The following is a 57246-nucleotide window of genomic DNA, read 5'->3' as shown; positions in this document are numbered from 1 at the left end:
ACGAACTCAGGGTCAAACGTCAAACTTAGGGTCGTGAGATTGAGCCCGGAATCATGCTTTGTGCTCAGCGGGGAGTCGGCTTGAGATTCTCTCTCCCTCTCCCCCTCAGTTGTGCGTGTGCACTCTCTCTCTCCCCCCCGAATAAATACATAAATAGGGGCACCTGGGTGACTCAGTTGCTTAAGCGTCTGCCTTCAGCTCAGGTCGTGATCCCAGGGTCCTGGGATTGAGTCCCACTTCGGGCTCCCTGCTGGTCCCCCTCCCCCACCCCCCCCATGCTCTCTGTCCTGCTACTTTTCTCTCTCTCTCAAATAAATAAATAAAATCTTTGAAAAATAAGTAAATACATAAATAAAATCTTTTTAATGCAAAATATAAGATGGGGGAATTTTAAAAATTAACAGGTTTATAATAATGTACTTGTAAAATTTGTTATTTAAAGTGGAGACAGAATTAGAAACAGATGTCAACAATAGAATAGTAAGTGAATTATGGTCTAGCCAGCTACTTTATGGGATACTGCAACCATTAAATTATGAAGACTTCATAATAACATAGAAAAATACTTGTAAGAAATAAGATACAAAGTTACTGTTGTGAACTCCTATCCATGAAAACACAAAGTAGAGAAAGGATTGAGTGAAAATGCACCATGATGGCATTCATGATTAATGTTTAGATTTAGTTGAGCTGTGCTCACAAAGTGATTCAACATTTCAGGTTATTTCTTGGTCATGCAACAGTTCTGGGGTGGGTATGGAGGTGGGCAAGGCAACCTTCCCCCACACATCTCTCAGGGACCCAAAGTTTCTCTCTTGTGGGCCCTCCAGCTCCTAGGGCCTGTCATCTGCATGTAGCCAACAGAAGGAGAAAGGACAGCCTGGGAAGTTTTGTGGGGCAAAACCTGGAAGGGTTGCTCATCACTTCGGAGTGTATTCCACGGGCAGTCACATGGCCACACAGACTGGCAGGCATCTGGGAGGTCAGAGCCATGCGCCTGCCAATTCTATCTATGAAGGAGAGGATGGATTTGGGTGGACAGCTAGTGACTTCTGCCACAGATTATTTGGGAGCAGTGGACAGGGGAGACAAAAACTTCTGCCTTTCTATTTTCTAAGGTAAACATATGGAGAAATAAATATCTAAAAAGTGATAGTACATAAGTAGGCTATATGATATCAGAAAATCTAGAAATGCGTGTGGTCTCAGAACACAGCTTAATCCATTAATAAATAAAATCCCACCTGCCCCACGTAAGTAGATGGAACATGAACATTCTTGGAAATTCTCCCAGCCTTGGGAGTGGCCAAGATGGGTGATCCCCGGAGGAAAAGGAGGCCTCTTGTAATAACAGTGCTGACAGTTTAGGGAGGGTTGGGAGCGCTCCTGGAGTGGCAGGCTCTGTTAACCATGGGAGTCTCCATAGCCAGTGAGTTTATAGATGAGAAAATAGACTGAGCATGGCTAAATAATTTGCCCAAAGTCACCCTCCTGGCAGTTGGAAAGCTAGTATATTACCGGTGGGAGGCACCTTTGAAGGGTTTCCAAAGTCCTGGGCAGAGGGGAGGTACATGGTTGCTTGTTATAGGATTAAGCTCACGTATCTGAAGTGCTTGGTGCTCAGGCCTTCACAGCACAGCGAAGTTATAAAAAAAATGCATCAGTGATGGTCATGGAGGCTACTGAGACCCAGCTGAAATAAAGTCCTCTTGTGTGAAATTCATAGTCTAAGACTTATTTACATGGGTTGCAATGGAAGTTTCCCAGGAAAACTGCCCCTTCACTGATGGTGGATTTACTGTTTACTCCTTTCTATTTATTATTTACTACTATTGCTAAATTCCTCTTAACATAAGCTGGTATGGGACTGAATTCAGATGTAAATGATTTTGACAGTATTTCCTTTAAATCATTGTGGAAAAGTAGTAAGAAACCGCAATGGAAGTTTATGTACAGGAAAACTTTTAAAAGCTATCCAGCAGATGGTGCCAAAGTAGCATCTCCGAAGAGTTCTAGTCTGTAATTCTCGCCTTTAAATTTTTCTTCAATTTACTTCCCAAATGCCATGAAACAAATTTAGAGATAAAATAAAAAACTTTTAAAAAGTGTACACAAAGAGTACCGCCGTCCCCGCAAAAAAAGAAATAATGAATCGTATTATAAAAGGCGTTTGTGGATTTCAAGCTCTAATAATGGAGAAGTACCTTCTATTGGACCAAACTTCCCTACAAGTAACAACTCTCGACAAAATTTAAATGACAACTACATGAACACATTGGCAACAGACACAAAGCGGGGAGGCAAAGGAAAGGACTCCACACTTGGACGAAGGGAACTGCACTGGGCGATTTCCCCATTTTTTATGGCTTTTTCACTGATTGCAGGCCACAGTTCTCACCAAGTATAGAGAAAAACTGGATATAAACCCTGATCTTTTCCTTGCTGAATTGGAAGAAGACAGAGATGAGAAATGCAGTAGCTGGAAAGTTAAAGAATTACCGAAAGAGAAACACAAAGAAGGTAAGCACCACATCTGTGTACAAAACTCCCAAATCACTGGCTCACCCTGTATGATGCGCTTATGAGACACACTCCATGCAACCCTTCCACAGCTAAGAAAGTAGAACTGAGATTTCTGCTAACATAGGAGACAAAGTTTGACTTGAGTCCAACTCAGTAAACCTTAAGGAATGATGTGGGGGTGACATCAGAGGTAATTAGGGACGAAGGACCTCTGGAAGTTTGTCCCTTCATAAAAACAATGAAAAACGCATAAAAACTTTTAGAATTAGCTTTCAGAACTCTGGAAATGAACCAGTCTTGCAGCAACCTAAGGAGTATTTACTCACAAAAAAATTCCTGAATTTCAGTAAGAACACCAAGTTTTCCTTCCATCTGTCCTACTCCCCTACTCTGTTCCCCAGCACAGTAGTGGCCTTCAAAATTAAGGGCCCACATTCCCAGTACTGTAGGGAGCAGAATGGAGCTGGAGAGCTTTCAAAATCTCATTTCCAAAGGATTGGATTCATTGACTGGTCTAGTGGTTCCTTGGAACTCACCACTAGCAAGGCTTGTCTTTATTTGACCTGGGCCAGAGCTGGGCCAGTGTTAAAGCTTCTTCTTTGGGGATGTTTGTTAAAAAACATTTGCAGTCAAGTGTTTTAATGTTGTAGCTGCCCGAGGCAATAAGTAACAATGGGAGCAAACAACAGACTAACCAAAAGCCTCAAAAAGTAAAGCTAAAAAGAAAAGCTCCAATGTGTTTCTGAGAATCTTAAAGGCCACGTGCATATGTCGGGCTTTGCACAGCAGAGTATAAGCAGGAAGTGAAGGTTAAGGCAGAGTTGTAGACCGGCTGTATGAGAGTTGAAGATGTGTCTTACCATACACACAAGCACCCTGACAAAGACTGGGTGATTTGTTGGTTCCAAGAATTTAAGGAAAATCCTGTCCAATAATTAGATGACCACCAGATAACTGAATAGAGACTTCAGTGGCCATGTATTAAAAAATAAAGATGGTACAGAATTAGTTCAGAGAAGTCACTAAACAAACATTACAAAAAGGGGCAATAACAAAAAAACCTGGGGAGAGGGAAAAATCTGACTTCCAGAATTGCCACATTATTTAAAATGTCCAGTTTTCACCAAAAAATTATGACACACACAAAGAAATAAGGGGGGAAAGGCAATCAATATAAAATTTTCTTGAGAAAGACTTACTAGATAAGTACTTTAAGTCAGCTATTTTATTTATTTTTATAAAATGTATTTATTTGAGAGGGAGAGTGAGCAAGAGAGAGAGAGAGAGCATACACAAGACAGGAAGAGGCAGAGGGAGGGAGAAGCAGACTCCCCGCTGAGCAGGGAGCCCAATGTGGGGCTCAATCCCAGGACTCTGGGATCACAACCCGAGCAGAAGAGAGACGCTTAATCAACTGAGCCACCCAGGCGCCCCTAAGTCAGCTATTTTAAATATGTTCAATGACCTAGAGGAAATGGTATCAAAAGAAATAAAGTATGAGAACAACGGCTCACCAAATAGATAATATAAGTAAAGAGATAACAATTTTAAAAGTGAGGTGAATAGAGTACCTGGGTGGCTCAGTCAGTTAAGTATCTGCCTTTGGCTCAGGTCCTGATCCTGGGGTCCTGGGATCGAGCCCTGTGTCAGGCTCCTTGCACAGTCAGGAGCCTGCTTCTCCCTCTCCCCCAGCCCCTCCCCTGCTTGTGCTCTGTCTCATATGTGCACTCTCTCTCTCTAATAAATAAATAAAATCTTAAAAAAAAAATGAGCCAAATAGAAATACTTTTCTGTTGAGAAGTACAATAACTGAAATGAAGAATTTACTAGAGGCTCAATGGCAGTTTTAATCAGGCAGAATAAACACTCAGTGAACTTGAATATACGTCAATTGAGATTAATCAGTCTGTGGAATACCAAGTAAATAGAAAAAAGAAAAACGAACAGAGCCTCCGAGGTCTGTGGATCATCACCAAACATATCAATATATGCATAATGGGAAAATCTGAGAGGAGAGTAGGAAAGAGGCAGAAAGAATATTTGACAAAATAACAGCTGAAAACTCCCCAACTTGTTGAAAAACATTAATCTACACATCCAGGAAGATCAAGAAACTCCAAGTGGTATAAACTCATAGGGATCCTGTGATGTACTGAAATACATCATAATCAACCTGGCAGAAGACAAAGACAGAATTTTGAAAGCAACAAGGGAGAAGTGACTCATCACATACAAGGGATACTCAATAGATTAAAAGCTGTTTTTTCATCAGAAAACATGGGGGCAAGAGGGCAATGGGGTAACATATCCAAAGTAATGAAAGGGGGGAAAAAAACCTGTCAACCAAGAATTCAGTATCCAGGCAAACTATCTATCAGAAATGAAGGAAATGGGGCCCCTGGGTGGCTCAGTCATTAAGTGTCTGCCTTCGGCTCAGGTCATGATCCCGGGGTCCTGGGATTGAGCCCCATATCAGGCTCCCTGCTCAGTGGGGAGTCTGCTTCTCCCTCTCCAACTCCCCCTGCTTGTGTTCGCTCTCTCACTGTCTCTGTCAAATAAATAAATAAAATCCTTTAAAAAAAAAAAAAAGAAGAAGAAGAAATGAAGGAAAAATAGAGACACTCCCAAAGAAACAAAACCAGAATTCTTTGCTAGCAGTCCTGCCCTACAAGAAATACTAAAGGGAGTCCTTCAGGCTGAAATGAAATAACACTAAACAGTAACTTGAATGAAGTCATAAGTGGTACCAGTAAAGGTAATTATGTAGATAATTACAAAAGACGGTATAAATGTATTTTTTGTTTGTAACCCCTTTCGGTGCTATGATTCCAAAGAACAAACTTCTGGCTCACTTCCTTGATGTAGTGTGAAAGTGTGCTGTAGTGCCTCACACAGGGCTGTGCCCCAAGTTGGCATGCAAAAAAATATTTATGTAATGAGTGAATTGGACCATCCCTGAACTCCTTCTAGATCACCCCCCACCCCTGTTCCTACCCGATTATCCTGGGTCAGGCTAACATGCTGGGCTTTGTTCTTCAGGCCTTTTTTAGGTGTTTGGTGGGGGCTGATGACATTTAGAATCACAGATGTGGGGTGACGGTGGGAAAGGGAGAGAAGCAGCCCCAAATGAGCCAACAGGCAAAATAAGCATAGGAACCCCTATAGAGTAAGCAACATGGTGTGGGGTACCACAAGGGACCCAGAGAACCCTATAGGCCAGCTTTGGTGTGGTTGTTTCAGGCTGGATGCTGCTTCTGTTTGGATGTTAAACAGATTTCTACAGCAAATCTTCCTGTCTTGTTTTGCATTCCCACATTACGCGGGGAACACAAGTCTATCAACAAAAGCACTGATCCCAAGAGATGGTCACTGATTCTGTCAAAAACTTTAAAAATATTTTTTTAAAGATTTTATTTATTTATTCAACAGAGATAGAGACAGCCAGCAAGAAAGGGAACACAAGCAGGGGGAGTGGAAGAGGAAGAAGCAGGCTCATAGCGGAGGAGCCTGATGTGGGGCTCGATCCCAGAACGCCGGGACCACGCCCTGAGCCGGAGGCAGACGCTTAACTGCTGTGCCACCCAGGCACCCCTAAAAATATTTTCTTTAGATGTGTAGACCGCCCCCACCCAGCCAATCCCTGACATTCTGGAATATTCTCTTGAAAACTAAATATAGAGGAAACAGAAGAAGTAATATAGAGGATAGTCCCATTTTGTTAAAATCAAATGCTTTTTGGAGCCCTGAATATAGGACACTGGGCTTATTTTCCCAGTCTGCTTTCAGACAGCCCTGACAGGTTCTGGGCTGCAGGGGTCTGCCTTGACCACTGCAGGTCAAGAGCAGTTGGGGACAGAGAGAGAAGGGGCAGTACTGCTGGGGCACTGGGACCTTAGAAGGTTACTTCAGAGCAGACACCAGAGTGCTAAATGGAAGGTGGCCATAGGACAAGGGCAACAAACAGAAATTAGTTGATAGGAAAAAAAATCCCTGCTGAGATTTAGAAATGCTTAAAAAATATAAAAAGAAAGAGGAAGGGTGGGAGGGAGGGAAAGGAAAGGAAGGAAAGGAAAACGACAAGACAAAACAAAAATTCTGTAACTGTGGCTGAAATTCCTGAAGTCCTATGCTCCTGTATTTAAGTGAAAGGTGCTGAGGCCAAAGGTAGCCTGTGCTGGAAATAGCACAGCTCCGGGAGGGGCCTGAGTCCGGGGTTTACATACCTTGGGCAAGTCACTCACCCATGCCCAGATTCAGCTTTATGAACCCACACAGAGGGCAAGAGAGGGGAAGAGAACGCTTCCTTCCATCTGCCAAAGTGTAGCTCCCGGTGCACAGCCAGAGCGGGCTGAGAAGTCTTGGTCCTCCAGGGCACGTCACTGTGTAAACGCAGGGGGGATAAAATACTTATTAAACATGGCCACACCCACCAGAACCCAATCTTTCATTAGTGGGAGGGGGAGGGAGAGAGGAGCGTAAGTGAAGGGGGCTGGGGGTGCACTGGCTTTGGCATGAAGGGCAAACACATGACAGACTGAGGCAGAAAACCGTAATTTCCACAGGCTTCCTGGGATTGGGCCACTGCTGCCTGGTCCCTCCAACTTGGACAGGGAAAAGCAACGTTTTGCTCGGTCTCCAAGAACGCAAACTAAGATTACATGGGCCCCGCTGGACTTCCTGTGACAGGAAGGTGGAGGGAGACGCACAGTAGGATTTCCTGGATAATGAATGCTCAGGTGGCCAGCCTACACCACGCCCGCGCTTTCCAGGGGACTCCAACTTTCCTTTCTGCCTTCCAGTGGAACTCTTGGTCTGAGATGACAGTCTTCTGAGCTCCATTCCTTGAGCTCTGAGCGGGCTCTGCTAAATGCGGAAAGGAAAAAGAGATTTGAGGCTTGGCCAGACTTGGTGTGCACCATGACATCTGCAGTGTTGCCTTCTGAAAACATTCTTCCAGTAAGAACTTAAATAATGTTTTCCAGGAGCTTGGGGTTGAGGCCATCTGGTTCCTCGCACAGCCCCTGGATGCAGGGGACTTCAGACCACTCCTGTCTGCCCTTCCCAGCGGGATTTCCCACCGACTTCAGCAAAGCATCCGAAAGTTCTGATAACCAGCCCTTCGTTTTAAACGGAGTTCCTCCTTCCGGTTGGGGAGGGGAGAACTATCAGCGAGGAGGGCTGTAGATGCTTGGTCCCCGTGCATGTGTGTTCTTGTTCCCCACTAGCAGGATTTAGAAAGACACTCGTCTCCTCGAGGGAGAACTCAGTCGCAGTTTACGAAGCCCATCTCCCGGCCCAGCTCGTCCCGCTCTCTGAACGCCGTGGAGGAACGTGTCCCGGTCGCGGGCTGCGAAGTAGGGCAGAGCTGCAGCGGGATCGCCGCTCCGCCGCCCGTGGCTGGCGACGCGCGCCTCGGTCTCCCCCGCGGGGCCAGGGGACGGTCACGGGGTCCCGCCCGGGGCGGGCTCGCCGCCGTGCGCGCGTGCGGGGCACTGGCCACGCGGCCTCGGCCGCCCCGGCCCGCGAGGCCCTCCGGATGCCCGCGCTCGTCCTCGGCGTCGCGCCCGGCCTCCTCGGGGAGCCGCGCGGGTTGGGCGCGCTCCCAGGCGCATTCCTGGCCGGGCGGCCCCTCCTCCTCGGCCTCGGCCCGGGGGCTGGCGCCTCCCCGCCTCGCCGGGGCTGTCTCGTGCGGGCGGCTGCGGACGCTCGTGGCCGGCGCGCGGCGCACCTGGACCCGAGACGGCGGCGGCCGCGCTCCCGGGCTCCCGCCGCCCTCCCTGCGCGAGCGGCTCCGGGGCCGCGGCGTGTGCCGGCCCGACGCGGCGTCTCCCCGTCCCCGGCCGAGCGGTTCCCACTGGCAAGATGGTGCCCAGCGCTCCCCGCGCGCTCCTGCTGCTGCTGCTGCTGCTCCTCGCCGGCTCCGCGTCGCGGGCTTCCCAGGTCAGTGCCCTCCCGCCTCTCGCCCGTGCCGCTCGCCGGGCCGGCAACGCCGAGGCCGGAGGACCCTGGGCTTGTCGCTTAGCACTGGGAGGCTTGGGTTGGGGGCGCGGAGCGGTTCTTGGGACTCCCCGTCTGTCACCCGAGCGGCAGCGCGGGCCGGGCGCCTGGGAAGCCTCGGGCTGGTCCGCGGGGGACAGGGCTCCGCGTGACGAGCGTGGTTGGAGGAAGGTTTCCCTGGGATGTCTGTGCGTTGGGCTTTGCTGGGTCTCCAGGGGGGCTCCTGGTCACCCTGAGGGTGGAGACTGTCCCCGCCCTCCAGCTCCCAACATTCAAATTTCTAACTGAAATCTCGTTCCCACCGCCGCCGACTTTTAAACGCGCGCGGACTCGGTGAGCGGCGTGTGCGCCGAGCCGGCAGAGCGGGGCCGGGAGGTCTCTGAAGCCGGCTCATCCCGCGCTCAGACGGCCTTGGGTTTGGGGCTGCGTTTTCTTTCCCACCTCGTCAGGCCCCTTGCTGCTTCGTTGTTCTCTCCTTGCCGTTGGTATTTGTTTCAGCCTCACTGGATTTATTTATTTGACCAGATGCACTTTTACATTAACCAGTAAGAATCGATGGTTGAAATTCAGCCAAGAATGCAGATAAAAATATATCTTCCGATAGGCGGAAGGTGGAACTGGAATTGCTGAATTCTGAGCCACCAACCGCCAGACGGGCTCTGGCCACGGGGGACCCCCTCCCCCTGTGGTGGGCGTGGCCCGTGGGCAGCTGGGCAGCCACCCCAACAATACCATCCACAGCAGTAACCATAACTATGGCAGAAGGAAAGCCTGCACGTGTTTACTGGAAGCCTGATGACTGCCCGCTTCTTCCCTAAGCATCTTTCACACTCTTAATTCTCCGAGCAGCCCTGTGAGGTGGGGACCATTGTCATCCCCATTTTGCAAAGGAGGGAACGGAGGCCCAAGGAGATTGTGGCTTACTGAAGGTCACGCAGCCAAGGAGTAGAGAAAATTCAGTCCCTCTCCTTGGGTTCCAAACCTTTCCCCTTCCCCACTGACACTGGTTTACTGTCTAAATTCCTGAACCAGGCGGGCAACTATAAGCTCCTGGGGTGCAGGAAGGGATTCCAGGCAGGGAGAACGCAGTTCAGACCAGAGGTGGGTGGTGTGAGTGTAGAAGTTGGGGGTAGGGGGCACCTGGGAGGTGCAGTTGGTTAAGCGTCCCACTCTTGGTTTCTGCTCAGGTAGTGATCTCAGGGTGGTGAGATCAGCCTCGTGGGGGCTCCATGCTCGGCCCTGAGTCTGCTTAAGACTCTCTCTCCCTCTCCCTCTGCCCCTCCCCTTTTGTGCATGCTTTCTCTCTCTCTCTCTCTCTCTCTCTCTCTCTCTCTCTCATAAATAAATAAATAAATCTTTTTTAAAAATTAAAAAAAAAAAGTGGTCAGCCAGAAGCCACTCAGCCACCAGGCAGCAGAGGCTAGTCTGATGCCACAGTGAACCCATCAACAGAGCCAGGGATCTCCCACCCGCTTTGCAGAATACAAAACAAAACACCAGGCCCAGAGACGAAGGCCAAAAGCACAGGGTGTTGGGGCGCCTGGGTGGCTAAGTCGTTAAGCGTCTGGGCGTGATCCTGGCGTTCTGGGATCGAGCCCCACATTGGGCTCCTCCGCTGGGAGCCTGCTTCTTCCTCTCCCACTCCCCCTGCTTGTGTTCCCTCTCTCGCTGGCTGTCTCTCTCGCTGTCAAATAAATAAATAAAATCTTTAAAAAATAACAAAAAAACAAAAACAAAAAGCACAAGGTGGGAACATCCAGTGGGAGCCCTGAGAGGGGCAGAAAGGACAGGACATGCAAACAGATGCTGGGCCACCTGCTCTGCCACTGTCTCATCTTCTGGGGCCCTATTGCTGTCTCTCCGGGTCACCTGGACGACAGGTGAGACCCTGGCAATTCTCAGATGTCTGTGGCTGCTGCAGAGGCAGAAAAGGGAGCCCCCTCAGGCTCTGGTCCTGGAAGATCTGGGTCCAATCCCCGCCTCCCTGGGCTTTGTGAGGGGGAAAGGGAGCAAAAGGTATTGTCCATAGAAGTTGGTTTAAACATTCTAGTGAAACTGTCCTTCACCCAAAGTCTTATGTGTTTGAGGGGTCTCCCCTCCCACCCCCTGCCTGGGGGAGCCTGACAGGTAAACCATAAAGAAGGCCCAGGAACACTCCTTACCCTGCTTCTTCTCATCTCTTGGGTCCTTGCTCAAATAAGCAACTCTTTGCAGAGGCCTTCCCAACCCCTCGCTAGACAGGTCTCCTCCCTGCCTTTGTGTTTCCTATTATGGTTCTATGAAGGGCTCTGGAATAGGACTGATCAAGTTTGTAATGGTTTCTTTTAGTAGATTTTGAGTTTGTCTGTCTTCTCCACTACAGGGCTCCAGGGCCAGGGACCATATCTGGGATTTTTACCCAGGGACCCCACCTAGCTGGAGTTCACGGAATGAATGGAGTGTGGTCATGCTGGTGCTGCTCTGAGCTGAACCAAGCTGGGCAGTCTCAGGGTAAACCTTGGCTGCACATCAGGTCACCTGGGAAGCTTCTAGAAATCTTGATGCCAGCCATACCCTCAGAGAATCTGATTTACCTGATCTGGGTTGGGGGTCAGGCATCAGTATTTTTTTTTTTTAATTGTCCCTAGTGATTTGAATCAAGCAGATGAGTGAGACCCAGTGGAACCCCATCTTTCAGCGTTAAAAGCTGCAGACCTAGGAAAGGGCCAAGGACAGGGGAGTTCGGAGTGGACAAAGGATTGGACTTGCGAGGACCTGAGGGGACGTGGCATAGCTGGAGTCGACCTGATCTGCACACGGTATAAGCCTAGGGCTCGTGAACCCAACCATAAGGCCTTCTGGCCGGTGGAGACTCGGCTCATGTTTGGAGAGTGACTGGCACCCATGGGACCATCTGCTGCCACAAGGAGATGGGCACGGTCCATGGCCACCGAAGGACCTCTAGCTAGAGGCAGCGAGGGCTTCTCAGCGCAGCGGAGCACAGCCCCGGCTGACCAGGAAATGTGCTCACTTTGTTCTCTCAGGTGCAAGCCCACAGGAAGCATGATGGGCATGTGTTTGTGAGTGTGTGAGCACATGTTTGTGTGCCAGTGCCCGTGAGCATGACTGTGTCTGCGTGAGTGAGTGATTGTGTCTGGTCACGCATATCTGTGGGGTATCTTCGTGTGAGTGAGTGTGTGTGTGTGTGTGTGCGTGTGTGTGTGTGTGTGTTACAGGGTAGGGGGAGGCTGCTTTCTGTAAGGGTCTGGAGCAGTGATCTCATGGGGATGGACAGTATCATCCCCTCTCCTGCAGTCCTCCATGGTGTTCCACTTCTGTCCCTCTTGTCAGCACATCTGTCCTGAGTCACTTTGCAGGGGTTTTGTGATTAGCTGGATGGGAGCAGCTGGTGGTGGGGCAGGAGGGCAGGCTGAACAACGAGGGGATCCCACAAGTGGGGGCCCTTTCTTAAAACTGCTGTCCACTCTGTGGCCTTCCCAGTGGAAGAGAAGTAGCCCTGCTGGGGAGATGAGAAAGGGAAACATGTAGCAAACCCTTGCACCTCTCCTCCCCACAGCAGCTCTAGGTGAGCAAGGAGGGCAGGGTCTCAGCATCCTCCTTGTCTGTGCGGTGGTTCAGAAGGCTTCCCCTTCCCCAAAACTTCTTGTGAACAGATGTCACAGGGTTCCAAATTCCACCGTTAGAAGTTCATTCTTTTGGTGACCTTCTCCCATTTGCTTTTTACAGTTCAGTTTAAAAAAAAAAAAAAAGTTGTTGGTACACATTTCCATGATTTTGACCATAGAACTATATTCCACAAGTGGTAACCACCACCACAGTCAGGAGACTGTCCCGTCACCCCAGAACCCATTTGTCCTTTTTTGCTATAGCTTTGTCTTCTCCACAATGTCATATAAATGGAATCGACAAATGCATAGCCTTTTGAGTCTGGCTTTTTAAAATGTAGCCTAATGCATTTAAGATTCTCTGTGTTGTTCTGGGTCCGCATAGTTGTTTTACTAATACTATGACTGAGTCATATTCTGTTGTGTGGGCGTACCACAGTCTGTGCCCTGGTCCACCCACTGAATGGAATGACACCTATGGTGTCATTTCTACTTTTTGGTGACTACGAATGGAGCTGTTATAAACATTCCCATGCAGCTTTTGTGTGTGTGTGAATAAAAATATTCACTTCTCTCGGGCAGATATCTAGGAGTGAGATTGCAGGGTCATATGGTAAATGTATACTTCACCTTGTGAGAAACTGCCAAACTGTCTTCCATCTTAGTTGTATCATTTGACTTTCCCACCAGCAGTGGATAAAACGACTCTGTTACTCTACACCCTCCCCACTTAATATTGTCAGGTTGGTTGGTTTGTTTCCAAGTCATCTGATAGGTATGCAGTGGTATCTGATTGTGGTTTTGATTTCCATTTCCCTAATGACTAATAATATTGAGAATCTTTTCATGTGCTTATTTGCCATGAGCAGTCTACTGGGTAAAGTGTCTGCCCGTTTAAAAAATGGATTAATTTCTTATTGTTCAGTTGTGAGTGTTCTTTATATATTCTCATTGCTAGTCTTTTTCAGATATGTGAACTGCAAATATTTTCTCTCAGCCTGTGGCTTGTCTTAATGTCCACCCCAGAGCAAACATTTTAAATTTTGGTGAATCTAAACTAATCATTTTTTTTTTTTATTTTTATGGATCATGCCTTTGGTGTCAAGTCTGAGAACTCTTTGCCCCACTCCAGGTCCTGAAATTTCTCTTCTGTGTTTTCTTCCAATTTGTTGTATAGTGTTGCATTTTTACATTTATATCTGATCCATTCGGAGTTAATGATTGCACAAAGTGTGAGTTTCATATTGGGTATCACTTTGTTCCAACATCATTGTTGAGAAGATGGTTGAATTGCCTTGGAATTATCACAGCAACTTTGACAAAGATGAGTTCGTCACACAGGTATGGGACTATTTCTGCCAGTAACACACTACCTTGATTACTGCAATTCTATAGTAAGATTTCAGATCAGGTAGATGTTAAGATTTTGTTATTCTTTTCCAATATTGTTTTGACTATTCTAGTTTCTTTGCCTTTCCATTAAAATTTTAGAATTAGCTTGTCTATTTCCTATAGACAAGAAACCCTACTGGAATTTTGATTGGGATTACATTAATGCTATTGATCGATTAGGGGTGAATTGGCATCTTGACAATGTTGAGTCTTCCAATCTGTGAACATAATATGTTTGTCCATTTATCTAGATCTTTGATTTCTTTCATCAGCATTTAAAAATTTTCAACATAAACATGCTTTGTTAGATTTATAGCTAAGTATTTCATTTTTGGAACTCTTTTAAATGGTATTATTTTATTAAATTTTCATTTCCACTGGTATATTCCTAGTATACGGAAATCTAATGGATTTTTCTATGTTGACCCTGTATCCTGTGACATTATGGAACTCACTTATTATGGAGGTTGGTTGTTTTGTTTTGTTTTGTTTTGTTTTTTTGTAGATTCTCTCAGATTTTTTACATAAACGATTGTGTCATCTGTGAATATGGGCAGTTTTATTTCTTCCTTTCTAATTTATGCACCATTGGTTTATTTATTTAGCCCTATTACGCTGGCTGAAACCTGCAGTGCTATGTTGAATAGGGAAGTGAGCATCCTTGCCTTGTTCTAGAACTTAGGGAGAAAGCATTCAGTTTTTTGTGTTTCTTTTTTTTAACATTAAGTGTGATGCTACCTATAGGTTTTTTGTAGATGCCATTTGTCAAGTTAAGATTTCTTTCAAATCATAGTTTGATGGAATATTATGAATGGATGTCGAATTTTGTCACTTTTTTTCTGCTTGAATTGATATGATCCAGTGGTTTTTCTTCAGTCTGTTAAAAAGGTGGATGACCTTGATTGATTTTCTATTTTGAAACCAGCCTTGAAGTCCCAGATAATCTAACTGGTTATGGTTTTATTTCTCTATTCATATATATATTTCTCTATATTTCTGGATTGCATTCGTTAATATTTTGTGAGGGTTTCTGTCTGTTTTCATGAGGGATATTGGTGTACAGTAGAGGTCAGCAAACTATGGCCCCTGGGCCACATCCAGCCCACTGCTGGTCAAATCTGGCCACATCTATTCATTTACATATTTCTGCAGCTGCTTTTTTGCCCTACAATTGCAGAGTTGAGAGGTTGCGACAGAAACCATATGGGCTTCAAAAAAGAAAGTATGTACTCCCTGGCCCTCCTCAGGTAAGGTTTGTTGACCCCTGGGCCCGTCTTTGCAGGGTCCTGTTACCAGGGTAGTGCTGGCTTCATAAAATGAGTGAAGTGTTCCCTTGTCTTCTGTTTTCTGGAAGAGACTGTGTCGGATTTGTGTCAGTTCTTGAAATGTCTGGTAGAATTTACCAAAGAAATCATGTGGGCCTGGAGGCTTCTTTTCTGGAAGGTTTTGAGTTATGAATTCAATTTCTTTGACAGATACAGAACTATTTAGGTTAGCTTTCTTCTTTGGGCGAGTTTTGGTAGTTTGTGGCTTTCAAAACATTTATCTGTAGCCTTGTCTCTCAAGGCAATTGCTTTTGAATGCCCTGGAGATTACTCCACATTTCTAAAGGATCGATTTCCTGTAATGACAGATAGACACTTTGTTCCATTGTTCACACAGAGCCGAATAGGCTACTATGATTAACTTTCTTTTTTGTGCAACTCATTGGTTGTCCTGAAGTTTTCCCCACATTGCCCTCAGTCAAATTCATAAGCACAGTGGTTTCCAGAAGCTCTTTACTATTCCATGTTCTGTCCGGGCTGCTTTCCCTTGGAGCCTGTACTCCCCAGTCCCGCTGACCCTGACTTTGGCTGCCTGCTCTTCTGAGCTGCAGTCTATGTTTTATAGATCATACCTCTTCCTCTTTCTTGGCTTACTCCCTTGTTTTTTTGAACGCATCCCCAGCAAAATGATGTTTTAATTTGCTGTCGTTAGGCATTCCCAAATCACTTTCCTACTGTAGATATTACCCTTTTTCTACACCAACCCTTTAAAGCAGTCAGCAGTAGCCCCATTATCCCCAAGCTGTGGATGGGGGGCTTGATGTGCCCGGGAAAGTGGCCGCGGAATCCTCCGGTGGGGAGCAAGGCCACAGGCAGAAGCGAGGGGAGGACGGCTGCCCCATCCACTCTCCCCTAGTGACTGAGTCAGGGGAGGGCGGGGAAGGGGGATTCGAGAAGGATTCCTTGGTCTGCGATGAATGAGATGAGGGGTGAAGGAAGGAAAACCCGAGCGAGCCTGTCCGTCGCCCGCAGATCCCCGCAGATCGGGGTCAGCTTATCCAGGTCAGCTGCGCTGCTGCTTCGGGTCCATCGCCTGGGCCTGCCCCCTGTCTAGGTTGCGATGGCTTGTTGGTCGCTTCAGAGCTCAGAGTGAAAGGACACCATGACTGATCAGGGGTGCCTGCACGAATGCATGGGGATGGGTTGAAGCGACAGGCACACGTGAAGCATCCAGATCTAAAATAGGGGTACAGGTATTCCCCACTTTTTGAGAGTTTGCATGGCGCCACTTCGCTTTTTAGGAAAGACCTACATTAGTACCTGTTTTCACTCGCCGAAGGAAATCCCAAGAGGATTTTCGCTTTTATGAAAAAAAGCGAAAAGCAAAAATACCGATCAGCGTTAGTTTTGCAGCGAGCGGGTACAGCCGCTTCGGCACCAAGAGCAGCGAGAGTGGCGCCACTCAGCGCCTTCCCCAGGAACTGCACTCAGCCTCTAAGCCTCCGCCGCCAGAGCTTTAAATTGGGTCTGGGAGCATCTGGGCTTTGTCTGGGAAAGCTCAAATTAATTTCCATATGAATTAATGGTAATTGCATCTCTGCTTTCTGCCACCTTGGCTTACAAAAAGGTTTCCTTGGAACACTCTACTTTCAGATAGCGGGGGTGGAGAGTGAGGGTGAACGGACCTGTATTTCACAAAACAAGTATTCGGTGCCTCCAGTGGCCCGGGTGCCAGGATCAAAACGGACGGGGACCCTGCTTTTGGTTTTGAAAGAGCTGCTCTGGATCTGGATTTGGCAGACCAGCGGGGCAACTGGGGCTGGGCTCAGCTGGGCTGTTCTGTTGGTCTGCTCCAGACTTGGCCCCTCTGGGCTGGGCCCCTCCTTCATCTGCGGGCAGCTGCCAGGTTAGCTGGGGCTGGTTGGTCTAGGGCGGCTCATGTGCTGTATCTCGGCTCTGCCGCACACAACCACTCTCCCTCCAGCAGGCTAGCCTGGCCTTTGCACATGCTGTGGTGGTAGAGGGCTGAAGCTGAGCACAACACGCGAGACTTCTTGAGACCCTGCTCTAAAATACGTGATCTCAGGGTCCTGGGATGGAGGCCCGCATCAGGCTCCCTGCTCAGCAGGGTGTCTGCTTCTCCCTCTGCCCTTCCTTGTGCACTCTCTCTTTCGCTGTGTCTCAAATAAATAAAATCTTTTTAAAAAATGAACCTGGAATTTGGGGGTTATCCAGGTATGGTGATGCCAGCAGGTCAGGAGACCGCCGCCATTGAAAGGATAGTTTGTTACTAAGAGCTCCCACAAGGATGGGGCATGCCAGACCTCGTGAGGCCTCAGGAGAGAACAGCAGGCAGAGACAGGGAAGGAACTTCTAGAAAGCCTTTATTGGGGTTTCTGGGGGAAGGAATGGATGAGACAGGGTAAGGGGGCTAACCAAGTTGGGATTGGCTTGACTATTTTTAGAGGGCTATGGTGTAGGGCTGCCTCTACTTGCCTGATGCCTGACCCTGGGGCTACTGGAGGAGGATGGAGGGGGAGGCTGGGGGGCTGTTAGTGCCTCGCAAGTGCTAGAGCCAGATAAAGCAGGGGGAATGGTTCTGGACTGGTTGGCTTGCATATCAAAGGTGTGCTGGGAGGTGGGTGTTGAGTCGTTTGCTACCTCTAGGAATTTGCTAGCCCTGAGAGGGGCAGTCTGTGCCAAGTCAGCAAGGCCCTAGATGGCCAAACATCAGAGACAGAAACTAGACAACATGGTTAGCCTGGATCCAGCCTTGGGGCTGGCCTATCGCTTCCACTACATTCTGTTGGCGAGAGCAAGGCACAAGCAAGTCAAGGCCAGAGTAGATCCAGGAGGTGGGAAAACAGATTTCCATCTTTTTTTTTTTTAAGATTTTTTATTTCTTTATTCGAGAGAGAGAGCGAGCATGAACAAGAGAATGAGAGAGAACACAAGCAGGGGGGAGGGACAGAGGGAGAAGCAGTCTCCCGGATCAGCAGGGAGCCTGACAAGGAGCTTGATCCCAAGACCTGGGGATCATGACCCACTCTGAAGGCAGACACTTAACCGACCGAGCCACCCAGGCGCCCACATCTCCATCTTTATGGGGAAAGCGGCACAGTCTCCTTGCAGATGCCGGGGATGGCCGGAGAGGGGGTTGGGGGCGGACTGTGACTGTTTCTGCCAACTTTCCCTCAGAGGGACCAGAGATGTACTCCACACGGGCACCTGTGTCCAGGCAAACGCGTGCAGTCAGGGTGAGGACAGGGCACACAGAGGCCTTCCTGGCACCTTGGGCCTTCTCCAGCAGTGTCCTCCTCTCCCTGGCAGCTTCAGGAATGGGGCTCAAGTCCTCTCCAGAACAGCCCTGACTACAGAGAAGGATGGAGGCCCCTTTGCTCCCTGAGGGTAGTTTCTGGCCCCCGCCTTGGGTGGTGGGTATTGACAGTGTGGACAGCGAGGACTGAGGTGTGCCTGCCAGGGAAGGACAGTGTGACCTCGCAGCACCGTGCTATCTTGGGTCGCCTGGAGTCTTTTAGCTGGGAACCGCTGCCCTGCCAGACCTGCTCACCCCGGAGGAGCAATCCTGTGTGACACCACACTTGATTCCAGGCAGACCAGACCATCTCACCCTGTGCAGCTGCTCCCCTCACCATCTGGGTGCCGGCACTACCTCCGTGGCCACCCAGCCCTGCCTCGCAGCCAGCTGCCCGTACTCCAGATGTCCCCAGAGGAGGGGTCGTTTCCAGACTGTTGACAGAAGCCTGACCGTGCCGGTCACTCTCTTGTTCTGCGGGGACAATGATGGGGCTGCTGGACTGCTGCCAACCTTCTCCAGGCTCATGCAGCCCCAAGGGCCCTGTAGACATCGGGCCAGACTCCATGGGTGGGTAGAACTTTTACATCCTTTCAAACCCTCCACCAGAGTCTTCCATTGCTTTTCAGTAACTGCCTAGGTCCCAAAATTAGGCCATTACATTTTCACAAAAGAAAAGATAAGTCCCTATACTTTGACAGGATCCAAATCTACCCATTTCAGTAGGTGAAATCTATAGTCAAGAAAGTAATCATTTATTTTCCCTGTGTGCAGAAAAACGTGTGCCCCTCTGGCAGTCTGGGCGGCTGAATCTCCCTCAGGAGGCAGCTAAATGGGAAGCAAGGCCCAAGGCGCTCATCCTGGGCTTGGGTTTCTGAGTAAGGTTGAAACCTGACAACTGTGTACATCAAAGACTGGGGAGGGCTGGGGAGAGGCTAGCGGCAGCCCTAGGCACCCCAAAGTCCCCAAGCTGCACGTTGGCCGCACTGCTGCCCTCTGGATCGGCCAGTGACTCAGACATTTCTCTTTATGCTGGAGATTAAAGTACCTCTCGACCCTCAAGAGGAGGTACCCTGCAAGCCCAGGAGGAACCCATCCCTCTGCACACCTGGGCTGTGTCCCTCATCTTTGCAGGAGGGGCTGGGGTCAGAGAGCATCAGCTGTAACTGGGCTCACTGCCCAGGGACCCAAGGGCATCGATGCTTCCCAGCTTCTCTGAAGAAAGGGAAAGCACCACAGAGTTAAAGAAACAAAGAAAAGCTGCTTCCAGAGAAGCATCAGTCATTTACACTGTAGTGAGAAAACATACAAACAAGTTAGAATCAGCTGAACATGTCCGTATGACCTCAGGGGCTCCTGTGATTTAGGCCTTTTGTCTGATTGCAGGATTCAAGATTTTACCCTCCCAGAAGGAAGCTAACAAGTAAGATAATGTGCTCATTCAACCACTGTGTCCTGAGAGCCCATCCTGCTGCGGGCCGGGTGCTGTACTAGGCCGGGGGACGCAGCAGGGCCCGAGGCAGTACAGCAAGTAGAAAAGACTGACAGTACCTGGTCGGTGTCTTGGCTCCCACTCTTCCTGGCTGAGTGCTCTGGGGCAAGGTCCTGCCTTTAATGAATCCATTTCCTCCAATGAACAGTGAGGATAAGAGACACACGCATCTCATAGGATTGTAGTAAGGAGAAAGTGAACGACATTCAGAGAACATGTTCATAGTAAGTGCTCGGTACGGGGTAGGGGAGGGGAAGCTGAGGCAGGGACAGGCCCTGCTGTCACGTAGCTTACTGAGCAAGAAGAGAAAAACAAGATAAACGTGGGAAGTATCCAAAGGCAGACAACCGAAACAGGGCGCTGTTTGGAAGGAAGGCCCCGAGGCTTCCTTCCACGAAGCAGGCAGGTACTCTCTGAGAAGGGCACTTCTCCGTGAAAGTGGAAGGACAGGACCCGACTTCTTTTTTTTTTTTTTTTTTTAAGATTTTATTTATTTGACAGTTAGAGACAGCTAGCGAGAGAGGGAACACAAGCAGGGGGAGTGGGAGAGGAAGAAGCAGGCTCATAGCAGAGGAGCCTGATGTGGGGCTCGATCCCACGCCAGGATCACGCCCTGAGCCGAAGGCAGACGCTTAACCACTGTGCCACCCAGGAGCCCCAGAACCCGACTTCTGAGGACCAGGGGCAGACTACTCTGAGCAGAGGAAACAGCCAGTGCAAAGGCCCTAGGGTGGAAACCAGCTTGCTGAGGCGTATGGAGAGACACAGAGGAGGTCCAAATACCAGAGTTCCTTGGACAGAGGAGGGCGCTCGATCTGGGCACGGCTGGCGATGGTGGGTCTTGATCACACACGGCTCTGTAGGCACAGGAACAGCCCCCAAAGACGTCTATATTCTCATCCCCGAAACCTGGGAACTGACCTTGATGTGAGCCCAGCGAGACCCATGTCGGACTTCTGACCTACGGAACTATGAGATAACAAATCCACATTGCTTTCAGCTGCCGAGTTTATGTTGATTTGTTTCACCAGCACTAGGGAAAGAACACGCTCTCTCAGCTCCCCACAGTAGGGGTTGGCCTTATTCCCATCCGTGGGGAGCCACGGGGGGCTTTAAGCAAGGAGGGGATGCAGTCTGGCCTCTGACCTCTGACCGTGGGAAGCATGGATCACAGGGGGCAGGGGAGGACACGGGGAGAGCAGGTGGGACACATGCCATGGGCCGGGCCGGGATCATGTCCATCTCACCAGTGCCTGCCCACCCAGAAACACCTGGGACGGTTCGCTGGAGAGTGTAGGAAGATCTGGAAGCATAGCACATCTTTTATTTAGCCTTCACAACCATCCAGGCTAGTCCTTACTCTAAGAATAACGACTCCCAAGACTCCGAATCTCCCATCATGCCCAAGCTCAAAGCAGACATTTTGTCGGTCCCGTTAGCTTTGCTGAGGCTTCCGGCCGGAATCAGGCCCTCCCTCCTCCCCCTCTTCAAAGTCAACCACAGCAGACACAGTTTTCCGGTAAAACCCAGATGTCAATTTTCATAAGTCACAGAACTCTCGGGTCATGTGTGAACACGCACACACGTGTGTGCCACACACCGAAGCAAACAACAGCCCAGTGTGCACATTCCTGGAAGGGTCTATGTGTGTGTCGGGGAAAGCCTGGGGGGCCGAGAGGGGCCACCAGCAGACGGGGGTGGGGGGCTTCTCTGAGACCCTCATCCCGGTTCCCATAAGCTGAAGAAAGAGGCAGAACATGCCTTCCGAATCGATGGGCTAGACGCGGCGTGGCGCGCAAGGTAGCCATGCCATCCACCAGCTGGGTGTCCCTTAGCCTCAGTTTCTCTAGCTGTAAAATGGAGATAATGGTGCCCACCTAATCGGGCTGCAAGGAGGACTAGCCGAGATAAAGAGGGTTCTGTCTCCTACAGCAGTGCCTGACCTGAAGTAGGGGATGAGGTAAGTATCTGTGGAATCGTGAATACATGAATGAATGAAAAGGTGCACTATATTAAATTTGGCATAACGTGTCCCATTTCTGAGGCTCTGAGGTCCTCAAGTTGTGGAGAGAGGTGAGAGGAGGGCCCTCGTACCAGCAGGAGACCGGGGCTGGTTGTGCAGCACAGCTCTGTGCGTGCGTGTGTGTGTGTGTGTGTGGTGTGTAGGGGGGGCATGCACATGCGTGTGTGTGAACTAAGCTCCCCGCTGGGCTGGGCACTGTGTTTGCTAAAGATAATGCCGGTGCTGGTAAGACACAACCAGGTCTGCAGGTGAAGGCGGCGACTGGGCGAAAGTTACCTGGGCAGCAAGCCTGTGAAAGATTAAGGGGGTCCTGGGTAATGAGATGAACACGACTGTCCTGGCCTCACACTTACTTCATTCCTTCACTCCTCATTTATCCATTTGTTGGTTGGTTCATCTAGTGTGAGCTCAGATCCTACGCTCAGTGATGCAGATTCCAAGTTATCTATAACTTGTGTTCTGCTCTCACACCGGCCTAGTGGCCAGGGCAGAGGTGGGCTGAGAGGGTGTCCAGAAGGTAACCAGCAGGGCCAGCAGGGGGCGCTGTAAACCAAGGGGGTCAGGAGATGGGCGCTGTAAACCAAGAGGGTCAGGAGATGGGCAGAGGTGGACCCCGTCTTTAGAGCAGACCCAGCCATCCCATCGCATCAGGGTCTGGAGATAGCATGCTGGGGGTTAAATCCTGGACGTGTCACCGTGGCCTGTGAAGTGGGCGTAATAATGTGCCCCCATCCTGGCGTTGCTGGGAGCATCTGATGAGTTCCTTGTATGAGGCGTGGTGACAGGGCTTGCTCTGGGCCCCCTCTGTTGTCATCACTCCCGTGGTCGTTGTAAAAGTTACACAAGAAAGGGGGTTGGGGTGTAAGTATAGAATTAGGGAGGGCCAGCATAAAAACCCAAGATGCCCTGAGCACCCCAGGGGTCCAGGACCCCAAAAGGAGGCTCCAGCTGGTGGACTGTGGTGGCTAATTTTATGTGTGCAACTTGGCTAGGCCATGGCACCCAAATATTTGGTCAAACACCTAGAATCTAGATGTTGCTGTAAAGTCATTTTTCTTAGATGTGATTAGCATCAAACCCATAGACTTTGAGTAAAGCAGACTGCCTTTCATAATGTGGGTGGGCCCCAGCCGAAAGACCGGGATCCCCCAAGATGGAGGGAGTTCTGCCTCCAAACTGCCTTCGGATCCACACTACGTCAGCTCTTCCCCGGGTCTTCAGCCAGCCACACGCTTTGCAGATTTTGACTTCTCAGCCCTCATAACTGCATGAGCCAGTTCCTTAAAATGAATCCGCCTCTCACCCTCTGTCTCCCTCAGTAGGATGTGCACACACACAACTGCATTCCGTTGGTTCTGTTTCTCCAGAGAACCCTGACCAATACAAGGGCCTTGGGCAAGTCCCCAAGCCAAATTCTCTCACTTCCCCTAGAAGCGTCCACTTTCTCTCCTCTTCTTGGGGGCTGGGTAGAGGTCACCGGGATGAGAGAAGTCGAAGGAGTTATAACCCGCTTCTGACTTGGTTTAAAATTAAAATAACTTCTGGAGAGAAAACATGCACGACTCCGACATGACTCAGACGTGGAGGGCTTCGAGCCTTGGCTAGCAGGCACACATTTGGCAAGGCTGCTCTGTCCTTTCCTAGACCTAAAGGCATCAAAACATCTGTGTTCCCATTAACAAAATGCTGACAGGACACATAGCTGTGGCTTAGAAGAAACCAGCTCAAGAGACGGCCCCTCTGATGCCTGAGGGGTCATCCGTGGCCACCTGGAGGGGTCTCGGGAGCTACTGTCACCGAGGTGGCTCTTGGGAATTGTCGCTGTATCGAGACTGCCATTGTAAGGAAGACCATCGAGCCAGGTCACATGAGAACAAGAGCCTTAAGCCCCCCCCCCCCCCGCCCCGCCATGCACACACTGGAGTTTCACCCATGCCCTTAGGTGCCTTGAGAGCCAGCTCTGGGTCTTGAATTGCATTTATAAATTGAACCCAAGTGGCCGGGAGGCCTGGTGTAGTGGCAGGGGTCAGGCCTACTGGGTTCTGGCATGGTGACGGGGTGAACTGGGGCAGGGGGCACATAACATCTTTGTCTGTGTCCACCCCTGGCCCGGCAGGTAGGGTCTTGAGGTATAAAATGCCTCTAGAGGCCCACATCTCCCAAGCCACTCGTTAGTCTCAGAGAAAGGGGACTGTCGTAGCTCCGAGAAGTGTCCTTTAGATCCTCTGGAGTAAATATTATGAGAGAACGAGTTGAGGGGAAGGTGGGCAAGATTTCCCTGCGGATGGCAGGATGCGTGGAGCGCAGTTCTGTGGCTGCGTTACTTCCAAGAGCCTTTGGGCCAATGCCTCCACCCTCCCAGCTCTTAACACTGGCCTGTGTGTTCCGGAACCATCTATGCCACCTCCACCCCAGCTTGGGAACAGCTAGGTGGGGTGACTTCTGTTGCTACTTCCATCACTGGCTCATATCTTCTCTGCAGATGCTGCCATCGGCCTTGAGTGACATGAAGTGTCTACCCCTTTGAAGGCTTTGATCACAGACCCCACAAATCCTGGTCTTTTCTCCTCAAAGGTGGAAGAGTTTCGCTGCATGTCTCTTCTTGGTTCCATTTCAAAGAAGGTTATTAACTCAAAGAAACAAACTATTTTGCAATATTTATTGTCAATGGCATAAGCCAGGCGTGGAGCCAGGTTTTGAAAGGATGGAAACTTACACCAGTTGAGGGGATCTCTTCAAGAAAAATATTAAAAACGAGGGCCCCTTGAGGGCCCTGGAAGAGGCCCATGAAAGTTGGGGCCCTGAGCGGCGACTTCTTCAGCCTCTGGGGTATGCCTTTCCTTCCCTGCATGGAGCCCTCCGCATGCCAGCCCTGTCTGGATTTGACCTTTGCCCAGGCATGGCTTCCATGAGCCTTCCCACCGGAATGGGAGGTTGGCTGTGAAAGGGAACATGGAGCCCATGGTGGCTTTTTATGGTTGGGGTCTGAGAGCTTGAGATGGGCAGGGGCGGGCCCAAGCCAGCTGTTGCTGTGGCAGTGCAGGTGGGTGACACGGAGTGTCGGGCCTGCTTCCTGTCCCCCAGCCCCGGAGGCCCTCGCAGCCCCCTCGGACCAACCTTGCCAAGGGCTACATGGACAAAGGAGAACTGACTTGTCTCCCATGCCACTGCTCCTCGTGGCCCGGAGCAGTAGAGGGTGGGGGGTGTGGGAGGGGAGGTGGGCTGACAAATGGAGCCCCTTCCCCAGACTGAAAAGAGCACAGAGGTCAGAAGTGAAATCGAGGTCCAGGGTCCTACGAGTGGCTATGCTGGTTGACATGGAAACGACGCCACGCCCAGGTTTGGAGAACGAAGAGCTGATCTAGAACCGGCCTTCTGTGGTCCAGGGTATGCAAGATGATGCTTGTGGGCATGTGAGTGTGTGTCTGATCCAGAAGCTAAAAACAAACAGGAAGTTAACAGTGGTTGTCTCTGATCATGGGACTTGTTCTTTGTTTTGATGTGTTTTCAGGATTTTGAGTTGTTTGGCAGGGAATGTGCTTTATTTTTACGATCAAGTAAAAGGATGAAGCTTTCGCAGTTTGGCAAGGGAAGCATGGAGCTCCTTAGTCCCCTCCAATGACGTGTTTTGCTCCCATGATACAGACGTCTTGAGCACTTGACTTGGTCTGTAAGGATGCCCGCCTCAGCACCCAGCTCTGCAGATGAACCCAGAATGCCTGGGCCGAAGTCCCACTCCAGGCGCCGGGTTCTGAGCATGGCTCTCGAGGGATCCATTTCTAGCCCTTTGGGAGCAAGGAATCCCATGTTAGTAGCAATTGCCGTACTGATCCATCAGGCCTCATATCAAAAGGCCAGAATTCTCTGCGTTCCCTGGCACCCTCCCTGGCCCTGACTCCAGCACCCTGGCTTGCCAAGAGCACAAGGATCTTTTCTTTTCTTTTTTCTTTTCTTTTCTCTTCTTTTTTCTTTTCTTTTCTAATCTTGGGAACTTTCTTTTATTTTTTTCCAGTTTTATTGAAATATAATTGACAGCTATATCAATATATGATATATTGTGAAATACTCACCACAGTACGTTTAGTTAACATCACCTTGCATAGTTACAAGTTGTTTTTCTCTTGTGATGAGAACTTTTTTTTTTTTTTTAAGATTTTACTTATTTATTTGACAGAGAGAGAGACAGCCAGCGAGAGAGGAAACACAGGCAGGGGGAGTGGGAGAGGAAGAAGCAGGCTCCCAGCGGAGGAGCCTGATGCAGGGCTCAATCCCAGGACTCTGGGATCACGCCCTGAGCCGAAGGCAGACGCTTAACGACTGAGCCACCCAGGCACCCCTGTGATGAGAACTTTTAAGACCTATTCTCTCCGCAACTTTCAAATGTACAATACAGTGCAGTTAACTGCAGTCCCTATGCTCTACAGCACATCCCCAGAACTTATTTATCTTATAACTGGAAGTTTATACCTTTTGACCTCTTTCCTACCTTTCCTCCACCCGCCAACCCCTTGACTCAGGCACCCGCCAATCTGTTTGCTGTATCTGTGGTTTGGTATTTTAGATTTCACATATAAGTGTGTTCATATCTTTGTCCAACTTATTTCACTTAGCATAATGCCCCCAAGGTCTAGCCATATCGTCTCAAATAGCAAGCGTTTCTTCTTTATGGCTGCATAATATTCCCTTCCATTGTTTATATATACCACTTTTTTTTTATCCTTTCATCCATTGTGGGGCACTGAGGTTGCTTCCATATCTTGGCTAGTGTGAAAAATGCTACAACAAACACGGAGGTGCAGATGTCTTTCCGAGAGAGTGATTTTGTTTCCTTTGAATATATCCCCAGAAGTAGAAATGCTGGATCAAATGGTAGTTCCATTTTGCGTTTTTTTGAGGAATCTCAGACACTGTTTTCCACAGTGGCTGCACCAATTTGCATTCCCACCAAGACTGAACAAGGGTTCCCTTCTCCACATCCTCACCAACACTTGTTATTTCTTGTCCTTTTGATACCAGCCATTCTGCAGGTGTGAGGTGATCTCATTGTGGGTTGTTTTTTTTTTTTTTAAGATTTTATTTATTTAGGGGCACCTGGGTGGCTCAGTCGGTTAAACGTCTGCCTTCAGCTCAGGTCCTGATCCCAGGGTCCTGGGATCGAGCCCCACGTGGGGCTCCCTGCTCAGCGGGGAGCCTGCTTCTCTCTCTCTCTCTCTCTCTCCCTTTGCCTGTCTCCCCAGCTCATGTGTGCTCTCTCTCTGAAATAAATAAGTAAAAATCTTTAAAAAAAAAAAAAAAGATTTTAGGGGCACCTGGGTAGCGCAGTGGTTAAGCATCTGCCTTCGGCTCAGGACGTGATCCCGGCGTTCTGGGATCGAGCCCCACATCAGGCTCCTCCGCTATGAGCCTGCTTCTTCCTCTCCCACTCCCCCTGCTTGTGTTCCCTCTCTCGCTGGCTGTCTCTGTCTCTGTCGAATAAATAAATAAAATCTTCAAAAAAAAAAGATTTTATTTCTTTGTACGTATTTTGGATATTAAACCATTATCAGATATGTGATTTGCAAGTATTTTCTCCAGTTTTATAGGTTGCCTTTCATGTTGTTGATGGTTTTCTTTGCTATGCTGACGCTTTTTTAGTTCGATGTAGTCCGCTTGTTTATTTTCACTTGTGTTGCCTTTGCTTTGGGTGTCAAATACAAAAAATTGTTGCCAAGAATGATGTCAAGAAGCTTATCCCCTATGTTGTCTTCTAGGAGTTTCACGGTTTCAGGTCTTATGTTCAAGTCTTTAACCCAATTTGAGTTCGTTTTTGTGGATGGTATAAGATAGAGGTCCAGTTTCATCCTTTTGCATGTGGCTGTCCCATTTTTCCAATAGCATTTATTAAGGGACTGTTCTTTCCCCATTGTGTGTTCTCACCTTTGTCATAAATTAACTGAACATAAGTGCATGAGTTTATTTCTGCGCTCACAAAGTTCTTTCTTACACTTATTTGTTCGGTTAGCTTCACCCCAGTGAGATTGGAGGCAGGGATGGGCCAGGGTTTCAAGACCTTCCCTCAGCAAGTCTGCCCGAAACCTTGCCCTCGCCCTCCCCCCCGCCCCAGGATTCAGCCCTACTGTGCTTGGTCTTTGAAGGTTTTTCCATTGTGACTGGCCAGGTGAGCACATCTCACCATAATGAGGCTTGGGAGGTTGGTGCCCATTGTCCACTGCTGGGAAGAGCTCTGGAAAATGTCACCAGAAACACAGGACAGCTGTGCCCGGGCCCAACAGCCAATTTGACGCACTTGGCTGCCCAGTGGCCAAGTGGAACCCAGGCCCCCTTTTCCTCCACATACTCTGACCTTCTTTCTCTACTTACCGGAGCCCCATGGCACCACCCCAAGGCACCTGGCAGAGGCCTTGGCACTGGTCTCCTCTCCCCCACTTCAAAATGTGGCCCTCCCATGTCCCCTGGGGCAGCTGTGACCCAGAGAACCCTCTCCCAGCTGTCAGGTCCCTGGCCACCTTGTACAAAAGGGAGGCAGTTCCTCGCCTGGCTCAGTGCAGTCAGGGATGTTTCCTGAACTCCCTCCCCATTTCCCGCCCCCACTGCCATGCTCCCTCACCTGACGCTTGCTCAGGAGTCAGAAGGCCGCTCCTGTGGGATATTTTGCTTGGGTCATAGAGTCAACAATTTCTAGTGCAAATTAATCAAGAAGACCATTCACCACACAGGGATGTGTGAAGAACAAATGAGACAGGACCTAAAACAGTCCACTGGGGCACGTACAGCCGAGGGGCTTGGGGGTTGGGGGTGGTGGCTCTGGGACGGAAGTCACTGGGGTTCCCATTTTGGCTCTATCACTCCTAAGCTGCATGGTGTGGGGAATGTCGCTAGACTTGCATCCTATATATTTTCATCTATGAAGGAGAGACCTTCCAGGCCTTCCCAGGGTTGCTCCCAGCCAGTAGTAGTCTTTGAAGCAGACTTAGCTTTGCAAACTGTGAGGAACTTCACAAATGTAAATCACACACAAGTCACGAAACCATCTGTAAAAGCGACTTCCTATCCCGTCTCGGCCTTTTGGCTGAGATCAAGTGTATAAGCAGCTGCCGCTTCTTTTTTTTCTTTAAGGGAGGGAGGGTGGGTGTAGGAAATCAGGTCTGGGTGGGGTGGCCTTGCAGTGCTGGGCAGGCAGGGGACTGATGGCAGGAGGTCACTGCCCGGTGCCCCAGAACCTGCGTGGGAAGGACCACAATGGGGGAGAAAGAAGGAAAACAAACAAAACTTCTCTTCCCAGCAACTGCGTTTGGGGCCGGGCCCAGTCAGGCCCTGGTAGGGTGGAGGCCAAGGAGCCCCCATGGATTAACGAGCTCCAGGGGCGACTGGGGATTCAGCTGTGTCAAAAGCATCCATTGAATCAGGCCAGTGAGTCATCTCTTTGGTGAAATCCCCAAGGTGCCGCGGCCTGGCCGCCTCCCTGGGAGAGCGGCCGTGGCTGTGTCTTCACCGTGGCCACAGCGCCCCACTGGCGAGCCTGGAAGCCACCCAGGCTGTGGCGGCCACGTGACTCCCAGCCGCCCTGCTGCCTTTCAGCAAAATTTTTAAAATGATAAAAACCAGTGCTCGTTGTAGAAAAAAATTAGGTATAAAAAATAAAATTAGAAATGATCCATAAGCCCGTCCCTGGAGATAACCCTCATTATCTTCTTAATGTTCTCCTTTGTTCTGTGCAGGTGATGCGAGTCAGGTTAGACAAGGCTATGCCGAGGTAACACACAGCCCGCAGGTGATGCCCCCCCCCCAAGGCCAATGGCGATCGGTGTTCACCCCCTTCTTTACTCCTTTTCATGTCCTGACTCTCAAAGGTAACAGCTGGAAAGCTTCGGATGTTTATCAATAAGTGTGATGCTTTAAGTGAGATAGTCTTTATCGTGATAAGCACCTGCCCCCTTATTCTGGTTTTAAAGTTTTTCGAGACCTTTGCAACAGGCACGGGGCGTTGATGGTCTCTGAACGCTGGTTTGACTCTACCGAGGTTCTCTGTCTTTGCCTTGTTCCATTTTTGAAAGTACAGGAAGCATGGAGCATTCCTGTTTCGCCTGTTTTCTATGTTTTATCATCCATCTGTTTTTAACAATGTTCAAGAGAGAAAGAAAGACCGAGGTCACCAAGCCCAGATTTCAGAGCATGAATTCAGAGCGAAGAACGAGGGAGTCTTTTGAAGGAACAGACGACCGACTCTAAGGCCCTTTGGGTTGAACGGACCGTTCAACCCCCCGATCGTTGAGAATCATCAATTCTGCCCTTGGCTCAGAGCAGGAGCTTTGTTTTTGTCGGGAAGCGAGCTGGCGCTGTGTTCTGTGCGCTGGGGCCCTCCGTCTGGTGACCTGACTCAGCGCCAGCTGTCGGGGCGCCTTGTGCAGCCGCTCCGTGAGCCGCGGGGGCATCGGGGGCCCAGGGGCCTGGGTGGCTTCCGGAAGCTGCGAGCGGGCGTGTGGCACCGAAGCCCCCACAGCGGTGGTGCTAGTGACTCTTTCTCCCCGCAGAACTGTCTGAACAAGCAGCAGCTCCTCACGGCCATCCGCCAGCTGCAGCAGGTGCTGAAGGGCCAGGAGACCCGCTTCGCCGAGGGCATCCGCAGCATGAAGAGCCGGCTGGCGGCGCTGCACAGCTCGGTGAACAGAGTGGGCGCAGACGCCCCCCCAGGTGGGTCCCGCATCTGCGCCGCTGGGCCCGCACGTCACGCAGGCCCTTCCCCCGTGCGTTCTCCCCGCACCCCCACCTGCCCACGCCTCCCTCTGTCCGGAGGCAGATCCCTAGGCCTTCCCCGGCCGGCAGGGAGCACGCAGTGAGGATGTCAAAGAAGCATCTGCTGCTTCTCCTCTCCCACATCTGACTGTCACCCGCTTCCTTTCAGACCTGTTCGTTCTAGGCTTGATAACTCTTGTCCACATATCATCCTTGCAGAATTGTGGAAAGGCACGGCTCTGAAAGCATGCTCTGCTTTCCCCTTCCCTGTCCCCACCCAGATAGACCCCAGTTGGTTCCTTTTTTTTTTTTAATTTTATTTTTAATTTTTTAAAAAGACTTTATTTATTTGTCAAAGAGAGAGAGAGAGAGAGGATGAGCGGGGGAAGAGGCAGAGGGAGAAGCAGACTCCTTGCTGAGCAGGGAGCCTGATGTGGAACTCGATCTCAGAACCCTGGGATCATGACCTGAGCCGAAGGCAGACACTTAACCAACTGAGCCACCCAGGCATCCTTTCTTTTCTTTTCTTTTTTTTTTTTTTTATAGACAATTTTTTTCTAGCACTTTTAAGTTCACGGCAAAACTGAATGGAAAGCACAGAGAGTTCCGCACCCCCCCCAGCCCCCACCGCCGGCCGAACACACACACAACCGCCCCTGCACCATCGTCCACACCAGTGTGTCATGCCTGCTATAGCCCATGAAACAATACTGGCGTCACTTTCTCAGGCATGACAGTTAGTCCTCTGACATGAGTCCCCCAGTGGTGGTGGGGATGGGGGTGGGGGTGCTGAGGGTAATTCCCGTTCAGTGAGGTTCCAGTGGGTCCCCCAGACTCCCTCCCCAGAGGGTGGGACTATGACAGACACCGGGCATTTTCCTGGTGGTCGCAGTCACAGCTTTCACTGTGGGGCCATTGGAAGGGTGACTGGATTTCTTCCACCTGGCCTCCAGGTGGCCTCTCCTCAGGGTGACACGGGTCAGGGAGGCCGTCACCACGTATGTGCGAAGTCATGAACCTCGGGAATATCTGACGTCATTTATTCACTTCAGACGCATTTATCGAGGGCCCTCGTTGTTGTGTGAGATGAAGTTTCCCGGGGAAGGCGCTGGTTTTCCTACCTCTTCAGAGAGTGTGGTAGCCGATCCGGAGTCCCACCAGCACCGAGTCGGCGGCTGTTCTCCTTGGCTTCACCGGAGCAGAGCTAGACCTGCCCGCCAAAGTCCTCACCCTTCCCAAGGCGCCGTGAGGCCCCAGCCTTCAGGGGGGCTCACCACAGCCAGACTCCGAGAGGCGGGCAGGGCATCCTTCCTTTGTGCCGCAGATGGGGAAACCGAGGCCAAAGAAGTGAGTTAGCAGTACTACGTATTAGGTCTGAATTTTTTTTTCCTGCTAAGAGGCTCAACTGCAGGGAGCCTTTCTGCTTTCCCACAGCTCCTATGGTCCCGGGGAGCTTCCAAGAAGAACCTGCAAGCGATTGTTCATAAAACGGAGGCCTCTGTCGGCTAGAACAGACAGACAGGTAGCTCCTGTTCCATTACTGGTCCTCTTAGTGCCAGATTCAGGGTCTTTCTTCCTTGAACCATACGGGATTTTTTAAAGTGGCCAATTCTCTTTTTAGATATTGTCACAGTGCATCTGTCTCTCCCATGTGTTGGACACAGAGGCAAGCAGCTGTCAGGATCCCCACTGCGCGGCCAGGGCTGGCGGGGGGGGCTGTACCTGGAGGAGCCAGAAGCTTGCAGGTTGTAGGGAAATGATCATTTACTATTTTTTTTTTTTTTTTAAAGGCATTTCCTGGGAGTCAGGAAGAATAATTTCTAGTCCTGGAGAATTCTTGGCCTTCCCCTTTCTGGCTTCTAGGAATCGCCCTCCTATTTTCCCAGCCTTTCTCTCTGGGGAACATCACACCCGATCGGCATCAGGGCTTACCCAGGCAGCCTCATTCCATTCATGTTCCTGAAGCTCTACAATTGCTTCACTGCTGAGCTCTTGTCTTACACGGTGATTTCATTCCCGAGGGTGCGGGGAGCTTCCCCGTGGCCCGGGCGCCTCACCACGTCGTGCTCATTGTGAACCAGCCAAGGGGCACGTCCTTCCACTGGACAGAGGCCTGTGGCTCCCGTCTGAGAAGTGGCTACAAACTGATTTGTCATTGATCTGTACCATTTCTTAATTCCACTAACACTCGCTGAGCACCTGCCGTGTGCCAGATGCTGTCATATTTACTCAAGTACGATTCGCCTGTGAGTTGCTCTAGCAGGTAGAATTTCTGCTTGGAAGATTTTAAAGATTTCTCATCCCCAAAGAAACCCTACTCCTTTCCCCCCAAAGCATCTGAAATCCCTTTCAGCACACTAAAGTAGTTGGTATTTTAAAAGAGCTATAAAGACGTTTATTTGCAGGGACTGAGGCTGCAGCCTGGGAGCGGCCACGCACGGGGATGTGCGCTCACTGTCGCTGCCATCTCACAAAGTGATTACCACTGGGCCCCACATCGAACGTTTACTAGAGGAAAAGGGCATAGCAAGGGTCCCCCGGTAACCAGAGGGCACTGCGAGTACTCAGAGGGGCCAGCTTGTGCCCGTCCTCCCAGGCCAGCCTGCCGTGGCTGCTCCGTGCAGGACGCGGGTGGGATACGTGGGCAGAGCCGCGGGGGCCTGCCTGCCGCCTGCTGGGACAGGGAGGCCCGTCAGGGTCCAGGGAGCCTCCCGATCACCATGTGCGCCGATGTTCCCGTCGTGGTAGACGCCGAGTGATTCTCTGTCACTCGCGGCAGCTGTCACAGCTGAAGCAACACCGCTTTCCCATCTGTCTAAAACCCAAAGAGCGTTTTCACAAATGACACTTGGAACTTACTTTAAAGCATTTTAGGGGCACCTGGGTGGCTCAGTCGGTTAAGCGTCTGCCTTCAGCTCAGGTCATGATCCCGGGGTCCTGGGATTGAACCCTGCATCGGGATCCCTGCTCAGAGGGGAGTCTGCTTCTCTCTCTCCCTCTGCTCCTCTCCCCCCACCCCGCCCACTCATGCTTTCTCTCTCACCTGTGCTCTCTCTCTCTCAAAAAAAAATAAAATCTTAAAAAAAAAAAAAAGCATTTTAGAAGTGCCTCTGAATTTCCAACTAAACAAAATCCAAATCCAACCTGTCCCACCTTCGGGACTTTGACTCAACTAGTGCTGGCCGTGGGAGGCAGCCAGCCGCAGGTAGAGGAGGAGTGGGGAGCCTCTCCGTCTCCCCGCAGCCCGGAGCACACCTGCAGGAAATCCTCTTGGTTCTGCCTTCATGGCACGGCCAGCGTTTAAGCCGCCCATCTCTGCTCCCAACTCCCGCCCTGGTCCACACCACATTCATCTCCGGCTTCTGCCTCCTCTCCTCCCTGCCTCACACCTGACACTTCACACTCAGGCTGCTGCCAGCTGCTGCTATCACCATGGAAGTCGGCCACTTCATGCCTCGGCGCAAACTCTCTGGCTCCCTGATGCCTCTCTAACCTCACCCCCAACTGCTTTCCCGCTAGTCCACTCTACTGCAGCCACTGTGCTCCCCTTGACATTCCTCACACCTGCCAGGCACACTCCCACCACAGGGCCTTTGCACCAGCTTGTTCCCTCTGTCCTTCCCAGATATCTGCATGCTTTGGCCTTCATTTCTTCAACTCTGCCCCCATGAGGCCTACCCTGACCACCACACTCAAAATTGGCCCCCTCCCCTGGCATCCCCTACATTACTCCCTACCTTATCTTCTGCATGACACTTCTCACTTCTTAGCACCCTCTGCCATCTGCTTGTGGATCTTGGTTATTGGTGGGTGTCCCTGTTAGAAGGGGGCTTTATACGCAACTAATGAATCATCGAACTTTACATAAAAATAAATAAATAATTAATTAATTTTAAGAAAAAGAAGGGGGCTTCCTGAGATCTGGGTTTTGTCTGTTTTGTTCACAAATTATCCTAAGTGCCTAATATAGTGCCTGATACATGGTAAGCCCCTCAATAAAAATTTTTCATTTGTTCAAGAATTATTTATTGGGCACTCACTGTGTGCCAGGCACTGGGCTGGTGCTGGGGCCACATCAGGTATGTGAGGCCAGGTGAAGCCCCTGCCCTCTCGAGCTGCATTTGGAGGGAGAACACTGACAACCGATATGGAAACAAATATCTCAAGAAGACACCTCCAATAATTACACATGCTAAGAAGAAAGCAAAGTGAGCTCAAGGGGTAGAGAGTGCCTGGGGAGGTTTGAACTAAGCGAGGTGGCAGCATTCGATTGAGACCTGTAGAGAGAAGGAGCCAGAGAGGGGATGTTCTGGGGAAAGAACATTCCAGGCCAAGAAAAGAGCAAAAGTCAAGGCCTAGAAGTGGGCCTGACTCTGGCCTGTTCAGAAGGCCTAAGAAACCCAGACAGGCTAGAGCTCCTGGGAGGTGGGAGTGGGTGGGCCAGCTGCACCTGGGGGGGTGGGTCCAGGATCTGACCCTCCCATGCTGCCACGCCTTGTGCCCTCCATGTCTCTGAGGCGCCGGCTCAGCTTTCACTAGGGGGCACGTATCCCCCATGTCCCGGAGTGCTTTGAGGATTCGATGTCCAGCCCGGTGCATGGCCTGGAGGAGGCACTCATCACAGGAGCACTTAGAGATGAGAAGTCTTGTAACAGAGAGAGATGTTAAGTGACCATGGTCCTTCGTTTTGTCCTTACAGTGTCCTGTCCTGCTCTGAGTGCCCCCCCGGACGGCAGGAAGTTTGGAAGCAAGTACTTAGTGGATCATGAAGTCCATTTTACCTGCAACCCTGGGTTCCAGCTGCTTGGACCCAGCAGCGTGGTGTGTCTTCCCAACGGCACCTGGACGGGGGAGCAGCCCTACTGTAAAGGTACAGACCCTCCTTCTCGTCTCCCTGGGCTGGACCTGTCGCAGCCCAGCAGGAGTCTGCTGGATAGAAAGGGTCATTCGCTGGACACTTTCTGTCAGATTCCTCCACCATTCCTCAGCTGCAGAATAGTGGCCACATGCCCGATGACTCACCTCCGGGCCAGGCCTGGGCTGGCCTGCAGGGGCTCTGCCAAACCCTCTCACCAATTCAGTCTTGTTTTGCGTTTGGGGAAATCGAGGCATGGAAAGATGGAGGAACTTGCCCCAGCCCACCCAGCTGGGGAGCAGGCTAAGTTGATTCACTCCCAGACACTCTGACCCCAGAGTCTGTGCTCCTCAATGCCTCACTCTGCTCCGGACACAGGTGACGGGCTCTTACCGATGTTCTGGGGCTGCAGCTTCCAAGGCTGTTGATGACCCGTAGGGTTAAGGAAATTCCCAGGCGTCTTTTGTGTCTGCTTTGGGACTTGGTGTAAACAGGGTCCAGAAGTGACCACTGGGGTAGGAAGTGGGCCTAAAAAGGTTTCTCTTCTCAGCTCGAGAGCAGTACTTTCTTGATGTAGAGGAAAATTAGACATAGCATTCTGTAGCAGAAGAGGCTTTTCAGACGTCTATGGTCAGAAAGTCGTGGGTACCAGTCATTTTTAGAGCAGGGCCCAGAGGACGTCTGCTGGGGCAGAACGTTCATGATTTTAACCCAAGAGTTGAAAGGGAAATGCAAATGTTATATAAATATGTTGCCAAGAGCAGGATTTGAATGCATAGAGAACTTGAAAACATAATGGAACATTAGAAAATATCTCATCTCGGGGCGCCTGGGTGGCTTAGTCGGTTAAGTGTCTGACTCTTGATTTCGGCTCAGGTCACGATTTCAGGGTTGTGAGATGGAGCCCTGAGTCAGGCTCTGTGCTGAGCATGGAGCCTGCTCAAGATTCTCTCTCTCCCTCTTCCTCTGCCCCTCTCCCCTCCTCTCTCTCTCTAATTAAAAAAAAAGAAAGAAAGAAAGAAAAGAAAAGGAAAAGGGAAATGTATCATCTCTAAAGACAGATTGTGTGGATTGACGTGCGGAGAGCGGGCAGCCAGAACCACATTCATGGATTTAGACTTCCATTTCCCATCTCCTAGGAGAAACAGTGGTTTGAAGGTTGATTGCAGGGACCAGCTCTCAGACCTAGCTGGGAACCAGCCTAGAAATACGAGCCAGGTAACTGGCAAACACGCCCAGGGAAATGCCAGTATCTGGATTTACCCTTGACCCTGAAAAATCTGCATCCAGGGTAAGCACCTTATAGGTAACAAACTAGGCAGCGGAGGTGGGAACACAATGGCATCTCATGGTCATTGCCTAGGGTGTCTGTATGCTTAACTTACAGGTTGAGTTATGGGCCCCGGTTGATTTCTTTCTCGCTGCCCTCAGGTGCTCCCTTGACCACATCACCCTCCATGGGGTGCCCCCTACGGCTTACCTGACCATGCCCCCGGTCATGGCCGCCCAAATGGTGGTCAACTCTCCACCATGCCGGCAAGGTCTTCTGATCCCCCCTCTTTGTCTCCGGGGCTGTCTCCCTGGGTTTGGAGTTGGGGGCAACTGGCCACAAGCGCACTCCTTTGAACCAAGCACTCCCACGCTGCTCTTCAGATGGGCTGCCCCAGCCCACTCCCTCAGCAGTACTGTGCGCAGAAGCACGTTTTGCCCATGTGCTGTTTTCTGTCTTGCTCCGGTATTGTCCAAGTATTCTGTCCTCAGTAGTGATGTGCATTTACAGTGAGCACAATGTGGTTTCAATGAAAAGATAAAATTCATCGGAGAAGACAGCTGAAAAAATGCATTTTTAGGCAAATGTGTAAGAAACATCAGAGGCTTGGGAACATAGTCACAAGGAATGGCTTGACCAAAGGAACGCATAGGGGCTTGACAAGGGTAGGAACCCAGAATGCTCCCCGCAGCCCAGCTCCATCTTAGCAGCTGACTAGGACGCCTCCCCAGAGGACCCTGGGCATGTCTGCCAGCTTCCGTCTTGAGCCTGCACGTGTTAGGTATATATCAGCGCCTTGCCGCCCCGCAGCAGGACCCCTCCGTGGAACAGAGGGTCCTACCCTATCGTGATTTGTGTGCCGTGGTTCTCAAACTTTCAGCTGCTCCGGAGTCACCGAGAAAGCTTGTGAAAGGCAGGCTCTGAGGCCTCAAAACCCCTATTGAGTTGGGTGAGATCTTTATAGATGAGACTTTGGCCATCTACATTTTCAGTGTGATTCTGATGTTAACTAAATCTTGAGAAACACCACTTTGCTGGATCTTGCCACTGCCTGAAGGAGAAGATACTGACAATTTTGAAGCAGTGATACGCTTTGGGCCCTCACCAGTCAGAATGTGGCCTGCAGCAAGCCAACAGTAGGGCCATGTCCCGACTGAGTGTGCGTCCACCCTGGCCAGGCGAGACTTACCCACACATGCTCACCGCCACCTGCATGGACATTTTGGAAAGGCCAGGCTAGCCCTTACAAAGATCAGGGCACCCAGCCCCACGGAGCAGTCTCCTTTCCTGAGATGTGGAGAGCCGCCTTTTCCTGGAGGACCAACGCCAAGCTTGGCCAGCAAGTCTCCCAGCCGTCCTCGTTGTCCGACGTGGTGCACTTCCTGACTCTCGCCCTTGAACTCACCACCTCATTCCAGATTTGCTGTGCGTTCTTTGTCTCCCCTTCCCCTCAGCCTCCTTCCTAGCCATTTGTCTTCTTCCTTGACCGCCCTGCCTGAGGACTGCTTGGCGCAGCCCACCTGGGACTTCTACTGGGGCCACATTCACTATCTAAACCCTGGAAAGATTGGCTCAGGGAACGAGGCAGTGGCCAGTCCACACGTAGATCTCAGAAGGACATTCGTCCTCTCTTTAAGTGTGAACGGGGCGTGGGAGTTCACCCTGTGGTGGTGATGGAAAAAACAAAACAAAACAACACAACTCTGATAACATCACAGCCCAGGGGCCCAGTCAGCTCCAGGCACATGACTTCTCCCTGGTTTGTGGATGGTGCCAGTGTTGACACTTCTGTCCTCAGCAGGAATTTATTTGACTAATGGATGCTGTCTCCAGTAAGAGCCTCAAAGGCATGCCACCCAAGCCTGGCAGAAGGGAGAAGGAGGGCTCCGATCTGCTGGTTGGTGACCTCTTGTAATAGTGCTAACAGTGTGAGCAGGACGTGAGCTGGGGGGTTCGACAATCCAGTGACCTCCACACCCCCCCCCCAGAGTGGCCTAGAATCTTAGCTACGCATGCATCCGCTTCATTTTCCATACCCGCAGTCTTGTGGTCCTTGTGTTGTGACCACAGAGGGAAAAGAATCTTCTTAATCACAGGGGATTCGTTTCAAGACCCAAAATGTCAGTGACAGTGAAAGATGTAGCAGCTCTTCAATAATTGCCCCTCACCCCATCCCCAGCCGGATGCTCAGAACGAAGGTGATGAACCCAACTTGGCATAAAAGGAAATGACACACAATCCTGCTATTAAAAAGCCCTGTGGGCAGAGGTAGGCTCCAGAGCTCCAAAATGGAAAGCAGCCACTTGGCTCCCTGGATTGTTTCCCTTTTCTCCTTTCTTTCTTGGAAGGGCATGTTTTTAAGATCTGAAGCTTTCTGCATTGGGAGAACCATCGCCACAGGCCTTGTTGCTTTGACAACATTGGTAACCAAAGAAAGAACTTGAGAGAAATAAATAACTTTTTCCCTTACTCCCATGCTGGGAAAAAAGAATTGTTTTTGGCAGTCACCCCCCCCCCTTTTTTAAGCCTTTATTCATTCATTCAACCAATTTTCATTGAACATCAGCTCTGATGCTAGCGACTCAGACTGAATCTTAGAGATACAGCCCAGCCTCGTGGGGGCTCACCTGCTAAAGTGGAAACTAGCAAAACAGATAGGCAAATGGAAAGGTGAAGAAATGGGGGGTTGTGGACAGTGCCTTGACGATATCTAGGAAGGGGCTGAGAATGTGTACGATGGGGGCAGGAACATGGGAGGGCCTCTCTGAGGCGGTCACGGGGATGCAGAGACATGGAAGGGTGTCGAGGGGGTCTGGTCACGTGATGAGTGGGGTGGGGTGGGGGGGCATGGGAAAGATGCTGTCCTAGGAAGAGGGAGAAACAATGCTCAGAGGCCGTAAGGACGAGAAGAATCTGGCGTGTTTGGGGAAACATAGAAAGTACAGAGCCTTGCTCCTGGAGCAGGTGTGAGCTGAGCGTGAGAGCAGGCGCGGGGGGCGGGACACCCAGGCCAGCGCGTGCAGCCTTGGAGGCCGCGCAGGAGGCAGGACTGCAGTTGCAGCACAATAAGCAAGTGTACGGAGAGAGGTGTGAATCGGACCTGTGGGTTGCTGCTGTGTGACAGGTGCACTGGGTGGGGGGGACAGGAAGGGAGCTGGGAAACCACGTGGGGGCTACTGAAGTCCAGGGGAGAGAGACGGCAGAGGAGAGTGAAAGCAAACCCAGAGACAGAACTTGCCACGACCCCATGTGGGCTGTCTGCGTGGAAGAGAAGTCAAGGCTCCCCGACTCCGCTTGAATGTTGGGGGGCACATGGTGTCATTTATAGAGATAGTGAAGACTGAGCAATGAGTGTAGGTTTGTTTTTAAGCAACCTTGTGGGGGTCATTAACCAGAACTCCATTTGGGCCACGTTAAGTTAAAACATCTGTACGACATCCTAGCGGAGAACCCTGAATTCCACCCACGGAGGGCGTCGAGCAGAACACTGTGTTACCCATCCCAGCGAGCACTCCGGGCACTACTGCCCGCGGCATCCCAGTCCTGGAGTTACCCAGGAAAACGCGGCACGGTCAGACACTGGATGGAGCACTTGGCTCACGTAGGGAAGAGACAGCAAGATCAGCCTCAGGGGTGGGGGCCGGATAGGGCGGCTAGCCACTGACACAGAGCAATTCCTGGGGGGCACGGGGGACCCCTCTCCAGCCCCTTCCCATGGAGTCTGAAAGATTGAAAGCCGAGGGCCACTGACATCCACATGTGAGCAGAGCAAAAGACCCCTCGTGAAGCATCAGGGACGAGAACCCCGCAGGAGCGGTAAGCCCTGCACGGGGGGGTTGAGTGGGCTCTTGACCTCATGTTAAGGATTCGGCCAAATGGGGCTCCACAGCCTGCAGGCCTGAGACTGCCTTTCCCAACAGGGAAGTAGGGGGACGGTGGGAGGGTGGGGCACAGATACACACTTGGGAGTTACTAGCCTAATGACAGGACTGAAATCCACGCACGGCGGTAAGAGCAGCGGGGAAGAGAGGGTAGAGACAGAACAGAAGTGGCTCCGGACCTTTGGTCAGTTGGAGAGGGAGGGTGCAGGAGACAGGAGGAGCCCAAGGAGGCTGGAAAAGCAGGGCTGTGGCACGGGATCGAGGGCTTGGAAGGGTATTTTGCAGTCAGAATAGAGCACAGCGCGCTCACCTGCGGTGTACGAGGCCTTTACTCAGAGACCTTGAAAAAAGGATTTGAGTAGAAAGAGCTTCCTCTGCTACGGGAGCCTCTTAGTAGCTACTGAGCGACTGGCTGGCTAACTCACCGAGTGATCCATGAATGCGTGAGGGATCATGTTTAAGAAACTGAATTTCCCCCCAGACTTTTATCTGGGCACGTGTACGCCAGTCTTCCATAGTCAACAGCTTCTGTGTATAGATGTTAACACCAGCAAATCTTCATTAACGCTTCCTTCTAAACATAACCTTCAATGATTATGAAACACGTCCTCCGAAGGGCTATTGTATACTCTTTTTTTAAAAAGATTTTATTTATTTATTAGAGAGAGAGAGTGAGCAAGAGAGAGAGCACAAGCCAGAGGGGAGAGGCAGAGGGAGAAGCAGACTCCCCGCTGAGCAGGGAGCCCGATGTGGGGCTCGATCCCAGTACCCCTGGGATCACGACCTGAGCCGAAGGCAGGTGCTTAACCAACTGAGCCACCCAGGTGCCCCCAGGGCTATTCTACACTTTACAGAACTATTTCTTTGTTGTGTGCAGGTTTTCATAATCATAAATAATGCCAAGAAAAACAATCTTAAAACACTGTTCAATATGGAAAATTTCAAATGCACTAAAGTAGAAAGAACAGTATAACAATCCTCACATATCCAAATACAGCAAACTCCTTATTATCTTTAAATATCTAGTCAGGGTAAAAATTCCTCCAAGTGTCTCACACGGTTTTAACACTATGGTTGAACCAGGGTCCAAGTAAGTGTCACACATTACAATTGGTTGATGTGTCTCTTACGCCTTTTTCTTTTTTTTAAGTTTGTGGGGTTTTTGAAATTTTTTGTTTTATTTTTATTAGAGATGGAGAAAGGGGGGAGGCGCAGAGAGAGAGAGAGAATCTTAAGCCGGCTCCACACCCAATACAGAGCCAGGCTTGGGGCGCCATCCCACAACCCTGAGATCATGACCTGAGCCAATCAGAGCCTTAACCACTAAGCCACCCAAGCGCCCCTCTCTTACACCTTTTTATAAAAGTCTACAGTCTCCTCCTCCTCCTCTTCTTCTTCCTTCCTCCCGCCCCCCCCCCAATCCCTTGCAGTTTGCTAACTGCTTCCCCGAGGGGTCATTTAATGTGATCTTCTGATCTCTTTCTTTCTTTTTCGTCCAGTTTTATTGACACGTAATTGACATCCAGCACTGTGTAAAGTTTAAAGTGTGCAGCATAAGGACCTGACCCCATTTATCGTGAAATGATGACCACCCCAAGTTTAGTTCACATCCATCCTCTCATACAGACATGCAAAAAGAAGAAGAAAAGAAATGGTTTTTCCCTGGTGATGAGAACTCTGAGGATCTACTCTCTTAACAACTCCCCTATACACCAGCCCGGCAGTGTTAGCCGCAGTCCCCACGCTGCACACCACGTCCCCAGGACTTACTTATCTTACAACTGGAAGTTTGCACCTTTGTGGTCTCTGAATCTCTTATAAACTGGTAGCTAACTCCAGGGGCTGGATCAGATCTAAGGAAGATTTTTGTTTTGTTTGGGCCAAACGGTGGTAGACACCGCTGCCGGGAAGCCCTCCTTGGGATGCTGTGCCTTGGGGAGCCTCACTGCTGTCCCCATCCAGCCTATTCCTCCAGAGGGACTGGGGGCAATCCCCCGAGTTCTTGCCCTTTCAGAAAGTGGGCCACTTCCCCCCCTGGACCCCAGTTTGGTTGGACACCAGCTGTCTGCCTCACCTTTCTTTCCCTGAGTATGTTAAATATGCACCCCTGTCTTCTGTGGCAGTTTTCTGCTGTTGCCATCGTCAGTATCTCGGTCTTCTTGCCTGGATGCCCAAAGGATTTTTTTTTTCTTTTTCTTTGAAAGCTAATGATCTTATTAGGACCCGCTCCAGTTCTGGCTTTCCTTGGGCTGGTTTTCGCAAGGGCGGGCTGCAGCTTTTCAACAGGAAGTCTCAGTTGCTGGAGCACGCTGCTGGCCCCTAGGTCTTCGAAACTTTCCAGGACAAAGCCCAGTATTGAGGAGCTTCTAAGGAGAGGAGGATCCAAATGGAGCCCAACGAAGAAAGTCGGTGCAAGTGGAAGAGATGGCCCAGGGAAAGCAGGAGAGGAGCACAAAAGGGGCGGAGCGGGGAAATCCTGAGCCGCACTAGAAACAGCCACGGAAGTGCCAGGCGGAAAGTCGGGAAGCTGGACCGGCCATCTAGGAAAACTCATCTCCCCCAAATGGGAGGAACAGAAAAGGATTTTTGTCAAATCCCATGCAAACTATTATAAGAGAAAAAGAGAATAAAAAGTCCCTATAGACAATGAGGAAATGCCAGAAAATGGCCATGAAACAGATGAAAACTATTACCTGATATTTCCCAACAAGCGGGAAGAAATTTGAAAAAGGTAAAAAAAAAAAAAAAAAAAAAACTATGAAAGGACAGCATAAATAAAAATTAGAAAGCCTCAGCAATGAGGTGAGCGGGGAAATGGAAAATCTGAAATGAGATGACAGAACACAGGAAAGGATTAGAAATAAAAGGGGGAAAAAAGCAGATCGTGCATATAAAACACACAGCTCAGCTCCGGGGGTTGGTAAGTGCGCACTGAACAGTAGACAGAACAGATCCGCAGCCATGCTGTTGGGTCGGCAGCCTCTCCTCAGCCTCTGCCCTCTCGACAGCTCCGAACTCACCCTGCACTCAACTCAAAGCCACAGCCTGGGACAGATGTGAAGGTGAGGACGACTGGACTTCAATCAGGACACAGATGGGGCGCCAGGACTGGGCGTTGGGCCACGGAATGCCCGAGATAAGAAAGAGTGTGGGGAGCCTGTCTAGAAACGAAAATCCTGGGCAACAAGGTCCAGACGGGGAGACGGAGCCCAGGGTCCTGGGGCACCTGTGCATTTCTCTGTTGAGCCGGTGACATCCCCCCACCGCCCCCAGGTGCAGCCAGGCCCAGTCCCTTCCCCTGGAGGCCCACAGGGGAGAGGGACGATGGTGCCGTTCCCGCTGGGGCCAGACTGAAAGCTGCTAGTGTTCATCCTGTCTGGCTCTCTGCCCACCACGTCATGGCCTCGTGGTCTCCCCACTTTCAGACTCTGCGGGTTAGCGATGTGGGGGCTGGACAACGGGCAGAAATGGGAATTCTACGCTCTGTGGCCTTTGTCTACAGTGTCATTCCAGACACATTCCTGCAAACCGGTCATCTGAGAACAGAACGGAGGAGAGAGCACAGCCAGGCTGAGGTTCCTGAGAAGCTGAAAGGGCTCCTTCCCCGGGGATTAGCAGCATTTGGGACGGTCTGGGCCCTTCCATGACTAACAGAAGCCACACAACAGTCTATATAACATCCCAGCAATGAGGAGGCAGGAGGGACACCGAAGTCCCTGCCAACCCACCCACAGCAAGGCTGCTGTTCTCATCAGGAGCAAAGCACCTTTCTTCCTCTTGATAGATACAGCAGGAAAGGATGCTCGTATGCCAGCAAGGAGAGGTTTCCAGTTTCCTTTCCCGAGATGCTGTGGTCAAGTCAGTGAACTGACAGACTTCTCTCTTGGGGAGGAAGGGCCTGTGCTCTGTGCATTAAGACTGGGCTTTAAAAAAAGAAAAGACTGGGCTTAAGGATTCGTAACAAGCAGATGTGGCCTGAGGGTTTTAAAAAAATATATTTTTTTCTAAGTAGAAAATTTATCGTGGAAAAGTTCATTGTGGAAAAACAGAAGAGTACAAAAAAGTGTAAATGAAGAAAAGTTGCCTGGAATCCTACCACACAGAAACGTATTAAATTTTTAAATATATAATCTCTTTCTATATATAGCTTTCCCACAGGACTGCTACGTGTATGAGCAAGGAATATTTTCCTTTTCCACCATTTAGGAAAAGTCGAGAGTCAAAAGAAAGTCTTCCTTGGGTGCACAGGAAATGAGCACAGGAGGGCTACTGGGTGGGAATTTGGAGAGACTTCGTTTTCCCCTTCTCTGGAAGCTATAATGGACCATCTCTCCCTCTTATAACTCCGCTGAATTGGGTTCTTATTCAAAGGGTGTTCTTCCTGGAGTGCCTGGGTGGCTCAGTCGGTTCAGCGTCCAGCTCTTGATTTCAGCTCAGGCCCTGATCTCAGGGTCAAGGGATCAAGTCCCTTGTCCTGCCCTGCGATGGGTGTGGAGTCTACTTGGGGTTCTCTCTCTCCCTCTGCCCCTCCCCCCACTTGTGCTAGAAACAAATACATAAATAAAATCTTTTTTAAAAACTGTGTTCTTCCTGGGTGCTGGCTGCTAAGGCAGAGGTGTGGGGGACAGTCTGGCTTGATTCAAAGGTAGCGTGGGCACCTGGGGCAGCCTACCCTGTAACTTAGGGAACGGAGCCTCTGGGGAGCATGGCTGGGTGACGGGTCCACTCCTCCAGGCAGGGCTCCAGGTGAGAGCACGGTGTGTGCCAATGGCTCTGTGGCTTGCTGAACGGTGGGTGGGCTGCAGCTCGGCTCCATCAGCCCCCGCCCAGCTCCTGCTGCTAGGGGCAGCGGCGAGGCCAGAGGGGGCGAGTAGAAGCCGAAGTAAAGGAAGGTAACCCAGCTTTGGTTTTGGTTCGTTTTAGAATTTGTATTTGAAAATGATTTCTTTTCCTAGACATCAGCGAATGCTCCAGCCAGCCTTGTCAGAATGGGGGGACCTGCGTGGAAGGAGTCACCCAGTACAAGTGCATCTGTCCTCCGGGGAGGACTGGGAGCCGCTGTCAGCACCAGGCCCAGACAGGTACGTACAGGCTGCCATGGGGTTGGGTGAGGACGTTCCACTGCAGAGAGGAGAGCCCCCCCCCCCCCGTCGTGGGTCACCAAATGAAGATGTGGCAGGAGCTCAGTTCCCCGCCTGGAGAGAGGGCTTTTCGACCCCTGATCCCTCTGATCCCCTGAGGTGGCTATCTGGGATGGAATTTAGCTCTTCTGTGTAACCAGGGTTTTGATCCTTTTCATGGAAGATATTGCAGGTAGAGGGACTGACCCTCAGTGTGAAAGCTCCCCAGACTGGGAATTTGGCCCGAGAAGCTTCCTTGTTCCACCTTCACTTGGTCCACACTTTCTCTGCAGATCAACAGAATGGCTCTTCCTTTCAAACGCTCCCATAACACTCTGCAAAGTCAGTACTTACTGATACAGGCCAAAGTCCCCTCAGGACTGTGTAACTAGACATTCGACTGGTGGTGAGATTTTTTTTAAAAAACGACTTTATTATTTATTGAGAGAGAGAGAGCATGAGTGGGCAGAGGGAGAGGGAGAAACAGGTTCCCACAGAGCAGGGAACCCAATGCAGGGCTCCATCCCAGGATCCTGAGATCAGGGCCTGAGCCAAAGGCAGACAGTTAACTGACTGAGCCTCCCAGGTGCCCCTGGTGGTGAGCTTATTATCCACATTTTGAGTCTCAATACATCCCTAGCCAGAAGGTCTAGAGGCCACAAAGTGGCGGTTTTCACAGAGGCCAAGATAATCTGATAAGGAATCTATGAAGGTTCCCACACTATGCTGTACCCCACATTTCCTATATAAAAGAGTCAAATCCTAAAGATGTCCTCTTTCATTGCCAGAAATCCCTGGAGTGTCCTGTCTGGTTGTCTGGATTTCTATGTGGAATCTCGGTGTAGAGAAACAGTAGTATCCAGAGAGTAGGAACTTTGTCAGTACTTGATATTCTTGCATCAGACTCAGTCCAAGGCCAGTGTTCAGTCCTGCCCCCAGAGATCTGCCGCTTAATTGTCTTGGCTCCATTCAGCTGAGTCAGCTTTGCTGGGAGCTTTCTCAGAATGCAGCTGCCCTCCCCCAGGAGCCCAACTCCTCTCCCCCTGGAGCCGCACTCTGTGGAAACAGAGGCCAGAGGCAGGGTCTCCTTGACAGCTCCACTGCCTCTCCCCCTACTTACAAACAGAAAGGAACAAGAAATGGGCCCTCTTCAACCCAAATGAGCCGGTCCTGGACCCTGAATGTTCTGAACCCTCCGTGTCAGGGTTTCTGCGGTCAGGACCTTAGGCAGCCGCTCCGCAGGTCCAGGGGGCACTTTATATATGAAGTATCCCCCATGACAAGAACCTCCGCAGGGGAGGGGAAGAGGGAGGGAGCAGTGAACCCGAAGCCAGCTTGTGACCCCGTGGTCTCCATGACTAGCCCAGCAAAGGCCGGGCTTCTTGCTTGCCTGGTCTCCCAGCCTAGAGCCTTCCTTCCCGTCAGCTCTGCCCGTGTCTGCCCAGCTCTTAGGGGGAGCCTCTCTCCGAATACTTTTTTTAATCCATTCACCATCCTCGCCACCCCCACTGTAGAATATACATAACACAATTTACCATTTTAACTATTTTAAGTGCACGGGCCAGGGGCACTAAATACATTTACACTGTTGTGCAACCATCCACCTCCACTTTTTCACCTTGCAAAACTGAAACTCTGCCCTTGAAACAGTAATTCCCCATTTCCTCTTCTCCCAGCGCCCCCCCCCCCCAGCATTCTGCTTTCCTGCTCTATGAGTTTGACTATGAGAACCCCGCTGCCGTGGAGACACCTCCTTGGGTGTCCTCTTCCGCATCATTACTCTCACCACCCATTCCTCTACCATCTCCCCTAACCATACGAGAGGCCTAAATCCTTTAAAAACTTTCAAAAACTAATTTATTTTTTTTTCTGATTAGAAAATTGATGTTCCTGGGGCGCCTGCATGGCTCAGTCCATTACCCGTCTGACTTCAGCTCAGGTCATGATCTTAGGGTCCTGGGTTCCAGCCCTGCATCCAGCTCCTTGCTCAGAGGGGGGTCTGCTTGTCCCTCTACTCCTACTCCTGTTCGTGCTCTCTCTGTGTCAAATAAATAAAATCTTAAAAAGAAAAAAAATTATGTCCCTGGTTTAAAAACCAGAAGCTTAGATAATTTAGAAAAGTATAAAATTACAACACGGGTATCGGTTAGGCATTTACCTTCTGCTCAGCTCATGATCTCCGGGTCCTGGGATTCAGCCCTGCAAGGGGCACCCTGCTCAGCGGGGAGCCTGCTTCTCCCTCTCCCTCTCCACACCGCCCCCCCCCCGTGCTCTCTTTCTCTCTCAAATAAATAAATAAAATCTTTTTCTTAAAAATTACAATAACAGAAAAGACCCCCCCACCCAAAAAAAAAGTCCTGTTTTACATTCCGTAGGTTTAAACTCCAGGGATCACTGTTAGCATTTTGGTGTTTGTAAAGCCTCTTGAAGGGAAAACGTGGATTTAACACGCCTGCCGGCCCTCTCTGTGCAGTCGCCGGCGTGCGGGTTCCTGCAAGGTGCTTTTCGGCGGCGCTCCCCGAGCTCCGGCCCCTCTGGGCGGCCCCGGGCGGCCGCGGCTTTCTGGTCACTCACTTGTCTTTCCTGTCCCTGCTCCAGAGTAAGCTCTGAGAAGGGGCCGCGCCCCGCTCTTGGTTCTCCTCCCGGCCCCTGCCCGAGGCTGGGCGCGGCAGGGGCGCCAGGGGCGCCAGGGCCCGGCACTGAGGGTGTCTTCTCCCCGCAGCGGCCCCCGACGGCAGCGAGGCCGGCGACCCCGCCTTCAGCCGCGCGCCGCGCTGTGCGCAGGTGGAGCGGACGCAGCACTGCAGCTGCGAGGCCGGCTTCCACCTGAGCGGCGCCGCCGGCGACAGCGTCTGCCAGGGTAGGCCCGGGCTCCGTCGGGGGAGGAGGGGGGGAAGCAGGGGGAGGACCCAGGAGAGAACAGGGCTCCCACCCGCCACCCCCCAGATGCGGGGCGCACCTGCAAGGCGGGGTGGGGCAAAGTCTCAGCAAGCCCGGCCCACTTTGCGTTTTAGGTACGTGTCGACCTAATGGTTGCTGAAATGTAGACATCAGAGGCGCTCATAAGAAATCAAGACTGTGGAGAAAGCAGCCGGGGGTGCCCAGGCTGGTCCCCATCTCAGAACCCAGCCACAGTGCCATCCAAACCAGCACACCCATCTAGAAGAGCCTCAAGCCCCCCTCTCCCCTCCATCCCCCCCCTCTCCCCTCCATCCCCCCCTCTCCCCTCCATCCCGGCTGCAGTCACAGGGGCGGGTGGCAGAGAGGAGCTGAGTCCTTGTGCTGGTTAGACAGGCCCCCTGCGCTGTGCAGGGCTCCAGGACTCAGTCCTCTAGCTCCCCTCTCCACTTAGGTTTATGGACCCAGGCAGGCAACTTTAGCTAACCTCTCCTGATTACCAAAGTGGCCACAGCAGCAGAAATGAGACCCTCTTCCTCCAATCCCAAAGACAAGGCCAGTTCGGGTGGGGCTGGGATGCAGGTCAGTAGTCTGGGCTGCCGGCCTGATCTGCCAGCCTCTGCAGGGTCCCCCGTTAGTTCTCAGCCTTAGACAGAGGAACCTGTCTAGGGTCCACCATGTAGGTTCCTCTCATCCCTCCGCTCAGCCCTCTGGGCCCTTGGCTGGGGAGGAAGAGGAGCATGCTTGCTCTTCTTCCGGTGCTCTGCTGGGTATAGGGTTTGGCCAGCCCCCCAGGCCCAGCCACTTAGCCACACTGGCCATCGCCACCAGGAATTGAGACACAGCCATCCTGGGTCATGGTTGGTGGCTGTCCATCACATGGCTCCTGGTCTTACTGGGCACTTCTGTCCCCAGATGTGAATGAATGCGAGCTCTACGGGCAGGAGGGACGCCCCCGGCTCTGCATGCACACCTGTGTGAACACCCCAGGTTCCTACCGCTGTGCCTGCCCCAGCGGGTACCGGACGCTGGCCGATGGGAAGAGCTGTGAGGGTGAGTGACGCTGCTGCAGAGGCAGGTGGCTGCAGGGCGCAAGAGAGAGCCTGGCTGGTCCCAGACAGCGGCTCCGAGCCACTGGGGGAGAAGGAGCAGAGGAGAAGGCAGAGGGCTCCCCCGTGAGCTCAGGTAGAATGTGAGAGAAGAGGCTGCTCCCCAGTGACGTCCTAGTGGGGCTCTGCTGCAAGGATCAGAGAAGCTGGGACTGGAAAAGAAGACACCTCCATCCATCTCTCCAACCATGCATCCCTCCCTCCCCCTCCCTCCCTTCATCCATCCATCCCTCCTTTCATCCATCCCTCCATCCAACCATCCATCCCTCCCTTCATCCATCCATCCCTCCTTTCATCCATCCCTCCATCCAACCATCCATCCCTCCCTTCATCCATCCATCCATCCCTCCCTTCATCCAACCATCCATCCATCCATCCATCCCTCCCTCCATCCAACCATCCATCCCTCCCTTCATCCATCCATCCCTCCTTTCATCCCTCCATCCAACCATCCATCCCTCCATCCATCCATCCATCCATCCATCCATCCATCCATCTACCTGTCCCTCCCTCCCTCCATCCATCCCACCAGTACTCAAGAAGGCCCAGGTAGGATTGTGCAGATTGGGAAGAAGCAGCCTCCAGGTGGGGCGAAGGCAGCAGCAGAGAACTCCCACAAAGGAGAGTGAGGACATCTGCATTTGGGGAGGGGTGAGGCTGAGGAGAAAGGCTTTCCAGAAGACTCTTACAGGGGCTGATAATAGCCACTGAGGGGAGACCCCGTAGGCTGAGGAGGAGGCAGATCTGAGAGATGCATCGTGACCCCTGACCGGTCACCCTCCTGTACTTCTGGCCCATCTGTCACCTGTCTACCCCGCGGAAGGACAGGACCCTGGGGAGGGGTGCTCCCCAGTGTGGTTCTGCAGCACTTCCACAAGGTCTGGATTTCACATAGTGCAGGATGGCAGGGTGTCCCATTTGAAAAATAAGTATTGGGTATTTAGAAACTCGCCACATTCCAGCACCTGTTGGGGTTTTTCATGGGGTCCTGCGATGGAAGGGACGCCAGGGGATCTTCACTCTTCCTGGGGGTCCCTTATTTCAGATGTCGACGAGTGTGTGAGCCCGCAGCTCGTGTGTCCGCAGGGGACCATGTGCATCAACACCGGTGGGGGCTTCCAGTGCGTCAGCCCGGAGTGCCCGGAGGGCAGCGGCAACGTGAGCTACGTGAAAACCTCCCCGTTGTGAGTACGGCCAGGGCCAGCCGCGGCTGGGCGCCTCGGTCCCCCGCCCAGGGGGGCTGGGCCAGATGCAGAGGTTCTTAAAAGATACAGTTAGATCCAAGGAAGGATGGGAGGCAGGGGGCTGGGAGTCTAGCTTTTCTGAGCTTCCTTTTCCCTTTGCTGGTTGCATTTAATGCACCGCTGCTCTGTGCAGTAATAACCCAGTTTGCCCTGGGGCGCCGGGGCGGCTCAGTCGTTAGGCGTCTGCCTTTCGCTCAGGGCGTGATCCTGGGGTCCTGGGATGGAGCCCCGCATCGGGCTCCCTGCTGAGTGGGGAACCTGCTTCTCCCTCTCTGGCTCCCCCTGCTTGTGTTCCTTCTCTTGCCCTCTCTTGCTGTCAAATAAACAAATAAAAAGTCTTTGCAAAAAAATAAATAACCATTGGGGCGCCTGGGTGGCACAGCGATTAAGCGTCTGCCTTCGGCTCAGGGCGTGATCCCGGTGTTCTGGGTTCGAGCCCCACATCAGGCTCCTCTGCTATGAGCCTGCTTCTTCCTCTCCCACTCCCCTGCTTGTGTTCCCTCTCTCACTGGCTGTCTCTATCTCTGTTAAATAAATAAATAAAATCTTTTAAAATAAATAAATAAATAAATAAATAAATAAATAAATAAATAAATAAATAACCCAGTTTGCCCTGGTAGGAGTAACGTTCCAAGAGTTCCCCTGCTGACCTGCAGGATGATGAGATTATAGCCACGCAGGTGCAGCACTGTTGGGGGTGAGGGGCCACTGGAGGGCAGACCACTGTGGTGACCTTACCGGGAGGCAGGTACATATCACACAGATTCGGGAGAGGAGCATTCTCTCTTATTCACGCGGCTAATAACTGGTCGGTTCCAGTCACACTGCATGTCCCCTACACTTTGCATCATGTCGATGGACTTTTCCACTGGTTTCGGAGGTTTGATTTCCAGGAACCTCAGCACCTAATGGTTGGTTGGTGTTTTTTCTTCAAAAGCTGGGAGACAGGCCTTTCCGGGGAATAATAGCCATCACGAAGTACATGAATTCTGAAAAAGAGGTCGCAGGCGCCCTAGCATTGTCTTTAGAGTGAATTAACCTCACAAGCTCAGACCCCTGAACTGCCGTTTGGGCTCTAGCGGAGTAGAAGCTTCAGGAAAGTCAGTGGCACTGAAGAGGGGCAGTTATTTACTGAGACTGAAGGCGCCAGGATCTTCCTCCGAAGTCACTCGGTGAAGGGACTGTACTGTTATAGCCTCTGGGGACATCCCTGATTATCAGCCGGATGCGATATTCGACCTGCATAACTGTGATTATATGAGTCACGAAATATGCTAAATCGTATCTATGTGTTGGATAAGGTGGAGAAATATCAGAAACACTTCCACAAGATCGTGGTTCCCAATGGTTAAGAAAGGCAGGGTTTCCTCTTGAAGAATAAACCCTGGGTGTTTGCAGAGTTCACCTCATGCAGAGCACCGCATTCCAGGGTGTTGCCAGCTGCGTGCTGGGGTCCCACCATTATGGAGAAAGGTCTTGGCACGGGCAGAAGGGGCACCTGGTTTATCATCCCGGCTTCACTTGTCTGTAAAAACTCTGGTAACAGCATGTATAAATATGCGTGTACGTGTGTACATATACAGGTGGGTCCGGGGAGCACCCCGCCACCCTCACCTGCCAGCAGCTCTGAGCCTCTGTGCTGAGGGACTGGTGTCTGGGAAAGGTCACTCCGGACGCCTCTGCAGGAAGGCAGTGGGGCAGACAAGCCAGGTCAGAGCAGCCCCTCCCGAAGTCTCCCCAAGGCTGACTCCCTCCGTTTTTTGCCTCTCTGTTCCAGCCAGTGTGAGCGAAACCCCTGCCCCATGGACAGCCGACCCTGCCGCCACTTGCCCAAGACCATCTCTTTCCATTACCTTTCTCTGCCCTCCAACCTGAAGACGCCCATCACGCTCTTCCGCATGGCCACAGCCTCAGCCCCCGGCCGACCTGGACCCAACAGCCTGCGCTTTGGGATCGTGGGCGGGAACAGCCGGGGCCACTTTGTGATGCAGCGCTCAGACCGGCAGACAGGGGAGCTGATCCTCGTGCAGACCCTGGAGGGGCCTCAGACGCTAGAGGTGGATGTTGACATGTCAGAATACCTGGATCGCTCCTTCCAAGCCAACCACGTGTCCAAGGTCACCATCTTTGTGTCCCCTTATGACTTCTAAGGCAGCCGGGGGGGCACTGCGGTGTGGAGATCTGGGCTCATTTCGCTTCCTCAGAGATCTGGCTGTGGGCCCAGACTGCCACGGCTCTCTCTCCCCACCCTGCCTTGCCCTGCCCACTCGCCCACCCACCCACCTGCCCGTGCCCCCAGGTTTCTAGGGCAGGGCCGCACACTCTTGCAGGGAGTGGCACGGAAGGGCAGCTACGACTGCTGCCGTCACGGTGTTCTTTTCTCTGCTTTAAGCTCTTCCCATAGATTATGCACTAACTCTCTCAAGTCTTTACAGGGAAGTGGGCAGTCTTTCAAAATGCTGGCTGAATGGCATTGTGGGTTCGAACCAGCTGGGGAGGGAAAAGCTGATGGTATGTGTCTGAGATGCCTGTCAGTCCTCTGTACGGTTATAGTCAAGCCTTGTAACGAAGCGGTTCCAGCATGCTGGGGGCCCATCGTGCCCCACTCGTGCGGCATAGGGAGCAGGCCTCCTGCCACAGCCCAGCACGGTGCTCTTGTCCGCATTCCCTTCTGTGACATGCCTGCCAGCCTTCTCATCAGAAAGCCACGGCAGGGCCTGGAACCCCCATGCAGATTCTTCTAGACCAAGGAACCAACGTTAAAGCCTAAGTTCTGCCTGAATGAATTCCCTTTTGAGACATCGTATCTCAGAACATAACCTGGTCTCGCAACTGGAGAAATAAAGTCTCTTACCCCTCGGTGCCCACCTGGCCTGTCCCTGCACATGAGTTAGGCCAGTGCCTTCTAGGAAGGGACACCTGGCTCTCTTCCAATCTAGGCTGGACCCACTGGGATAAATGCACAAGAAAAAGATGTGGAGGTGACCTTGGGATCACACCACCAATAGAAATCTGGCTTGGCCAAACAGGAGATTGGTAAGGCCACATCTGGCTGTGGCGAGCTTAAGAAAATGCTTGAAGTTACATTGATTCCAGGGCCTCCTACTCCTGAAGGAGGAGCCAAGGGGCCGTGCCCTCCAGGTGACTGAAGAAAGTGAGCACTGGCTGGGGCATGGGCTGGGGTGCGGAGCATTCGTGTTAAAACCTAAAAGCCAACTGAATTGGGAGGAGATTTCAGTATCCAAATACAAGCTAATCTAGGTGAGATTTCATCAGATGTTTTATTTTAAAATTGCTTTTATTTGCCTTGGTATGAGACGGAGCCGGAGAAGGTGTGTTGCCCGTTTAGTGATCGAGTCCTACGCCAAGATGGTTTCTAGGAAAAACCTATCCTTGTCTTATTTTGTCAAAGAGCGAGACACAGTCAAGACCTGCTTCTGACATGTTCCTTCTCCCATGGCTTGGCTGCAGTCTCTCCCAACAGCAGAACGGGGGCTGCACAGCTGCCTTGGCGGGTTGTCACAGCTTGTCTTCACACTATTAGCCACAGCCTTGTGTTTTCAAATGGTGCTATGACTCGGCTTGGAAGCCCGCATGCCATCCAGTGCCCTGTGCAGAACGCCAGGGAGGGCCATCCGAGAGCATGGCCATGACCCTGAAAGTACAGTGTCACAGCGGTGCGTTCCTCCTTCCTGCCGGGAGCAGGACTGGTTCCCAGGGGCAAGCCTCTCACCTCCCAGCAGGCAAAGAGTGATTTAGGGAGCTACAGAGCAGTGTAGCTGCCATCATACACCCGCCTAGACTGGCGTATGGTGGGGACTTGGATGTCATACAGGCCCAGTGTAAACCAGTGGTTTACATCACCAGGACCTACCATAAGCAAAGCTGCTTCCCATTTATGAAATCCCACATCCACCCCCATCCCCGCAGCACCAGTATATGAATGCCTGGCAGCTTGGGACCCCCTCTTGTGGATGGTGCCTGGGCCCTTCCTCCATGGGCAATACCTTGTCTCTGCACTGTCTCTACCACTCACTTTCCCCTGGAGAAACCAGCTTCTCCCTTGTCCTTTCCTAGCTGCAGGATGCACTAGGCCAGAGTAGTGAGGAGTTAACAGAGTAGCTAGGAGTTGCACCCCTTCCAGGTAAGAGAGCTTCCTATCATTGGCAGGGGGCTTGTAAAGCTTGTTATCATGCATAGTTGCAAACATGTACAGAAGTAGAGAGAACAGCATGGTGAACCCCACGTGCAAACCACCAGCTTCAACAATTAACCCACAGCCAACCTTCCCCCACCTCTTCTCTCACCCCACCTGATGATGATTCTGAAGCAGATCCTGGACATCATATCATTTCATCAGTAAATATTTCAACATGTACCTCCAAACCACAAGGACTTCTGAATAAGCTTAACCTCCATACCAATGACACTTTAAAAATCAGCACTATTTCCTTAATACCTTCAACTATTCAGTCATTGTTCAAACTTCTGAGTGGCTCAGGAGTTTTCATTTGTTTGAGTTAGGTCCATGCTCTGTAATCTGTGGACACGTCTCTTGAGTCTCCTTTAAATGTAGCATCGGCTCTCACCTGGTAGCACGTACTGGGATCACTGGAGGCCTGTTGGAAATCAGTACTGAATGGTGTGCCCTGTAGAATTTCTCACAGCCTGGGTCTCCCCGGGTGCGTCTCTGTAGTGTCTTTTAACATGTTCCTCTGTCCCATTTCTTATGCATCAGTAGTTGTATCTGGAGATTAAGTCAGAGTCCAGTTGTGTTTATTTGTGCAAGACGACTTTATTGGTGGTGATGGGTACTTCTGGTGGGAGCCATTTACTCTCTAGCTGCCTCTCTTTTCTGATGGGAGCAGCCGTTCATGATTATTGCATAGACTCGTAACTTCATTAGGGGCTGCAAACAATATTCTGGTGCTGTTGTTTCCTCTTTGTTTGTTAGCTGGCATACTTTATAAAGAGAAACTTAATTTCTATCAGTGATTCATTTGGTTACCCTGAGGTTTGGTTTGTAGAGGAAGGCAGCCTAAAATCTTGGCTTTTTCCCCTTCCTCAGTTTCCAAGGTGGTTTTCTGGCATCTTTCCAAGCTGTCCAGTGAGAGTTGTTTTCTTTTCTTTGAGAACATTATGAACTCCTGATTTAATCATATTTCATGTGTGTTTCAGTCCTTTGCAATTGTTATCTTTTACTGTTACTCATGTTATCCCATCTTTGGCTCTTGGGAACTGTGTTAAGTTGGCTGATTCCTTTTCACATGACCCTAGTGGTCTTTGATATTTCATAATTATCTTGTATGACAAGATGTTTGAAGCTCATCTTATGATTTTATGCCCCAGCCCCGAAGTCATCCAGTGATTCCCAGGGATCCCTGGCTCCTCTTAGTGGGGAATAATAATTAGAGACCAAAATCTGGGTGCTAGGAGTGCTCATTGGTAGTGGTTTGGTCACTGTCTCTTGGTGTCAGTGGACAGAACTAGGAAATATGTACAATGAGTTTGGGGGTGTGTGTGTGTGTGTTTTTAACTACATGATTTTATAATGGTACTTCCAATTCAACTCAGGACTACAGGGTTTTTAATGTAACCTTACTGATTTTATGTCTGTTCTTCTTTTACTCCTTCTAAAAACCTCTTTCTCAAAATCACCAAAATAATTACACATTGTTTTAAATCCTCAGAATAACAATGCCCAAACTATCATAAAAAATAATTACTGAAAACAGTTAAAATTTTGTTTTGCAATTCTTTTTGTCCTTAAGGTTTTTGCCATTAGGGATGTTCAGTCAAATTACCATTTTAAAATAACTTAGAATAGTGGCTATGTTCCAAACTTGAATCAGGGTTATGGTTCACTTTATTTTGCTTAAATTTTGAAAAATTGCTTTTTTCATTTTAATTTTTTATAATTATGTAAACTATTTACATGGCTCCAAAGTCAAATCCATGAAAGGAGCTTCATTCAGAGAAATCTGTATTCTGACCCAGTCCCCTCCACCTATTTCCTCCTTCTGCCTTAGATAAATTTTTTTACATTTCACCCTTCTATTAAATTCATAAATATATATATAAACAAATGATAAATGATAGCACAGTATTTCACACTTTCCTTGGTCTTGCTTTTTTCCCCCATAACAATATATTGAATATCATTCCATAGAACCGGATAGAATATTCTATTAAATGTTCCATTATGAGGTCATACATACGATTGTTTATTCAACCAGTCACCTGATTGACATTGGGTTGTTTCCAATCCTTTGCTATTAAAAGTATTGCAGCAATATGCATTTGTCTTCTTGTATTTTCGCCTTTGTAGCTCTGAGGTCAATTTTTTCCTCCACAAGGATTACACCGCTTTCTATCTGCGACAGTGTATGGGAATTCCTATTCCTGAATCAGAGAAGGCCCCAGTGGTGTCCGTAGTTCTCACATCTGCACACCCACCAGACCTTCCTTGGGAAGGACAGAGAGCCCCGAATGCAGGGTCGTTCCATGACTAGCCCCCCTGCCT

At 50.7% G+C, this 57246-nt stretch overlaps 1 protein-coding gene across 2 annotated transcripts; it reads left to right on the top strand.

Moving 5' to 3' along the window:
• The first annotated feature begins 8218 nt into the window (after nt 1-8218).
• FBLN7 (fibulin 7) lies at nt 8219-57018 on the top strand. 2 transcript variants are annotated; one of them, XM_044391588.3, is made up of 8 exons: nt 8219-8463; nt 30145-30304; nt 35046-35216; nt 45308-45433; nt 48195-48332; nt 49286-49423; nt 50525-50663; nt 52501-57018. In XM_044391588.3, the coding sequence occupies exons 1-8, from the start codon at nt 8386-8388 to the stop codon at nt 52871-52873; spliced, it is 1323 nt and encodes a 440-aa protein (XP_044247523.1). In that variant the 5' UTR covers nt 8219-8385; the 3' UTR covers nt 52874-57018. The 2 variants fall into 2 exon arrangements, with proteins under 2 accessions (XP_044247523.1, XP_057165271.1); XM_057309288.1 differs by lacking the exon at nt 48195-48332.
• Nucleotides 57019-57246: the final 228 nt, after the last annotated feature.

The sequence above is a fragment of the Ursus arctos genome, unplaced genomic scaffold (genome assembly GCF_023065955.2).
Source record: "Ursus arctos isolate Adak ecotype North America unplaced genomic scaffold, UrsArc2.0 scaffold_8, whole genome shotgun sequence".
Classification (NCBI taxonomy): Eukaryota; Metazoa; Chordata; class Mammalia; order Carnivora; family Ursidae; genus Ursus; species Ursus arctos.
The sequence above is the reverse complement of the archived record's forward strand: the minus strand, read 5'-3'. Positions and strand labels throughout refer to the sequence as shown.

Coding starts and splice junctions, on each gene's coding strand:
- FBLN7 (XM_044391588.3), top strand. CDS start 8,386: ATGGTGCCCAGCGCTCCCCGCGCGCTCCTGCTGCTGCTGCTGCTGCTC. Junction 8,464..30,144: donor CCGCGTCGCGGGCTTCCCAG/GTCAGTGCCCTC, acceptor TTCTCCCCGCAG/AACTGTCTGAACAAGCAGCA. Junction 49,424..50,524: donor CGATGGGAAGAGCTGTGAGG/GTGAGTGACGCT, acceptor CCCTTATTTCAG/ATGTCGACGAGTGTGTGAGC.